This window comes from Abramis brama (assembly GCF_963993115.1).
Source record: "Abramis brama genome assembly, chromosome: 1".
NCBI classification, from domain to species: domain Eukaryota; kingdom Metazoa; phylum Chordata; class Actinopteri; order Cypriniformes; family Leuciscidae; genus Abramis; species Abramis brama.
Genome location: NC_139963.1, coordinates 77,528,603 through 77,600,691, shown reverse-complemented (window position 1 = coordinate 77,600,691; position 72,089 = coordinate 77,528,603). Strand labels below are relative to the sequence as shown.

Genomic DNA, 72,089 nt, shown 5'->3' with positions numbered 1-72,089 from the left:
CAACCGCCTAGCAACACCATAGCAACCACCCAGAACACCATAGCAACCACCCAGAACAACATGAATAAGCCATATCTCAGCACCAGAACATCGTACAGACATGGTTGTTGGCTCGTATGCAATCATGTATAACACCCTAGCAACCGAGTGGCGAGTTTTGCCACTGCAAGCACCACTTCACATTTTCTTCAGGAAATGTACATTCTAGTTCTTTTTATTATTCTTCCACACAAAGTTTGGCGCGAAACTCGCCCCGCACCGTTTGTCACAGACCCCTGAGTGAGGCGTCAAATCGAGCGGCTCATTAAGGAGAGGTGTGCTATGACTTTTCTAAGCGATCAGGTGTATGATGTTCGCACAGCGGGCGAAAAAGCGGCCAAAAAAGTCCCATTGACTTTACATTGGGAGTTCTAAAAACATTTGAATCCCAACCGACGTTTTCACACACACAGACTGCAAAGGGCCTGACACCCCTGCGTCTCTCCCTCTCTCTCTCCCTCAGAGGATTTATATTATCAAGCAGCCAATAAGTAATGGCCTAAAATCTTCATAGCCACACCCTAGCAACCAGTTTCAGCACCCTAGCAACCAGTTTCAGCACCCTAGCAACCACTAAGAGCTCCCTAGCAACCACCCTAAACCAAAAAAAAACATTTTTTTATTTTTATTTTTTTTTTTAAAGCAATTTTACTCTCGTGGCCTTGCGATATCGCTCCATGCTTGTGCCTATTCGGCCATAGTGAAGGCACTTGTTATTAAAGATTTTAAAAACTCTATAAAAAATCCATAGTAACCATCTTTGAAAACTACCAACCACCTAGTAACACCATAGCAACTACCAAAAATACCTTAGCAACCACCCTGAACAATGTTAGAAATGTTCAAGTAATCACCAAAAAACTCTAGCAACCACCCAGAACACCCTAGCAACTGCCTAGCAACCACCCAGAACACCTAGCAACTGCCTAGTAACCACCCAGAACACCTTAGCAACCACCTAGCAACGCCCTAGCAACCACCAAGAATACCCTAGCAACTGCCTAGCAACACCATAGCAACCACCCAGAACACCCTAGCAACCACCTAGCAACCACCCAGAACACCATAGCAACTGCCTAGCAACGCCCTAGCAACCACCAATACCCTAGCAACCGCCTAGCAACCACCCATAACACCTTAGCAACTGCCTAGCAACACCATAGCAACCACCCAGAACACCCTAGCAACCACCAAAAATACCCTAGCAACCGCCTAGCAATGACCTAGCAACCACCAAGAATACCATAGCAACCACCCAGAACACCCTAGCAACCGCCTAGCAACCACCCAGAACACCCTAGCAACTGCCTAGCAACGCCCTAGCAACCGTGCCGAATTTTGCCACTGCAAGCACCACTTCACATTTTCTTCAGGAAATGTACATTCTAGTTATTATTATTATTCTGGACAAAGTTTGGCGCGAAACTCGCCCCGCACCGTTTGTCACAGACCCCTGAGTGAAGTGTCAAATCGACCGGCTCATTGAGGAGAGGTGTGCTATGACTTTTCTAAGCGATCGGGTGTACGATGTTCGCACAGCGGACGAAAAAGCGGCCAAAAAAGTCCCCATTGACTTTACATTGGGAGTTCTAAAAATATTTGAATCCCAACCGACGTTTTCACACACACACCACTCCAATGGGCCTGACACCCCTGCATCTCTCCCTCTCTCTCTCCCTCAGAGGATTTATATTATCAAGCAGCCAATAAGTTATGGCCTAAAATCTTCATAGCCACACCCTAGCAACCAGTTTCAGCACCCTAGCAACCACTAAGAGCTCCCTAGCAACCACCCTAAACCAAAAAAAATTTTTTTTTTTTTTTTTTAATATTTTTTAAAGCAATTTTACTCTCGTGGCCTTGCGATATCGCTCCATGCTTGTGCCTATTCGGCCATAGGCACGAGGCCGCAGGCCGAGTGCCGTACAGAAGGCACTCGTTATTAAAGATTTTAAGAACTCTATAAAAACTCCATAGTAACCATATTTGACAACTACCAACCACCTAGTAACACCATAGCAACTAACAAAAACACCTTAGCAACCACCCTGAACACCCTAGCAACGTCTAGAAATGCTCTAGTAACCACAAAAAACTCTAGCAAGCACCCAGAACACCCTAGCAACTGCCTAGCAACCACCTAGAACACCTAGCAACTGCCTAGCAACCACCCAGAACACCCTAGCAACTGCCTAGCAATGCCCTAGCATCCACCCAGAATACCATAGCAACTGCCTAGCAACACCATAGCAACCACCCAGAACACCCTAGCAACCACCTAGCAACGCCCTAGCAACCACCAAGAATACCCTAGCAACTGCCTAGCAACCACCAAGAATACCCTAGCAACTGCCTAGCAACCACCCAGAACACCTTAGCAACTGCCTAGCAACACCATAGCAACCACCCAGAACACCCTAGCAACCACCTGGCAACAGCATCTTGCTAAAAACATGCTGGCAACATGCTAATCAAGCTAGCATCATGCTAGCAACATGCTAATCAAGTTAGCATCATGCTAGCAACATGCTAATCGAGCTAGCATCATGCTAGCAACATGCTAATCATGCTAGCATTATGCTAACAACATGCTAATCAAGCTAGCATCATGCTAGCATCATGCTAATCAAGCTAGCATCATGCTAGCAACATGTTAATCATGCTAGCATTATGCTAGCAACATGCTAATCAAGCTAGCATCATGCTAGCAACATGCTAATCAAGCTAGCATAATGCTAAAAACATGCTAATCATGTTAGCATCTAGCTAAAAACATGCTAGCAACATGCTAATCATGCTAGCATCTTGTTAAAAGCATGCTAGCAACATGCTAATCATGCTAGCATCATCCAACCAACATGCTAATCATGCTAACAACATGCTAATCCTGCTAGCATCATTCTAACAGCATGTTAATCATAGTAAATCATGCTGGAATGTAGTAAATCGTAATAAATCATCTTAGAAACATGGTAAATCGTGGTAAATAATGCTAAAATGTGGTATATCATGGTATCACAACATGTTAATTGTGTTAGCATCTGCCCAGTGGTGAATTTTGCCACTGCAAGCACCACTTCACATTTTCTTCAGGAAATGTACATTCTAGTTATTATTATTCTTATTTTTATTCTGGACAAAGTTTGGCGCGTAACTTGTCCCGCACCGTTTGTCTCAGACCCCTGAGTGAGGTGTCAAATCGACCGGCTCATTGAGGAGAGGTGTGCTATGACTTTTATAAGCGATCGGGGGTGCGATGTTCGCCCCAGGGGCGAAAAAGCGGCCAAAAAAGTCCCATAGACTTAACATTGCGACAAACTTTGACGACTCCTAGCTCAGAGCGAGGATTTCACATAAACTTGTGATTTGCCACATTTGAAGAGGCTGACAGGCTCTGTAAGAACATACCTCACAATGGGGTAAAAGTTGTAGCCCTGGGGGGCAGAAGCTGCCCAAAGTTGCCCCATTGACTTACTATGGGGAAGGAACGTCCTGTGAAACTCACATGCTTTTCCTACTATGGTAAATTGCATAGGGATTTTGTATTGAACATAGCTCCTGATCACAGTGTCATAGAGACAAGGGGGCGGGCTCATTTTACTCAGACGACCAATCAGTCTCTCAGGATCATTGTGAAGCTATCAAGCCACGCCCTAGCAACCATTTAGAGCCCCTTAGCAACAAGTTCCATAGACTTCCATTGAAAGAGTTCAAAGAGATATCTCCGGACTGAATTGTCATAGAAACATGGGGGTGGTCTCATTTGACTCGGGGCAGCAAACAGCCAATCATGAATCACCTCAACACTTCCTAGCCCCTTCCTAGCAACCATTGTCGAACACCTTAGCAACCAAAATCCAAAGAGGGATATCTTCCATTATGAATATCACAGAGGCATGGGAGTTGGTTTATATCATTCATAGTGACAAGAAGCTTTTGCAGTTTCATAATTGGCATCTGCCAAGCCACTCTATAGCAACCAAACAGAGTACCTTAGCAACCAAAATCCAAAGAGGGATATCTGCCATTCTGAATGTCACAGAGAAATGGGAGATGGTTTATATCATTCATAGTGACAAGAAGCCTTTGCAGATTCATCATTGGCAACTGCCAAGCCACTCCCTAGCAACCAAACAGAGTACCCTAGCAACCGTTTAGCAAAACGAATATCTCTGTATCAGAACATTGTATAGAGATTGGAGTTAGTTTATATCATTCATACTGACAAGCAGCCTTTGAAGTTTCATGATTGGCAGCTGCCAAGCCACTCCCTAGCAACCAACAGAGTACCCTAGCAACCAAAATACAAAGAGGGATATCTTCCATTCTGAATGTCACAGAGGCATGGGAGTTGGTTTATATAATTCATAATGACAAGAAGCCTTTGCAGTTTCATCAGTGGCAGCTGCCAAGCCACTCCCTAGCAACCAAACAGAGTATCCTAGCAACCAAAATCCAAAGAGGGATATCTTCCATTCTGAATGTCACAGAGGCATGGGAGTTGGTTTATATCATTCATAGTGACAAGAAGCCTTTGGAATTGCATCATTGGCAGCTGCCAAGTAACTCCATAGCAACCAAACAGAGTACCCTAGCAACCAAAATCCAAAGAGGCATATCTTCCATTCTGAATGTCGCAGAGGCATGGGAGTTGGTTTATATCATTCATACTGACAAGCAGCCTTTGGAGTTTCATGATTGGCAGCTGACAAGCCACTCCCTAGCAACCAAACAGAGTACCCTAGCAACCAATATCCAAAGAGGGATATCTTCCATTCTGTATGTCGCAGAGGCATGAGAGTTGGATTATATCATTCATACTGACAAGCAGCCTTTGGAGTTTCATGATTGGCAGCTGCCACGCTACTCCCTAGCAACCAAACAGAGTACCCTAGCAACCGTTTAGCAAAACGTATATCTCTGCATCAGAACATCGTATAGAGATGGGAGTTGGTTTATATCATTCATACTGACAAGAAGCCTTTGCAGTTTCATCATCAGCAGCTGCCAAGCAACTCCATAGCAACCAAACAGAGTACCCTAGCAACCATTTTACAAGACCTACATCTCTGCATCAGAATATTGTATAGAGATGGGGGTTGGTTCATTAGTTTCAGTTGTAAAACAGTCTGTAAATATCACCATGGTAACTGTGTATTCACACCCTAGCAACCATTTAGAGCCACCTAGCAACCATATTGCAACATATAGAAGCCATATTTCAGCTCCACAACATCGTACAGACATGGTTGTTGGCTCGTATGCAATCATGTACAACACCCTAGCAACCGAGTGGAGAGTTTTGCCACTGCAAGCACCATTTCACATTTTCTTCAGGAAATGTACATTCTAGTTCTTCTTATTATTATTCCACACAAAGTTTGGCGCGTAACTCGTCCCGCACCGTTTGTCACAGATCCATGAATGAGGTGTCAAATCGACCGGCTCATTGAGGAGAGGTGTGCTATGACTTTTATAAGCGATCGGGGGTGCGGTGTTCGCCCCAGGGGCGAAAAAGCGGCCAAAAAAGTCCCATTGACTTAACATTGCAACAAACTTTGAGCACTCGTAGCTCGGAGCGAGGATTTCGCAGAAACGTGTCATTTGCCACATTTGAAGAGGCTAACAGGCTCTGTAAGAACATACCTCACAATGGGGTAAAAGTTGCACCCCTGGGGGGCAGGAGCTGCCCAAAGTTGCCCCATTGACTTACTATGGGGAAGGAACGTCCCGTGAAACACACATGCTTTTCCCACTATGGTAAATTGCATAGGGATTTTCTATTGAACGTAGCTCTGGATCACAGTGTCATAGAGACAAGGGGGCGGGCTCATTTTACTCAGACGACCAATCAGTCTCTCAGGCTCATTGTGAAGCTATCAAGCCACGCCCTAGCAACCATTTAGAGAACCTTAGCAACAAGTCCCATAGACTTCCATTGAAATAGATCAAAGGGATATCTCCAGACTGAATTGTCATACAAACACGAGGGTGGTCTCATTTGACTCGGGCCAGCAAACGGCCAATCATGAATCACCTCAACACTTCCTAGCCCCTCCATAGCAACCATTGTCGAGCACCTTAGCAACCAAAATCCAAAGACGGATATCTTCCATTCTGAATGTCACAGAGGCATGGGAGTTGGTTTATATCATTCAAAGTGTCAAGAAGCCTTTGCAGTTTCATCATTGGCAGCTGTCAAGCAACTCCATAACAACCAAAAAGAGTACCCTAGCAACCGTTTAACAAAACGTATATCTCTGCATCAAAACATAGTATAGAGATGGGACTTGGCTCTTTTGACTAAATCATGGTAAACTATGGTAAATCATCCTAGAATCATAGTAAATCATACTAAAACATGGTAAAGCATGGTATACTATAGTAAATCATAGTAAACTATGGTAAATCATGGTAAACTATGGCAAATCATGCTAGAATCATAGTAAATCATACTTGAACATGGTAAATCATGGTATACTATAGTAAATCATGGTAAACTATAGTAAATCGTGGTAAATCATGGTAAACTGGTAAATCATGGTAAACTGATAAATCATGCTAGAATCAGTAAACCATACTTGAACATGGTATATCATGGTATACTATAGTAAATCATGGTAAACTATGGTAAATCGTTGTAAATCATGGTAAACTATGGTAAATCATGCTAGAATCAGTAAATCATACTTGAACATGGTAAATCATGGTATACTATAGTAAATCATGGTATACTATAGTAAATCATGGTAAATCGTGGTAAACTATGGTAAATCATGGTAAACTATGGTAAATCATGCTAGAATCAGTAAATCATACTTGAACATGGTATATCATGGTATACTATAGTAAATCATGGTAAACTATGGTAAATCGTGGTAAATCATGGTAAACTATGGTAAATCATGGTAAACTATGGTAAATCATGCTAGAATCAGTAAATCATACTTCAACATGGTAAATCATGGTATACTATAGTAAATCGTGGTAAATCGTGGTAAATCGTGGTAAACTATGGTAAATCATGGTAAACTATGGTAAATCATGCTAGAATCAGTAAATCATACTTGAACATGGTAAATCATGGTATACTATAGTAAATCATGGTAAACTATAGTAAATTGTGGTAAATCATGGTAAACTATGGTAAATCATGGTAAACTATGGTAAATCATGCTAGAATCAGTAAATCATACTTGAACATGGTAAATCATGGTATACTATAGTAAATCATGGTAAACTATAGTAAATCGTGGTAAATCATGGTAAACTATGGCAAATCATGCTAGAATCATAGTAAATCATACTTGAACATGGTAAATCATGGTATACTATAGTAAATCTGGTAAACTATGGTAAATTGTGGTAAATCATGGTAAACTATGGTAAATCATGGTAAACCATGCTAGCAACGTGGTAAAACAAGCTAGCATCATGCTAGCTACATGCTAATCATGCTAACATGATGCTAGCATGATGCTAATAATGCTAGCATGATGCTAGCAACATGCTAATAATGTTAGCATGATACTAGCTACATGCTAATCATGCTAGCTTCTTGCTGCAAACATGCTAGCAAACATGCTATTCATGTTAGCATCTTGTTAAAAAATGCTAGCATCATGCTAACAACATGCTAATCATGCTAGCTACATTCACGTTAGCTTTTGCTAAAAACATGCTAGCATGATGCTAACAACATGCTAATCATATAAGCATCATGCTAGCAACATGCTAGCATTATGTTAGTCACATGCTTATAATGGTAAACTATGGTATAATGGTAAACTATGGTAAATCAGTAAATCATACTTGAACTATGGTAGCATGATGATCATTTTGTTATAATCTTGCTAAAAACTAGCTAAACGCACTTAAGCAACCGAGTGGCGAGTTTTGCCACTGCAAGCACCACTTCACATTTTCTTCAGGAAATGTACATTCTAGTTAGTGGTGCTTGCTGAAAGCAAGGCATCACTATTGTTATTGCTCATACTTATTAGTGGTGCTTTTTTAAAAGCATCACTATTGTTATTGCTCATACTTATTATTATTATTCTTATTTTTATTCTGGACAAAGTTTGGCGCGTAACTCGCCCCGCACCGTTTGTCTCAGACCCCTGAGTGAGGTGTCAAATCGAGCGGCTCATTGAGGAGAGGTGTGCTATGACTTTTCTAAGCGATCGGGTGTACGATGTTCACACAGCGGACGAAAAAGCGGCCAAAAAAGTCCCATTGACTTTACATTGGGAGTTCTAAAAATATTTGAATCCCAACCGACGTTTTCACACACACACCACTCCAAAGGGCCTGACACCCCTGCGTCTCTCCCTCTCTCTCTCCCTCAGAGGATTTATATTATCAAGCAGCCAATAAGTTATGGCCCAAAATCTTCATAGCCACACCCTAGCAACCAGTTTCAGCACCCTAGCAACCACTAAGAGCTCCCTAGCAACCACCCTAAACCAAAAAAAAACATTTTTTTATTTTTTAAATATTTTTTAAAGCAATTTTACTCTCGTGGCCTTGCGATATTGCTCCATGCTTGTGCCTATTCGGCCATAGGCACGAGGCCGCAGGCCGAGTGCCGTACAAAAGGCACTCGTTATTAAAGATTTTAAGAACTCTATAAAAACTCCATAGTAACCATATTTGACAACTACCAACCACCTAGTAACACCATAGCAACTAACAAAAACACCTTAGCAACCACCCTGAACACCCTAGCAACGTCTAGAAATGCTCTAGTAACCACAAAAAACTCTAGCAAGCACCCAGAACACCCTAGCAACTGCCTAGCAACCACCTAGAACACCTAGCAACTGCCTAGCAACCACCCAGAACACCTAGCAACCAACCAGAACACCCTAGCAACTGCCTAGCAATGCCCTAGTATCCACCCAAAATGCCATAGCAACTGCCTAGCAACACCATAGCAACCACCCAGAACACCCTAGCAACTGCCTAGCAACCACCAAGAATACCCTAGCAACTGCCTAGCAACCACCCAGAACACCTTAGCAACTGCCTAGCAACACCATAGCAACCACCCAGAACACCCTAGCAACCACCTGGCAACAGCATCTTGCTAAAAACATGCTGGCAACATGCTAATCAAGCTAGCATCATGCTAGCAACATGCTAATCAAGCTAGCATCATGCTAGCATCATGCTAATCATGCTAGCATTATGCTACCAACATGCTAATAAAGCTAGCATCATGCTAGCATCATGTTAATCATGCTAGCATTATGCTACCAACATGCTAATAAAGCTAACATCATGCTAACAACATGCTAATCAAGCTAACATAATGGTAGCATCATGCTAATCAAGCTAGCATAATGCTAGCAACATGCTAATCATGCTAGCATTATGCTAGCAACATGCTAAATCAAGCTAGCGTCATGCTAGCAACATGCTAATCATGCTAGCAACATGCTAATCAAGCTAGCATCATGCTAGCAACATGCTAATCATGCTAGCATTAGGCTACCAACATGCTAATAAAGCTAGCATCATGCTAACAACATGCTAATCAAGCTAGCATAATGCTAGCATCATGCTAATCAAGCTAGCATCATGCTAGCAACATGCTAATCATGCTAGCATTAAGCTACCAACATGCTAATAAAGCTAGCATCATGCTAACAACATGCTAATCAAGCTAGCATAATGCTAATCAAGCTAGCATCATGCTAACAACATGCTAATAATGCTAACATTATGCTAGCAACATGCTAATCAAGCTAGCATAATGCTAGCACCAAGCTAATCATGCTAGCAACATGCTAATCATGTTAGCATCTAGCTAAAAACATGCTAGCAACATGCTAATCCAGCTAGCATCATGCTAGCAACATGCTAATCATGCTAGCATCATCCAACCAACATGCTAATCATGCTAACAACATGCTAATCCTGCTAACATCATTCTAACAACATGTTAATCATAGTAAATAATGCTGGAATATGTTAAATCGTAATAAATCATCTTAGAAACATGGTAAATCGTGGTAAATAATGCTAAAATGTGGTATATCATGGTATCACAACATGTCAATTGTGTTAGCATCTGCCCAGTGGCGAATTTTGCCACTGCAAGCACCACTTCACATTTTCTTCAGGAAATGTACATTCTAGTTAATGGTGCTTGCCAAAGGCAAGGCATCATTAGTGTTCTCTTGCATACTTATTATTATTATTCTTATTTTTATTCTGGACAAAGTTTGGCACGTAACTCGCCCCGCACCGTTTGTCTCAGACCCATGAATGAGGTGTCAAATCGACTGGCTCATTAAGGAGAGGTGTGCTATGACTTTTATAAGCGATCGGGGGTGCGGTGTTCACCCCAGGGGCGAAAAAGCGGCCAAAAAAGTCCCATTGACTTAACATTGCGACGAACTTTGACCACACGTAGCTCTGAGCGAGGATTTCGCAGAAACGTGTGATTTGCCACATTTGAAGAGGCTGACAGGCTCTGTAAGAACATACCTCACAATGGGCTAAAAGTTGCACCCCTGGGGGGCAGGAGATGCCCAAAGTTGCCCCATTGACTTACTATGGGGAAGGAACGTCCCGTGAAACAGACATGCTTTTCCTACTATGGTAAATTGCATAGGGACTTTGTATTGAACGTAGCTCTGGATCACAGTGTCATAGAGACAAGGGGGAGGGCTCATTTTACTCAGACGACCAATCAGTCTCTCAAGATCATTGTGAAGCTATAAAGCCACGCCCTGGCAACCATTTAGAGCCCCTTAGCAACAAGTTCCATAGACTTCCATTGAAAGAGTTCAAAGAGATATCTCCAGACTGAATTGTCATAGAAACATGGGGGTGGTCTCATTTGACTCGGCGCAGCAAACAGCCAATCATGAATCACCTCAACACTTCCAAGCCCCTCCCTAGCAACCATTGTCGAGCACCTTAGCAACCAAAATCCAAAGAGGGATATCTTCCATTCTGAATGTCACAGAGGCATGGGAGTTGGTCTATATCATTCATAGTGACAAGAAACCTTTGGAGTTTCATCATTGGCAGCTGACAAGCCACTCCCTAGCAACCAAACAGAGTACCCTAGCAACCAAAATCCAAAGAGGGATATCTTCCATTCTGAATGTCGCAGAGGCATGGGAGTTGGTTTATATCATTCATAGTGACAATAAGCCTTTGCAGTTTCATCATTGGCAGCTGCCAAGCAACTCCATAGCAACCAAACAGAGTACCCTAGCAACCATTTTACAAGACATATCTCTGCATCAGAACATCATAAAGAGATGGGGTTAAGACAAGTTTGACTCAGGGCAGCAAACAGCCATTCATGAGACACCACAACACTTGCTAGCCCCGCCCTAGCAACCATTGTCAAGCACCTTAGCAACCAAAATCCATAGAGAGATATCTTTCATTCTGAATGTCACAGAGGAATGGGAGTTGGTTTATATCATTCATACTGACAAGGAGCCTTTCGAGTTTCATTATTTGCAGCTGCCAAGCCACTCCCTAGCAACCAAACAAAGTACCCTAGCAACCATTTTGCAAGACCTATTTCTCTGCATCAGAACATCGTATAGAGATGGGGGTTGGCTCTTTTGACTCATGCTAGCAAAGAGGAATTCCAACATGCTACACATGCTAGCTGTGAATAGCTACATGCTAATAGCGATTAGGTAAGTGCTAATCATGCCAAGAAAATGCTAAGAACTCCAATAGTAGTCATCTGTGACAACTACCAACCACATAGTAACACCATAGTAACCACCCAGAACACCATAGCAACTGCCTAGCAACACCCTAGCAACCACCCAGAACACCCTAGCAACCGCCTAGCAACGCCATAGCAACCACCCAGAATACCCTAGCAACTGCCTAGCAACGCCCTAGCAACCACCCAGAATACCCTAGCAACCGCCTAGCAACACCATAGCGACCACCCAGAACACCCTAGCAACTGCCTAGCAACACCCTAGCGACCATCCAGAATACCCTAGCAACCGCCTAGCAACGCCATAGCAACCACCCAGAATACCCTAGCAACTGCCTAGCAACGCCCTAGCAACCACCCAGAATACCCTAGCAACCGCCTAGCAACACCATAGCAACCACCCAGAACACCCTAGCAACTGCCTAGCAACGCCCTAGCAACCACCAATAATACCCTAGCAACCGCCCAGCAACCACCCAGAATACCCTAGCAACCGCCTAGCAACACCATAGCAACGACCCAGAATACCCTAGCAACCGCCTAGCAACACCATAACAACCACCCAGAACACCCTAGCAACCGCCTAGCAACGCCCTAGCAACCATCCAGAATACCCTAGCAACCGCCTAGCAACATCATAGCAACCACCCAGAACACCCTAGCAACTGCCTAGCAACGCCCTAGCAACCACCCAGAATACCCTAGCAACCGCCTAGCAACACCATAGCAACCACCCAGAACACCCTAGCAACTGCCTAGCAACACCCTAGCAACCGCCTAGCAACATCATAGCAACCACCCAGAATACCCTAGCAACTGCCTAGCAACGCCCTAGCAACCACCCAGAACACCCTAGCAACCGCCTAGCAACACCATAACAACCACCCAGAACACCCTAGCAACTGCCTAGCAAAGCCCTAGCAACCATCCAGAATACCCTAGCAACCGCCTAGCAACATCATAGCAACCACCCAGAATACCCTAGCAACTGCCTAGCAACGCCCTAGCAACCACCCAGAACACCCTAGCAACCGCCTAGCAACACCATAGCAACCACCCAGAACACCCTAGCAACTGCCTAGCAACGCCCTAGCAACCATCCAGAATACCCTAGCAACCGCCTAGCAACATCATAGCAACCACCCAGAATACCCTAGCAACTGCCTAGCAACGTCCTAGCAACCACCTAGCAACACCATAGCAACCACCCAGAACACCCTAGCAACCGCCTAGCAACCACCCAGAATACCCTAGCAACCGCCTAGCAACACCATAGCAACCACCCAGAACACCATAGCAACCACCCAGAACAACATGAATAAGCCATATCTCAGCACCAGAACATCGTACAGACATGGTTGTTGGCTCGTATGCAATCATGTATAACACCCTAGCAACCGAGTGGCGAGTTTTGCCACTGCAAGCACCACTTCACATTTTCTTCAGGAAATGTACATTCTAGTTATTCTTATTCTTTTTATTATTATTCCGGACAAAAGTTTGGCGCGTAATGCGCCCCGCACCGTTTGTCACAGACCCCTAAGTGAAGTGTCAAATCGACCGGCTCATTGAGGAGAGGTGTGCTATGACTTTTCTAAGCGATCGGGTGTACGATGTTCGCACAGCGGACGAAAAAGCGGCCAAAAAAGTCCCATTGACTTTACATTGGGAGTTCTAAAAATATTTGAATCCCAACCGACGTTTTCACACACACACCACTCCAAAGGGCCTGACACCCCTGCGTCTCTCCCTCTCTCTCTCCCTCAGAGGATTTATATTATCAAGCAGCCAATAAGTAATTTCCTAAAATCTTCATAGCCACACCCTAGCAACCAGTTTCAGCACCCTAGCAACCACTAAGAGCTCCCTAGCAACCACCCTAAACCAAAAAATTTTTTTTTTTTAATTTTTTTGTATTTTTTAACGCAATATTACACTCGTGGCCTTGCGATATTGCTCCATGCTTGTGCCTATTCGGCCATAGGCACGAGGCCGCAGGCCGAGTGCCGTACTGAACTACCCAGAACACCCTATTCGGCCATAGGCACGAGGCCGCAGGCCGAGTGCCGTACTGAAGGCACTCGCAACCACCCAGAACACCCTAGCAACTGCTTTTTAAAAAAAAATTAAAGCAATATTACACTCGTGGCCTTGCGAAATTGCTCCATGCTTGTGCCTATTCGGCCATAGGCACGAGGCCGCAGGCCGAGTGCCGTACGTAAGGCACTCGCAACCACCCAGAACACCCTAGCAACTGTCTAGCAACCACCCAGAACACCTAGCAACTGCCTAGCAACCACCCAGAACACTCTAGCAACGCCCTAGCATCCACCCAGAATACCATAGCAACTGCCTAGCAACACCATAGCAACCACCCAGAACACCCTAGCAACCACCTAGCAAACGCCCTAGCAACCACCAAGAATACCCTAGCAACTGCCTAGCAACCACCCAGAACACCTTAGCAACTGCCTAGCAACACCATAGCAACCACCCAGAACACCCTAGCAACCACCTGGCAACAGCATCTTGTTAAAAACATGCTGGCAACATGCTAATCAAGCTAGCATCATGCTAGCAACATGCTAATCAAGCTAGCATCATGCTAGCAACATGCTAATCATGCTAGCAACATGCTAATAAAGCTAGCATCATGCTAACAACATGCTAATCAAGCTAGCATAATGCTAGCATCATGCTAATCAAGCTAGCATCATGCTAGCAACATGCTAATCATGCTAGCATTATGCTAACAACATGCTAATCAAGCTAGCATCATGCTAACAACATGCTAATCAAGCTAGCATCATGTTAACAACATGTTATTCAAGCTAGCATAATGCTAGCAACATGCTAATCCTGTTAGCATCTAGCTAAAAACATGCTAGCAAAATGCTAATCATGCTAACATCTTGTTAAAAGCATGCTAGCAATATGCTTATCATGCTAGCATCATGCTAATCATGTTAACAACATGCTAATCATGCTAGCATCATTCAAACAACATGTTAATCATAGTAAATCATGCTGGAATGTGGTAAATCGTAATAAATCATCTTAGAAACATGGTAAATCGTGGTAAATAATGCTAAAATGTGGTATATCATGGTATCACAACATGTTAATTGTGTTAGCATCTGCCCAGTGGTGAATTTTGCCACTGCAAGCACCACTTCACATTTTCTTCAGGAAATGTACATTCTAGTTCTTCTTATTATTATTCCACACAAAGTTTGGCGCGTAACTCGCCCCGCACCGTTTGTCACAGACCCATGAATGAGGTGTCAAATCGACCGGCTCATTGAGGAGAGGTGTGCTATGACTTTTATAAGCGATCGGGGGTGCGGTGTTCGCCCCAGGGGCGAAAAAGCGGCCAAAAAAGTCCCATTGACTTAACATTGCGACGAACTTTGACCACACGTAGCTCTGAGCGAGGATTTCGCAGAAACGTGTGATTTGCCACATTTGAAGAGGCTGACAGGCTCTGTAAGAACATACCTCACAATGGGGTAAAAGTTGCACCCCTGGGGGGCAGGAGATGCCCAAAGTTGCCCCATTGACTTACTATGGGGAAGGAACGTCCCATGAAACACACATGCTTTTCCTACTATGGTAAATTGAATAGGGACTTTGTATTGAACGTAGCTCTGGATCACAGTGTCATAGAGACAAGGGGGAGGGCTCATTTTACTCAGACGACCAATCAGTCTCTCAGGATCATTGTGAAGCTATCAAGCCACGCCCTGGCAACCATTTAGAGCCCCTTAGCAACAAGTTCCATAGACTTCCATTGAAAGAGTTCAAAGAGATATCTCCAGACTGAATTGTCATAGAAACATGGGGGTGGTCTCATTTGACTCGGGGCAGCAAACAGCCAATCATGAATCACCTCAACACTTCCAAGCCCCTTCCTAGCAACCATTGTCGAGCACCTTAGCAACCAAAATCTAAAGAGGGATATCTTCCATTCTGAATGTCACAGAGGCATGGGAGTTGGTTTATATCATTCATAGTGACAAGAAGCCTTTGGAGTTTCATGATTGGCAGCTGACAAGCAACTCCCTAGCAACCAAACAGAGTACCGTAGCAACCAAAATCCAAAGAGGGATATCTTCCATTCTGAATGTCACAGAGGCATGGGAGTTGATTTATATCATTCATACTGACAAGAAGCCTTTGGAGTTTCATGATTGGCAGCTGACAAGCCACTCCCTAGCAACCAAACAGAGTACCGTAGCAACCAAAATCCAAAGAGGGATATCTTCCATTCTGAATGTCACAGAGGCAAGGGAGTTGGTTTATATCATTCATAGTGACAAGAAGCATTTGCAGTTTCATCATTGGCAGCTGCCAAGCCACTCCATAGCAACCAAACAGAGTACCCTAGCAACCAAAATCCAAAGAGGCATATCTTCCATTCTGAATGTCGTAGAGGCATGGGAGTTGGTTTATATCATTCATACTGACAAGCAGCCTTTGGAGTTTCATGATTGGCAGCTGATAAGCCACTCCCTAGCAACCAAACAGAGTACCCTAGCAACCAAAATCCAAAGAGGGATATCTTCCATTCTGAATGTCACAGAGGCATGGGAGTTGGTTTATATCATTCATACTGACAAGAAGCCTTTGGAAATTCATCATTGGCAGCTGCCAAACCACTCCATAGCAACCAATCAGAGTACCCTAGTAACCGTTTAGCAAAATGTATATCTCTGCATCAGAACATCGTATAGAGATGGGAGTTGGTTTATATCATTCATACTGACAAGATGCCTTTGCAGTTTCATCATTAGTAGCTGCCAAGCAACTCCATAGCAACCAAACAGAGTACCCTAGCAACCATTTTACAAGACCTACATCTCTGCGTCAAAATATTGTATAGAGATGGGGGTTGGCTCATTAGTTTCAGTTGTAAAACAGTCTGTAAATATCACCATGGTAACTGTGTATTCACACCCTAGCAACCATTTAGAGACACCTAGCAACCATATTGCAACATATAGAAGCCATATTTCAGCTCCACAACATCGTACAGACATGGTTGTTGGCTCGAATGCAATCATGTACAACACCCTAGCAACCGAGTGGAGAGTTTTGCCACTGCAAGCACCACTTCACATTTTCTTCAGGAAATGTACATTCTAGTTATTATTATTCTTCTTTTTATTATTATTCCACACAAAGTTTGGCGCGTAACTCGTCCCGCACCGTTTGTCACAGATCCATGAATGAGGTGTCAAATCGACCAGCTCAATGAGGAGAGGTGTGCTATGACTTTTATAAGCGATCGGGGGTGCGGTGTTCACCCCAGGGGCGAAAAAGCGGCCCAAAAAGTTCCATTGACTTAACATTGCAACGAACTTTGAGCACTCATAGCTCTGAGCGAGGATTTCGCAGAAACGTGTGATTTGCCACATTTGAAGAGGCTGACAGGCTCTGTAAGAACATACCTCACAATGGGGTAAAAGTTGCACCCCTGGGGGGCAGGAAGGTCCCAAAGTTGCCCCATTGACTTACTATGGGGAAGGAATGTCCCGTGAAACACACATGCTTTTCCTACTATGGTAAATTGCATAGGGATTTTCTATTGAACGTAGCTCTGGATCACAGTGTCATAGAGACAAGGGGGCGGGCTCATTTTACTCAGACGACCAATCAGTCTCTCAGGCTCATTGTGAAGCTATCAAGCCACGCCCTAGCAACCATTTAGAGAACCTTAGCAACAAGTCCCATAGACTTCCATTGAAATAGATCAAAGGGATATCTCCAGACTGAATTGTCATACAAACACGAGGGTGGTCTCATTTGACTCGGGGCAGCAAACGGCCAATCATGAATCACCTCAACACTTCCTAGCCCCTCCATAGCAACCATTGTCGAGCACCTTAGCAACCAAAATCCAAAGAGGGATATCTTCCATTCTGAATGTCACAGAGGCATGGGAGTTGGTTTATATCATTCAAAGTGTCAAGAAGCCTTTGCAGTTTCATCATTGGCAGCTGTCAAGCAACTCCATAACAACCAAAAAGAGTACCCTAGCAACCGTTTAACAAAACGTATATCTCTGCATCAAAACATAGTATAGAGATGGGACTTGGCTCTTTTGACTAAATCATGGTAAACTATGGTAAATCATCCTAGAATCATAGTAAATCATACTAAAACATGATAAATCATGGTATACTATAGTAAATCATAGTAAACTATGGTAAATCGTGGTAAATCATGGTAAACTATGGTAAATCATGCTAGAATCATGGTAAATCATACTTGAACATGGTAAATCATGGTATACTATAGTAAATCATGGTAAACTATAGTAAATCGTGGTAAATCATGGTAAACTGGTAAATCATGGTAAACTATGCTAAATCATGCTAGAATCAGTAAATCATACTTGAACATGGTAAATCATGGTATACTATAGTAAATCATGGTAAACTATAGTAAATCGTGGTAAATCGTGGTAAACTATGTTAAATCATGGTAAACTATGGTAAATCATGCTAGAATCAGTAAATCATACTTGAACATGGTAAATCATGGTAAACTATAGTAAATCATGGTAAACTATGGTAAATCGTGGTAAATCATGGTAAACTATGGTAAATCATGGTAAACTATGGAAAAGCATGGTAAACTATGGTAAATCATGCTAGAATCAGTAAATCATACTTGAACATGGTAAATCATGGTATACTATAGTAAATCATGGTAAACTATGGTAAATCGTGGTAAATCATGGTAAACTATGGCAAATCATGCTAGAATCATAGTAAATCATACTTGAACATGGTAAATCATGGTATACTATAGTAAATCTGGTAAACTATGGTAAATTGTGGTAAATCATGGTAAACTATGGTAAATCATGGTAAACCATGCTAGCAATGTGGTAAAACAAGCTAGCATCATGCTAGCTACATGCTAATCATGCTAACATGATGCTAGCATGATGCTAATAATGCTAGCATGATGCTAGCAACATGCTAATAATGCTAGCATGATACTAGCTACATGCTAATCATGCTAGCTTCTTGCTACAAACATGCTAGCAAACATGCTATTCATGTTAGCATCTTGTTAAAAAATGCTAGCATCATGCTAACAACATGCTAATCATGCTAGCTACATTCACGTTAGCTTTTCCTAAAAACATGCTAGCATGATGCTAACAACATGCTAATCATATTAGCATCATGCTAGCAACATGTTAGCATTATGTTAGTCACATGCTTATAATGCTAGCATGATGATCATTTTGTTATAATCTTGCTAAAAACTAGCTAAACGCACTTAAGCAACCGAGTGGCGAGTTTTGCCACTGCAAGCACCACTTCACATTTTCTTCAGGAAATGTACATTCTAGTTATTATTCTTTTTCTGACCCAAAAAATTCTGACTCTAACTCCTCCTAGAGCTTTAACTCTACAAACTCCAAACTCGGGTCAGACCTTCATACTGTTCTGACTTAGTGTGCTATATCTTTTCAGACTGATTTGAGTTATGGTTTTCTTAAAAATTAATATTAAAAATCATAAAACTCCCATAGACTTTCATTGACCAAAGGTCCATGACTGTTTGAACTGTTTAATGTAAACTGCTAGAAGCCATTGATACTCAATTAAGCTTTAAGCTATCTATGTTCTTTCTAATAACTTTATCTATCTATCTATCTATCTATCTATCTATCTATCTATCTATCTATCTATCTATCTATCTATCTATCTATCTATCTATCTATCTATCTTCAAACCTTTTCTATCTATCTATCTATCTATCTATCTATCTATCTATCTATCTATCTATCTATCTATCTATCTATCTATCTATCTATCTACAAACCTTATCTATCTATCTATCTATCTATCTATCTATCTATCTATCTATCTATCTATCTATCTATCTATCTATCTATCTATCTATCTATCTATCAACCTTATCTATCTATCTATCTATCTATCTATCTATCTATCTATCTTCAAACTTTATCTATCTATCTATCTATCTATCTATCTATCTATCTATCTATCTATCTATCTATCTATCTATCTATCTATCTATCTATCTATCTATTTTCAAACCTTATCTATATATCTATCTATCTATCTATCTATCTATCTATCTATCTATCTATCTATCTATCTATCTATCTATCTATCTATCTATCTATCTATCTATCTATCTATCTATCTATCTCAAACTAATCTTTCTTTCTTTTTACAGTAACTGATCAATCTTTCTTTCTTTTTTTAACTAATCTATCTTTCTTTCTTTCTTTCTTTCTTTCTTTCTTTCTTTTTAACTAATCTATCTATCTATCTATCTATCTATCTATCTATCTATCTATCTATCTATCTATCTATCTATCTATCTATCTATCTATCTATCTTCAAACCCTATCTATCTATCTATCTATCTATCTATCTATCTATCTATCTATCTATCTATCTATCTATCTATCTATCTATCTATCTATCTATCTATCTATCTATCTATCTATCTATCTATCTATCTATCTATCTTTCTTTCTTTCTTTCTTTCTTTCTTTCTTCCTTCCAACTTTGTTTCTTTCTTTGTAATCCACAAGTCCTTCCTTTCTTTCTTTCTTTCTTTCTTTCTTTCTTTCTTTCTTTCTTTCTTTCTTTCTTTCTTTCTTTCCTTCCAACTATCAGTCTTTCTTTCTTTCTTTCTTTCTTTCTTTCTTTCTTTCTTTCTTCCGACTTTCTTTCTTTCTAATCCACAATTCATTCATTCTTTCATTCTTTCTTTCTTTCTAACTAATCTTTCTTTCTTTCTAACTAATCTTTCTTTCTTTCTAACTAATCTTTCTTTCTTTCTTTCTTTCTTTCTTTCTTTTTCTTTCTTTCTAATCCACAATTCATTCATTCTTTCATTCTTTCTTTCTTTCTAACTAATCTTTCTTTCTTTCTAATCCACAATTATTTCTTTCTTTCTTTCTTACTAATCTTTCTTTCATTCTTTCTTTCTTTCTAACTAATCTTTCTTTTAATCTATCTTTCTAACTAATCTTTCTTTTAATCTATCTTTCTAACTAATCTTTCTTTCTAACTAATCTATCTTTTTCTTTCTAACTAATATTTTTTCTTTCTTTATAACTAATTTATCAATCAAAATTTAAACTACTTTAAACTTCAAACTACTTCAAACTCCTAACTACTTTTATTTCTTTCAAACTATCTGGTCCGGCTTTCTCAAGCCAACTTAAAGTTTGTCTCAAACTTTTTTTCTAGTTATTATTAGACTATGTTAGTTAAATATTCAAAATATTTATCAGGACCGATCAGTTTGATGCTTAGCCTGTGTTTCTCCAAAAATCTATATGTTCAAGTATAGTGTCTTTTCTAATTTCAGAATATGGCGACACATTGGGTGAATGGTGTTAAAAAACGGTTGAAGAAGCCACATGACTCCAGGGTCCACCAAGATGTTGTTATTATTAGGGGGGATGCCAAAGAGTTCATGGAGGGTTACATCAAAGAAGTGCAGGAGAAGGAGCATTGCTACTTCAGACCCCCAGTCTGCCGCCGGCAGGACTATTATTACTATGGCTGTGACCGTGGGAATCACGCTGCAGGCAAAAGTAATGGAGAAGCCACACAAACTCGGGCCAATTCTTGCAAGGCATACATCTCTTTCAAAGTCATCACAGATGCCGGAATATCAGGTGCCATAATCCAAAAGATGCTACAGCACACTGGCCATGACGAGGCTAATTCTAAAGAGAAAAACCGCATCCACCCAGACCTGCATTCCCTCATTGAAATATGGCTTCAACAGGGTTGTTCTACTTCTGAGATCTTAATAAAAAGCTATGATTGGGCTCAACAAAATGGGCATGTGGACAAAAAAGACCGCCGGTTTTACTTGACCCTTAATGACATTCGGCTTTTAAAGAAAAACCTCAGAGGTGTGGGTGACAGTGATTCTGTCAGTGTGGACCATTTGGTTTCCATGGAACTCAGAGACAACATCTGTTTTTATCAGCCACTTCACAATGAACAACCATTCATTTTAGTTGTACAAACACCATTTCAAAAACAACTTTTGGAAGAGAACCCTCATCCAATGGTTTTCATGGATGCTTCATACAAAGGCATAACAGCCTACGGGTATGCATTTTATGCACTGTTATTGATAAACAAAACTGGAAGAGGCATGCCATTTGCCTATTTTATCCTGAGCAAGGAAACTACTGCAACAGTAAGCCTCTGCCTACAGAAGCTTCAATTGAGTAACCCAAGCTTCTATCCAAGGTCAGTCAAATGTTAGCATAATTTGTTATACTGTATTTATTCTTTTCTTTGTAATTGGAACAACAGGAAATATGCATGTTTGACTTTGAATCTGAAAATACTACTGCACTGAGCTACAGCTTTTGAATTTTGGATCTCACTAGGTTCTTAACTCTCTATTCTAAATTTTCTTGATATTATGTTTACACTGTATACAATACACTCTGTCTAATGTATGCTTTTGGGTGTGGTGCAACTTTTTCCTCTCTTTTCTTTTCTTTCTTTTTCAATGTTACAGGTCAGTGATGATGGACCGTGACTTGAGAGTGCTTAATGCTATTAAAAGCGTTTTCCCAAATGCAAAACTTCTCCTTTGTTGGTTCCATGTGCTTCAGGTAAGTCGATGAATATACAGTATCCCTGTTTGTGACATTTAAATCTACAATGTTGTGCAGTTGACATTGACAAACTAACAGGAAAGGTCAACTGAGCAGGTACAAAGTACTATTCTAGAGATCTTTGGCAAAGTGTTCTGTTTTCAACAGTGTTCTTTAAAAATGTGGTGGGTGTGTAAACAAGTGTAATCTTTAACTGTACTGTATATTTAAGGGCAATCAACTAGTGGTCTGCAATGTAATTGCAGGTGGTTGTGACATAAATACTTACAGTTTGCAGTATATGCCTATTTAAAATCCTGAATTCTACTTGCATGAAACATGAAAATTTGGGATATATACAGTTACATTGCAGTACAATAACATAAACTCCCTTTTGGCCAAGCAATGGAAACTAACTGCCACGTGACAGGGTGAAATAACATACCCTAATGTGCATCTGAAGCAATTTATGCTGTTATAGGCTGTTAACCGGTGGCTTGTGAAAACAGATGGAGGTCACCTGACACCTGAACAAAGAAATGTGGTCATTCATGCCATGGCATCAATGAAAGCATGCCTGACGGTACTATATTTTCTTACATTCATAACCCCAGTGCAACTAAGTGGTCCTGACCAAATTATGCATTCTGTAGTGTACATAATAGTGAGTTTACAATTATTTATGCTTTTTTCTTTTTAATGTTTGTATATAAGCATCTCAGATTAAAAATGTTTTCCACTAAGGAGGAAGAGTTTCTCAATGTATCTGCCAAGAAATGCAGTGAGATCGACACCTTTTTGGATAGTCCCCATGTAACAACTTATCTGAAGACAAATTGGTTTACTTATGCGGAGCTGTGGGTAAACTTTGGCAGAATGTTCTATCACTGTAGCAGTGAGACAAACAACAAGGCTGAAAGGTATTTTACTTACATTTGCCAATAATATTTCAAATAATTTATTTTCATATTGGGATCGGAGTATTTGCTTAAAACATCAAGGTGTTGCTAACATCATGTTCCTAAAATTATGCATGCAAATATAGTGCCAGTCTCTACTAGCTTTTCTCAAAATGGCATGGGCCTACCTAATACCACATATTGAACACTGACTTACTATGCACTGAACGTTTTACCTCACCTCGTGGCCAGACTATTGGGAGGCAAAGTTTACCATGAGCTGAAAAACCCATATTCCCCAAATCAGCAGTTAATGCAGCTCTTTAGGTTGAATGAGCGAGGTTTCACTAAAGTCAGAAAAAATATGTAGGAATCAGTGTTTTACACTGATAGTTTATTTTGTATTGCTATTCAATTATTTTCTCCCAATTTGATAGGAAGCCAATGGTATGGTGGGTGTCAGATTTGTAATTGTCAAGCTTTTCACGTTTTTCATGCCTTTCTGTCTTAAAGATTCTTCCTTACGTTGAAATACCAGTTTCTGCGAGGCCAGGCAAACCGAAGAGTCGACCAACTTCTGCTTTTGCTATGTGGAGATGTAGAAAAGTATTACAGGTTAGTAATCTCTCTAACAGGGAATGTGGATTTTGCCTAATGGCTATTTCAGCCTGTTATAGAATAAAATAAAATGAGACGCAGCTACTTTCATGAAGCTTGCCACCCTCTCACAGTCTTAACAGTGAATTAAATTTTTTATGGAGCTGTTGCAATAAAAAACAAGCACCATGGCAATGACTACACAATGAAACTTGCATTTAGCTAAAATCTATCCAACAATAAGGGCCAATATACAGTATGGTTATGAGTTTATGGTATTGCATAACAAGTTATTGGCCATACAATCAGAATATGCAAAATGTGTGCCATAAAAAGTTTGTGATGGTGCCCTTACCTCTGTTGCAGCTAGCTAGGGCACACTCTCACACACTGGTGTCCTGTCGCTCCCCACTGTCCTATCTGAGGCAAAGGCTACTATTTTACTGTAATTCCAAATTTGTGTCTTGTTTTTCATTACTGCAGCTACATGGATGGCCTCAGCGAAGCAGGACGACTGACATTATCCAGCTCTGCTGCTCACCAGGCTGCTGCGCTGCTATTTAAAAATGGTGTGGGCAAAGATTTGGACATAGAAGCAGTCTACCGTCACAGTCAACCAACACAGCCTACAAAGTTAACTTGTTACACTTCACGTGTGAATGCACCAATTTCCGGATGGGAAACATATGCAAACATCTTCTTTTGGTGAAGATGGAGGTAGGCAGGAGAGGTATTGACATTGAAAAAATGCGGAATAACAAAGCGCTAGAAATCATCAGCCTCCGTCTCTATCAGCAGACTGAAGATGAAATAACCATCTTCAATAGTGATGGGACTATGAGTATTGTGAATAGGAAAACTCCGACTTTGTGCACATGCATTGCTAATAGTTTTGGAGAAAGATGTGTTTGCATACATGTCACACATGTCCTCAAGCCTCAAGACATTCTCACAGACAACAAAGAAAATGCACAAGTGTCTGAAGCCACCCATGGGAATCCTCCCATACAGTCCATGTTATCAGACCTTCTAGAGTGGAGCAAGTCCGAAGTAGGGCTGACTTCTAATAGTCGAGGATTCGACGATTCGATTCGGAGAGGTCTGATTCGACTATGAACCTCATAGTCGAATACATGGGCGTCAGTTTGGTTTGAAATGTGCTGGGGACAGAGACGCATTCGCATTTTCAGAAGGGCTGGGTACAAAAAAATATTTTCCGCTTTCGCGCAGGTCATGTTTTGAAAGACGATGTCCTGTAGCTTACTAATGTAAATAAATTAAAATGTATTCAAAAATCTGCTTCACATTTTCAGCAGGGCTGCGGAGCGGCTGTGGGTTGACTCCACACGGTTCTCATGGGCTTTATATATAGGCTAAGTCCTAACGTGAAAAAAGCTTTACGTGGTTTAATGTACCTAAACAATGATTACCAAATTTCCCTCTCATATTGCTCCTCATAACCACTGAAAATGGTAAAAAAAATCGAACCCAGAGTCCAATTATTATGGACGTTATCTGATATTAAGCGTTTCTGCTTCACATTTTCAGCAGGGCAGCGGAGCGGCTGTGAGTTGACTCCTAAACAACGATCACCAAATTTCTCTCTCATATTGCTCCTCATGTTTATGAAATGTTATGATATATGTGTGATATGTTTTGTTCATCTGGCTTTAAATGAATAAAAGGTATTTGTTACACACCATGTTTTTCTTTTAGTTTTTTTTTTAGCTCTTTTGTTTGAAATGGAAAAAATCTAGCTGCTATCTAAAAAAAAAAAAAAGAAAAAAAAAAGGTTCGACTATCAGTCGACTACGGCAAAATCTAACGAATCAGATTCGACTATGAAAATCCTTAGTCGAAAACAGCCCTAGTCCGAAGTATTTGAACATACCCCTGAACTGTACAATACCATCCAAAGAGCACACAAGCTGGCTTTTGGAAAATTCACTGCTGTGTCCAGAAAAAGTACCCCTTTACATGGTTACCGTAAAAAAATTAAAAAAGCTAGACTGCAGAGAGCAGTAGTTGAGAACTTTAAAAACAAAAGAAGAGCAAGAAGAACTTAATTCTGTTATTCTGGAGGTGCCATTGTTTGCATGTGAAAGCGCCCGTCTTGATTGGTTGATGAATTTTCTTGGTAGTTGATAAGGTAAATAAAATACTATAATTAAATCAAAGTTTTATGAAGTTTTGGGAAATATATAGACTTCTTACATTAATGGCAGAAGCAATAGTAGTGTTTTACCAATATGAAATGTAAATTATACCAGCAGAGTGGTGAAGTACACAGGTCCCGTAATTCAGTAAAAGTATTGATCCCCAAGAAAAATGTACTCACAATTACAAATAAAGAAAATTGCTTTATAACTTTGATGCTTTGATACATTCTCAGTCCAAAACCAAGACTTTCCATTCATTCTTATGGTTTAACTTAACATGTATTTGGCAAATTATGTTTTCACCCTTGTGTTGTCTTCTCGTCAACCTTGAGAAAAAACAAAAAACAAAACACTTTATTCAACGTTTGACGCCATTTTTTCACAGTTTGTTTTTGCTTTTTCCAACGTTTTAAATTAATTATTTCTTTTACACATTTTCAGTGCTTATTTCTACGTCCCATATTTTCTGATATAAAACAAAAATTGAAAACGGGTCAATTTCACCCGAAGTCAACACAAGGGTTAAATCACATCTATATTGTGCAAAGTGGTTTACTCAGTAAACCATAAAGACTATTCCTTTGTCAAGGCTACCCATAAATGCTGATACCACTTTAAAATTAACATGCTTTATTTACTTCTGGAGGCAGTGGAGGTTCTCTGCCTCGACCAGGCACGCATCAATTAAAGAAAACGCACCCTTCAACATTTCTGGCCCAAGGCCATGCGTAGCGAGGTTGTAATAGGACCAGTTGGCCTCCATCGCGGTCTTTATCCTTGTTAGTGTCTGCCTGCAAAAGTGTTAAAAACAGATGTTATTGACATAAAGAACAGTGGTAGAGGTGATGTAATACAATAATGCATATGTAGATCTAAGCCTTTTTAATCTTGCATACTGGCATTGGTAACAACAGATCAATGAACCTGCAGTGTTGGGCCTTGACGATGGCCTCAAGATGTTGGTCCTCCTCCAGGCAAGCCTGGCCAATTTTTTGAATTGGTAGGTATTTAAAACCCATGTAATTTACATCCTCTGCAAGGGCCAGACATTCTTCTACAAATACACAGTGCAAGAGAGTACAAAACTGTCAAACTAAGAATGGAGTATAGACTGTTAAGGACAGAAACGAGATTCAGTCATTCCAAAAAAGTTCTGATCAACATGTGAAAGTGCCTTGATGATGCCATTTGATGAGTCCGCCTAGTTGATAAGATCTATGAACATTTCATAATTACAGCCTAATGTTACTTGGGGAAGAGGTAAGTCCTGTTAATTCAAGACCTCTCAGTAATACAAAGGCAAGGTGGATTCTTTCTGAGCCTACTTATCCCAGAATCTTCATCTTCTATTAAGTGGGCTAACATCTTACAGAGACATAAGACACGATAACGAGATAGCTTCTATAAACAAAAGATGTTTACCCAACCTCCTATCTCACTGTTTTCTGCAACCAAAAACATATAGATCAGAGTTAATAATCTATGTGCATCCGTGTTGGTGGCAACTTCTAAGTGAATAGGTCAATGATGCAATAATCATAATAAATAATAAAACTTGTAAAACAAGATTTGAAAATTAAAAAATATTTTTGCTATTTGTCTTATTCATTCTTATGATTTGACATCACAGTGAGGTTGCAATTTCACCCCAATTGCATGCCATACTGCTGTAAAGTGTAAGATGGTGGTATTGGAAAAGCCTAATATTTCCTGAGGTGGTACTCAAGTTAAAAAAAAATTAAAATCACTGCCCAATGTCATGCAGAATAGTTATTTCTGGCAATGTGTTTGTATTGTTCGTAACGAGAACAAATTTCAATGCCTTCACATCCTGCCAAAATAGTGCAAAATTACCAAAATCTTAATGGTAACAAAGATTTCCACCTAGCCAGACTATTAAGAAAAGATTCTTATACCAGCTGTGTGAAGTGATGGGTGGTTCACTGCCCTTAAACTCTTGCACATCATGTTCTTAACCTCTAGACCTCAGTTACCTTCACACAACTTGCTGACACTTGTTGACAGCCTGATTCGTGGTCCTGGCTCCACCTGTGAGTCGTGCAACTTGGCCATGAGCGCCTCTTTTTGGCTCTTGCCTTTCCTTAAGTAGGCCACCAGAGCATTGGGCGAATAGCCCTCTGGTGGCCCACACCTTCTAACCAGTTCCTCCCTAGTCACTTTATATCTGCAATATCAGTGGAGATTTTAAGCAGGCATATAGAGTTAAAACAATCTTCTACCTTGTAGAAATGTTGGTAGGTAACACTTTAGGTACAGGAGAACACATATATGACACCTTAAAAAGGGTTTTAAATAACTTATTCCTAACAGCTTCTTAAGACATGACTCAGTATTACTGACTTTGGCCCAGTATATCTAGGTGGAAGCTGGGGACTTTTAAAGATTTATTCCACAGCAAAGGTGCTGCAAGTAGGAATTTTGTGCCATGTTGAGCCATGTAAGCATGATGAGCCATGTAAGAGGCTGTTATGAGCTTTTGTAAAGGCTTAGGAATATGATATGCACCTGTCCTTACAGCAAGAGTTTACCTAAATTTGGGAAATTAGTAATTGTCTGTAGAGAAACAGATTTCTGTTTAAAAATTCCTTCTGTGTACCTACTTCATTTCATACAGTGAGTGTGACCTCGCGCAATCACAGTTCCGGACTTTGAAAACATACCGAGCCAAACGCGTTCCTCCCTTGTACACAGAAACATTTTTCGATTGTCTACGTTCGTTGGTACCTCCCAAGAAGGTAATTTCTCAGGGCCAGATATAACTGCAGAGCAAATTTAAATTTAAATATAATAGCGTGCAACACCGAGGGTTATACCCAGTCTAATATAATCGTGCAATGTGTAGACCTGTGCACAGTTATTGTTTGGAACTATTAATTGCTTAGGAAGAATTATGTAAATGTATGAAATATTGATGGTAATGACATACAAAGTTACCTTTTGGCCTTGGTCCCGTCAGGTAACCGGAGAACACTCTCCACTTCGAATAATACTGTAGAAGTGAAAAAATATTGTTTTTATTTTATTGTCAACTCATTTCATGGCCAAAACTATGCTGACCATAAATACAGTATCTTCCTACCTTGTTCACCCTCTGTGGACTCAGATTCCTGTGCAAGGCCACTGTAAGAACTGATTTTCCTGTTAAAACAAAATACTGCAATAAAGCAGTAAAATGCACCCTGGACAGAAGATAGCAAAGACAGAGCACAGGACATCGCCTGTCCAAACTGTCCTTCTTCCTTATCTCTGCATCCCCCTCTCCCTCCTCTTCTCCCTCCCCCTCTCCCTCCTCAAGGCACTGAAAGTACATTAAGAATGTCTATATATCACATATGATGTATCTTGTGAATATGTTGGTTTTCCTTTTCATGTTTGGTGTCATTTTAAAGGGCACAGTGCGATTGGTAAAATGGTCTTAATTTCATTGCAGTCATTGGTTTAATGAAAAAGATTGGGAACTTGGAGAATCCTGTATCTCCTTTCTGGCTGATATCTCTTTACATCTCCTGAAACCAGGTGCTACCCCCCTGGGGTACATGGATTGGCCCAAACAACTCTAAACAACATTTGTTTAACCCCCTTCTGTTCTGATCTGGTATTTAAGGTGAGGGAATAGAGAAACCTTTGGGAATCTTTTACCAGGAGAATCTCCCACACAGTAATGCATGTCAGTATTTTCCTGTTGGAAAGCCCTGACACATTACTGTGTGTCTCTGTCAGGAAAACATTACTTACTTTTAGAGTCATCTTTGAGTAAATGATGTCATATATTTTTTGAATTGGCTTTTAATAATTTACTTCTGTAATTGGCATGATATATTTTTACCTGACAAATAAATGATAACCTTGATTTATTCTGAATTCTTCTGAAATCATTATTTCCAGTAGATTAATGTGTAGTCTGGTGTTTCCGCAAAACTTTGTCCAGAATAGATCAAACTGGAGGCACTTTGAATGGACCATGGGGCACATCTTAGGAAAACCTCCTGATTTCTGACTGTTCCCTGACTTAGCATGTTGTACGCTGCAAATATTATAAAAAATTACGCCTATGGGTCTGTAGTGCGCGACTGCATAGGGTAAAATACTTGCACTGCACCCTCTGACTATTTCAAGACTGGCTAGTTTGTGATCGTGAGCGCGCAGTCGCGACGTGACGTCTCAAAGCGACACTAGGTCCGTAATGAACGAATAATTGAAAGTATGGGATAATCAGAATTATCAAAGATCTAAATTAATTCATAATCAATGTTTATGATTATTTTCTAATCAGAAATACAATCTAAATTTGATTATCATTTGAAATTGGAGTCAGATTACGCATAGAGCTAAAGTAATACTAAAACTAAGTTCCAATAAATTAAGTGAACTTCACTGGAGCGCTGAAAAGGCATACACGCTTTAAACCTTCGCCAGGCCGTTGGATTCCGTCGTTGGGCCAATGGATGGTCCTTACAAAGTGGTGACCCCGACGTGATTCTCCAGGTTGCGAGTGTCTTTTCAGTGCAATATTGGGACTTGCAACAAATAAGAGAAGTAAGATGTCCTTCTCTTTCTTCAGCCGTTTGGTAAGTCAATTCTCTTTTGCCTTTTAGAAGTGTTGAGGGTACATTCAGACGCACCTCATATAGACACATTTGTAGAATGGGTCGGCATACCCAGTTAGACCGGAGAACGCAAAATCCGGTGGGGCTTGAGAATTAGATAAAACCACATATCAGGGACATGATAGCGGCAGTGTAGATGAGAAAAGATATCCCTTGCTTTAACTTTAAATACCTCCTTGTTTGTCTATGCAACAAGTGATGAAACCTAAATTGGAATAACATCATGCAAATTTTATTCTGGTACTCAACAGAGGGTTGAAAACTAAAAACTTAAACTCTGAGGTAAATAATGTCGTTACATTTAATTATTTGCTTTGCTGCAACAACATTGCAATAATGGAAATAAGAAAATGGTCACGCTAACTTGTGAACAAATCTTGTGAATTGATGAGCTAAAAGATAGAAGATAGCTACAAGTAAAACTGTCTCACTTGAATCCTTTGTGTGTGAAGTGTAAAGTTGGACAAAACAGTGCAATGCAATTAGAATATTTCAAAAGAAATGATCTGAGAAATTGATCTCAGTCCTAGAGAACAGCTGCTATGCAGAAGTCCTAGAGGCTGAAATTTGGAAAAATACGCTAAATTTTAAAACTGATGCATATAATGACAATTATTGTGTTACTAAGAGGCTTGTAACCAGGCCTGATAGTTTCAGAGGACATGCACAGCTTGTCCTTATCTGATGAGATAATTTAGTCAAAGACCAATATGAATTACATCAAAGTAATCATTGTTCTTTGAAAATCTTTTAATAGTGTCAAAAAGTTCATGACTGATGTCCCATATATGGGTTAAACAACACCATTTAAGGCTCAGTCTTATAAAACATAGCTTATAATCAGAATTTGCAATCACTGCATTCTTGTATGTTTTCGAGGTCTCAAAAGAGACTGACAAAAGCAACAAACCATAAAACAATCTCGGCGCCCTCCATGAGACCTGTTTGTCCAACCTTTCATTCATATTCAAAGAAGATTCTTAAAAGAATGCAACTGATAACATCTCAGTCTAAAACAAGGTAATTGTGACCAATTCTAAATTGTAGTCACAAAAATCTTTAAATTGAGCAATGATTTGACCCATGTTTCTCAATGCCTGCAGTCCATTGAATGTTCACAGCATCAAAGCAGCTGTAACTGGTTTCCAGTTTGGTTGTTGCTGTGTACACAATGCTCATGCCAGCACAGCTGGAGCTGCAGGGCCAAACACCTTCTAAAAGATCAGTGAGAAGATAACAAGTCAGTTTGGACAAATTACTCAGTAAAAAACCCTGAGACCAGTAAATGAAATTGGTTTGATTTATACAATTTTATAAAATATAATTTATATTATGACCAGGTTGTAATATATATTATATTGTAATGGCCAAGAATGGCTTTAATCTCGTGATGATTCAGCATTGGGTTAGAAGAGGAAAGGATGTTTAATGAGAATGAAAAGAATCAGAATGTAGAAAGATGGTACGTGTTTGTAGGGAACAAGAGGAACACTACTAGTGTTGGGAGGAAGGAGATAATAGATGGTTAGAGAAAGTATTGGATAAGAAAGGAAACTGAAAGGAAGAATGAATCAGAAAGAATTTCTTTACCTTCTATTTGTGCAAGAATCTTTAATGAGAGAAATTACAATGCTCAGTATATACCAACTAAAATGATCAACCTGATTGCCATGTCTTAAATATCCATCCAAATCCACAGGATGATTTAATTTTGATCTAATAGATCTTTAACCCAGTAACAAGGGGAGGTACAAATTTTAATTTTCTCTTGCAACAAAACCACAAACAAAGTGGTGCAAGTGTTAAAAAACTCCTCTCTGGGAGCTTCAGCTTACATGGAATCTGATCAGGGAAGGTATTTTACTGGACATGTACAGTTGTGTGAAATGTAAACATCAGGCAGAAAATCTAAAGTCTTTATAGACCACAGAGATCCAAATGGTCAAGAGTTGAATAACACCATAAATTCCAAAGGCTAAAACAAACAAGCACAGCACCACACCTGGTGATCTAATTGCTCTAAACACAGATCTGGCTAGTGTAAATAAACAGCATCATGCAAAGAGATTTCCCTGGCAGACCTGAGGGTCCTAATGCTCATAACACAGCAGACTGTATGAGTTTAACTGCAATAGCAGTCAGATCTGACCATCATCACTGTTTAATCGACCTTTTCTTTGCAAACACATGATCATGATAATGATACATGTCTTTGTAAACAAAAACAAATTTTCTTCTAATGGCGTAAAATCTTAACAGATCAAAGCCATCAGTAACAACTGTCTGGCTAAGGCAATCAAATAAATATTGAGATCGACCATCTATCTTAATGCAATTTGTATAAAGGGTCAAGATTAAACTGTGTTTTCCTCTCTAGGTCTATTTCCTTACAGGCTGACAAATGACTTTCTTCAGAACCAGATTCCACAAGGGTCTGGTTCTGCCTGCCTTAAGCAGGACACACAGCTTTACATGTAGGAGATGGGGGTGGAAAAACTTCAAGGGGCCGCTCACACCTCATAACACTACAGAAGCAGCTCCTGTATGTGGCCTCCCGGTGTAGCACCGGAACTAAATTATGCAACACAAATTATGGTAGGATAAAACACCACCCATCTCCTATACACAAACATACACAATACACACCATCACTATACGACAATCTTAGAACGTCTCTACCTGGCATAGATCATAAGACTATCCAGGCCAAAATTATTCACATCATGCAATACATCATTCACCTTCATACATATAGGACAAGGGAAATTATCTTAATAATTTCATTTCAGCATTACAGTCTTGTCAACTTCCTGTATGTAAATACTGTGCTGTGCATAGGACATGCATGGCTGTGGTCACACATCAATTGATTTAAACCCACATAAAACATCTAATTGAGACCCATTAATACAACTGGTCTTTGGACAAAATATTTATTATGTCCAGTCGTTGGCAATTGTTGAAAACCAGGAGGGCCCCCTAGTCTCCAACAAATGACTAATGACAATATCAAAACAGCTAAATCTAAAATGCAGGCATTTCTATCTGTCAACTAAACGATTCCCAGTCAGACCAGCATTATTGAGTGTGACCTAGCCTGTACATCAAATGCAGAGGATAATTACAAAGATAAACCAGAGAATTTAAATCTCTGTTTCTATACATTTCATTTTCTAATTGAATCTATTAAAACCTTAGGTTTCATTAATGATTTGCACTTATAACAACTAATGTAGACAATTTTATAATTATGAAATTGTGTATTTCCATGTTTAATTATGTGATATACTCTAATGATGCATACTGCTAAATATACTAGTTATGGTGACTTTCTGTTACCCTTCCTTGATTATCCAGACCAAGTCTAAATTCCACTACCAGATCACTGCGGTAGTGAAGAATTTGGTGATCAAATTACACCTGTTCATTAAATATATGATTCTGAAAAAGAGACCATATTTACCACTCGCACCTTTGTCTTTTGGGTTTCACATTTTTGAGTACATCATGTTTTGTTATCTGTGTTCTTGTGTTTATCCAATAACTTTTTCATCATCTTACAATAACCACAAATACATCAGTGTTCAATTATTGCATGGTCATTCAGAAGTTGTTCAGGTGTCTCACACACAATGGAGCGTCATCAGTAAATGATTCCTTCAACAATGGAGTTCTGATCTACCCGGCAAATGAAACCTTCTGCTTGAAGGTGACCGAGGATTTCTCAAAGGGTCAGTTAAAACATCCTAGGGAGGACAAAGATGTTTCCGCAAAGCGTTATAATGACACTTTCCAATGAAAGTGTCATTATAACAAGTCTCACTTTCTGATTATGCTGACCAACGCAAACAGACTTGATACAATGAGATCATTCTACAGACTGAATACCAACGCAGCCAAGTGCAGGTGGAAGCAAACCCGGCCAAGAGGGTCATGTGACACCCAGTCCAGCTGCTGCAGCATCGACGCATTCTGCCATGCTTTCATTTTAATGTTCAACCTGTCTTAATGCTGTTATTTCAGGTGACGACTGGATTCCTGCACCAATCGACTAACACTGCAAACCACAGTGGTCAGCCCTATGAACACTGAAAATGTGGAAACAGGAAAATGTCCAAAAAATGTCCCCTTTGGCCTGATCTAAATCTGTCCCAAGGGGCCAGGGGCCGTCTGTAAGAACTGATTTTCCTGTTAAAACAAAATACTGCAATAAAGCAGTAAAATGCACCCTGGACAGAAGATAGCAAAGACAGAGCACAGGACATCGCCTGTCCAAACTGTCCTTCTTCCTTATCTCTGCATCCCCCTCTCCCTCCTCTTCTCCCTCCCCCTCTCCCTCCTCAAGGCACTGAAAGTACATTAAGAATGTCTATATATCACATATGATGTATCTTGTGAATATGTTGGTTTTCCTTTTCATGTTTGGTGTCATTTTAAAGGGCACAGTGCGATTGGTAAAATGGTCTTAATTTCATTGCAGTCATTGGTTTAATGAAAAAGATTGGGAACTTGGAGAATCCTGTATCTCCTTTCTGGCTGATATCTCTTTACATCTCCTGAAACCAGGTGCTACCCCCCTGGGGTACATGGATTGGCCCAAACAACTCTAAACAACATTTGTTTAACCCCCTTCTGTTCTGATCTGGTATTTAAGGTGAGGGAATAGAGAAACCTTTGGGAATCTTTTACCAGGAGAATCTCCCACACAGTAATGCATGTCAGTATTTTCCTGTTGGAAAGCCCTGACACATTACTGTGTGTCTCTGTCAGGAAAACATTACTTACTTTTAGAGTCATCTTTGAGTAAATGATGTCATATATTTTTTGAATTGGCTTTTAATAATTTACTTCTGTAATTGGCATGATATATTTTTACCTGACAAATAAATGATAACCTTGATTTATTCTGAATTCTTCTGAAATCATTATTTCCAGTAGATTAATGTGTAGTCTGGTGTTTCCGCAAAACTTTGTCCAGAATAGATCAAACTGGAGGCACTTTGAATGGACCATGGGGCACATCTTAGGAAAACCTCCTGATTTCTGACTGTTCCCTGACTTAGCATGTTGTACGCTGCAAATATTATAAAAAATTACGCCTATGGGTCTGTAGTGCGCGACTGCATAGGGTAAAATACTTGCACTGCACCCTCTGACTATTTCAGGACTGGCTAGTTTGTGATCGTGAGCGCGCAGTCGCGACGTGACGTCTCAAAGCGACACTAGGTCCGTAATGAACGAATAATTGAAAGTATGGGATAATCAGAATTATCAAAGATCTAAATTAATTCATAATCAATGTTTATGATTATTTTCTAATCAGAAATACAATCTAAATTTGATTATCATTTGAAATTGGAGTCAGATTACGCATAGAGCTAAAGTAATACTAAAACTAAGTTCCAATAAATTAAGTGAACTTCACTGGAGCGCTGAAAAGGCATACACGCTTTAAACCTTCGCCAGGCCGTTGGATTCCGTCGTTGGGCCAATGGATGGTCCTTACACCACCATCTACTATATATAAAGAAGAACTCCGGTGAATTTTAAATTTTTTTTGTAAATTTGGAGTGCTGTCAATACAGAGAACAACTACAAAAACCGGTGTTGCCTACACCATGTTATCCTCTTTTTAAAATTTGCACCCTGTTGACTTCAATAGGGCAAGTCTTAAACCTGATTTTACCCTCTTAACCCTCTGATGGTTTACGGGGTCTTTTGGGACCCCAAATGACTTTTACTCAAATTAAAAAATTTTTTCCCTTTGTCCAAATGGTATGAAACCTTCTACGGCTCTCAACACTTTCTAGATCTACAAAAAAAAAAAAAAATTGGAATGATATCTGTTTTTATGTTAGCGTGACAAAAATTGTGACACTCGTGGTCTTCGGGGTCTCTGGAGACCCCGCAATCAAAATAGACAAAATTCATCATCAAAATCAGAAACAACGCAGAACACATCGACAGAAATGGCACAAATAAAGTGGCACACTTCCACCAATGCAAAAAACATCCACAATGCTAAATTATATTGCTCACAACACGCGTGTACACACACACACACACACACACACACACACATATAGAGGAATACATTTTTGAGACTATAAAAACTGTTCTCTTATCATTTGTAAAATAAAATCATCCAAAATGCAGTACCACCACAAAAATAAATTGGTGACACTGACACATTGAAAATGTGCACACACACACACACACACACACACACACACACACACACACACACACACACACACACACATTTGTAAGGCTATAATTTGTCAAATAAAATCATCCAAAATGCAGAACCAACACAAATATAAAGTGGTGACACTGACACCGACAATGTGTACTCACACACTCTCTCTCTCACACACACACACACACACACAGGAACATTTGTAAGGCTATAATTTGTCAAATAAAATTATCCAAAATGCAGTACCACCACAAAAATAAATTGGTGACACTGACACATTGAAAATGTAAACACATACACGCATACACACACACAGGAACATTTGTAATGCTATAATTTGTCAAATAAAATCATCCAAAATGCAGAACCACTACAAATATAAAGTGGTGTGGTGACACTGGCACATCGACAATGTGTACTCAGACACTCTCTCTCTCTCTTTATCTCTCAGACACACACACACACACACACACACACACAATTGTGTGTGTCTAGAATCTAGAATTAGATTAAAAATAAATGATTGAAATAAATGATAAAATCTTAAGACTCCAACCATTTTGTTCAGGTTTGGTTCTAATCATAATGTAACATTATTGAAAAACTGGGTTTTTTTGGTACAAAAAAATGCTAAACTTTGACAAAAATATTTTATTTTTGTTATAATTGTGATTTTATAATATTTAGATATGAATCCAACTGAATCCAACTTGTGAAAAGATATCTTTCAGGTAGTCTAATAGCAAATAGCATATACTGGAGCTCTATAGCCATCTAGTGGTTAAAATTATTATTTTTTATTTTAAAACTGCATTTTCCAAAAAATGGGCAAAAATGTTACATTAAACCATTTTAAATTATCCATGTTATCCCCATGAATGAAAGTTAGAAATCTGGGTCTTTTATAAAGTGAATTTTACATCAAATGCTGTTTTTTTGTAAAAAAGGCTATTTAAATATTTATTTATTTATTTATTTATAGAAATTTAAAAAATATCATAAATTCTCCAAAAACTGCACAAATGTTGAGTAAAAACATTAACAAACAGAATAAAATTACATTTGTAAAAAAAAAAAACTATTATCTTGTTACAAAATTAAATGTTATTGTCTGGGGGTCTCTAGAGACCCCAAAAAACTCAAGTGTAGACATAAATAAAGACCATCAGAGGGTTAACATCCTTGATGTGTCATTACAAGTGCACAGCCAATGTGAGTGATTCCTTCAGAGTGAACACGGGTTGAATCTGACTGCAGTAGATGTGAAAGATATGAATAAAAGTGAAGTTAATTCAGCCAGCGCTCATACCTGTATTTCGATTGTCGAGTTCACGCACGTGATCATAGGTAACTAAACCTATGCGCATGAACTCGACAATCGACTACTATGGCCTTCGACCGAAAACAGGATGTAAATACAGGTATGAGCGCTGGCTGAATTAACTTCACTTTTATTCATATCTTTCACATCTACTGCAGTCAGATTCACCCGTGTTCACTCTGAAGGAATCACTCACATGACCTGTGCACTTGTAATGACATCTCAAGGATGTTAAGAGGGTAAAAGCAGGTTTAAAACTTGCCCCATTGAAGTCAACAGGGTGCAAATTTTAAAAAGAGGATAACACGGTGTAGGCAACACCGATTTTTGTTGTTGTTCTCTGTATTGACAATACTCCAAATTTACAAAAAAATGAGCTCAATGTTAAAATTGACCGGAGTTCTCCTTTAAGACCAATCAGAGAACAGCATTCAGGGAACAAACTGTTTCAAAAGAAAGATCTCTGTACTTTCCTAACAGCAAAGTTAATACATCAAAGACACAATTGCTTACTGAAAAGATCCCTACATGTATGTTGTGAGTGAGTGACTCGAATGCTGACCATAAATACAGTATCTTCCTACCTTGTTCACCCTCTGTACAGCAAAGTTAATACATCAAAGACAATTGCTTACTGAAAAGATCCCTACATGTATGTTGTTAGTGACTCGAATGCTGATCACCATCTACTGTATTTAAGACTGTGTCTGTCTGTGTGTGTGTGTGTGTGTGTGTGTGTGTGTGTGTGTGTGTGTGTGTGTGTGTGTGTGTGTGTGTGTGTGTGTGTGTGTACCTAAGCTAATCAAGAGCAGAACCAGTCTTGGAACAACATTGGTACAAATTTACTTAACATTAACAATTATACTAGGTTTGGTTGTAGCTTGTCTACATACATCAGCCCTACTTACCAAACAGACTTGCCTAGAATCTCAATACACCTAAAATTAGTCCCAGTCTGTGGCTGTTCTTACCTGTATTTTTAGACTTGGCGATTTTTCCCTAGAAAAGAGAAAAAAACATTGAGTTAAGTATACAATGTGTTGAGAAACAGTATGTATATTTTGATCATTAACCCTTGCCTTTTTTCTTCTTAGAGTCTTCGTATCTAAAAGAAATGAACATGTTTCTTAATGTCATTTTAATGTTATTATAATGTTTCAAAAACCAAATAATAATCATGAAAATAATGATTCATTCTGCATGCTTATTTCAATGTGCGTAGAACCAAGACAGTGTATTCACCTCATCCTTCTAAGAAAGATCGTAAATAAATAGCATCTGATTTTGAACATAAACTTAATGTCGTATTTTATGCTTGAAATGATGTAGTAACAATGTACTCCGAAGTATGACATCCTCCGAATTTACAAGTTAAAGCTACCACTCCAAATCATCAGTAAGTTAAACTTAATGCGGGCAGCTACAGGTAGCCAGCAGAGCTCAATAAGGAGATCCCATACCGTACATATGTCTACTACTTACCAAGGGAGTTGAACAACAAAGTCCCAAGTCTCTCACGCTCTTGAGCGATAGGGAGGCATTGGAGGTGCCCTTGTTGTCCCTGGAGGATCATTTCTGCAAACTAAAAGAGCAACAGAAAGTCTATTTTAATGAAATAATGTAACTTATAATAAATGTGAACAACAAATTGTGGTAAAAAAAAAAATTGGACTATATTACAAGAGAAGATTATGGTGCTCATTTAATAATTATATGATCATGACTCCTGTATCGTGTGCTGAAGGTAGCACTGTGTGCATGTCAAAAATCTATTAATATTTGATCTGAAACTTTCATTCAAAATTGCTCTAAAGTGAAAACTAAAAATATTTATATTTTCAAAAGAAAACAGAAACATTATGCAGAAAACGACCAAACTGTACCATTAGTGAGAACACCCCACATGACAAAGAGTCGTTTTGTAAGTCATGGTCCCTCTTCATCATCTTCCAGGGCCCTTGGCAGCCTCTGCTAGCAGCAAATAAGCTGAAAGATTAGAGAAAATAATTGTGAAGGAGATCTCTGCAGAATTTTCATTATCTCATTTTATAGAGCAATACAAAAACCTTGTACCTCCAATTTTCAATTATTTGGAAGCAATGCTGTGGTTGCTCCCCCAAGGAGTCGATGTAGGTAATAGTTCCCTCTTTCAAGTTGCAATGCTATACAAAAGATGGGAAAACATATGAGAAAGGTTTGAAGGAGAATTTCAACCAATCTGTGTTGAAAATGATTGAAATTCTTTTAAAATGTGAAGCACTAACAACACAAATGAGAATGACACAACAGCAACAATAATGACTAGTGTGATGCTATTTAGCGAATAATAGTCTCTGCATAACCTAACAGCAACCTACAAAGAGGGTCCAGTGGCACTCTCCCAGCAAGTAGGGCCCGAAGATGGCACTGGCTCCTTTAAGAATGTTTTTCTGACAGGAAAAGAAGAAAACATTCATGAACAAACATAAATAAACTTGACACCTAATGTGTTCAGCAGCACTGAACAATAACTTTAAACATTTACATAACTCTTACTTTTAAGAAATAAGTACTCCTGGCCCTGGAGCTGCCCTCCAAAATGAGGCGCATAGCCTGACTATTAATTGCCTCTGTCCCAGGCTGGCTCTAAGCGAGGGAGAGAAATGGTTTAAGTCATTAAATCATGTTAAATCTATATTTGAATAGTATGCATGTATGTGAGTGAGTGAGTGAGTGAGTGAGTGAGTGAGTTTTGTAAAATAAGGCATCCATTACCTGGGGAAGTAATACATAAAAAAATATTTTTATATATATATATATATATATATATATATATATATATATATATATATATAAACTGCAATAAATCACAATAGAGTCAAGGTGAAGGGGAAGAGGATAATTTTCTTAAAGAAATAGAAAATTACCTCATCTGGAAGTTCAAATGGGCCTAAAAGGGCCTCCAAACTACCCAGAAAGATGTTGAAAGGCCCAATTGTCCCAAGGACATCTTCACTATGAAGTCCTTGGGACTTCAGTGTTTCTAAGTCTGCATGGGTGAAGAAAATAAAAGTCCCAAAATAAGTCACCTTACTTAGGCTAACAGGCACAAATGTAATCCAATCAACTATTACATGTAGCATACAAAACTACTTTAAAGTAGTGTTGGCAATTAGGCGAATTAGTTTTTTTCCCCCGATTTTTTATAATCTTTGGCGACTAAAATTCACATTTATCGACTAGCGACTTTTTTGCCGACTTCTGAATGTGTTGGTTTCACACGTTGTTCCCTTTCAAGGGAACTCCCGTTGCGTCGAGAATGACGCTATGGGGGAACGCTTTGCGTGATGACGTCTTGAAGCACATGTAAAATCAGTCCAATGGTGTGGCGGAACGTCAGAGGCGGGTGACGTCACGTACCAGGAAGCTATAAAAGCCGGCCCGAAACAGAAAACGAAAGCTTTCTGAGTCTTCAGTCGCGCTCTGTGTTGAAATCTGTCCTTGTTATTTGGTGTTGTCTGTCTATATATATATATATATTTATTCAGATATGGCGAGCAAGCAGCAGTATCGAGTGTGTGTCCATCCCTGCCCGCGTTATTTAACGGGAGGTGACACACACACTCTTTGTGTTGTTTGTTTGGGAGAGGAGCATGCCCAGTCAGCACTCGAGGGTGGTGACTGTGTGCATTGCTGTGCGCTTCCATTGCGGACGCTCCGATCCCGGTTGGCTCGGTTCAATCCCGACCACGTTCCCCAGGGCTCGGGTCCCGCCGCGGCTGAGGCTCGGCGGCGATCTCAGACCTGGGGTTCGCAAATGGATCTGTCAGTGGATGTTGAGACGGGCTCTGCCTTATCTCAGCCTCTTACTGACAGATCCAGTGCCTCTCATCAGGGTGTGGAAGCACGCGCTGCGGTTTCTTCCCCCCCGATAGAGGCACCAGTACTACAACTATCCAGCTCTGAGGAGTTGGATGTTGTCAGTATTGAAGCTGAGTCTGAGGATTCGCCACCTCAGTCTCATGCATTTGAAGAGCTGCTTGATGTAGTTACTAGAGCAGTTGACAGACTTTCTATTGAGTGGCCAGAGGATAGGCAGGACGTTCGTTCGAAAAGCAAACTCGACGAACGCTTCCTGCCATCTCGTGCACAGCCTCAGCGCAGGAGTCTTCCGTTTTTCCCCGATCTCCACACCGAGGTGTCGAGATCGTGGGGAAAACCAATGTCATACAGAGTATACACACCACAAACATCCCATTACTCTTCCATCTATAAATATAAAGAGCATGGTTATGGGGAGATGCCGAAGGTGGAGGAGACGTTGGCGAACTATCTCTCTCCAGCAACGGCATCTTCCTTGAAGACTCCTACACTCCCCACTAAACCAGTAAAGTTTACATCTTCCCTGATTCATAAATCGTATGCAGCCGCTGGTCAAGCTGCAGCGTGTCTGCATACGATGTCCCTTATGCAGGCTTATCAGGCAGAATTACTGGGTGATTTAGAGGAGGGCGGGGGTATTGGTCCTGACACAGTAGCCGAACTGCGTAGAGCCACAGATTTGTCTCTCAGGGCCACCAAGGAGACCGCTAAATCAGTCGGGCGGTCTATGGCAGCCCTGGTGGCCACTGAGAGGCATCTGTGGCTCAATCTGAGTGACATCAAAGATAGAGAAAAACATGTTCTTTTAGATGCGCCGGTTTCTACTGTTGGGCTATTTGGAGATGCAGTGAACAGTGCGGTAGCTAAATCGCAAGAAGCTTCAAAACAGGCTGCTGCACTCCAGAAACTTCTCCCCCGCCGTTCTTTCATTGAGGCTGCTGAGCGGGAGCAGCCTCACTCCTCTAAAAAGAGCGCTGATCATCGTGCCACTCAAAAGCAGAGTGTGTCCTCCCGTGCTCCCCCACAAAAATCTCGGGGACACGGAGGGCGCGCTCAAACCCAGCAGTCTTCGAGGGGTAGAGCGGATCTGCGGACCGTTATTACTGCCAAGAAGGCTGCTGGGAAGAAATCCTGACGTCCGAGGGCTCAGGACTAATGAGGGTAGTCCCCCCCGAAGCAGAGCGGTTAACACCTCTTTTTACGGTGCCCGTCTCTCTTCGGTACCCTCAGGGGACCGTTCTGCCAACCCTGCCGCCTCAGGTGTTACAGGGCGCAGCGGTCTCCGGCGAGCACATATCTCAAGGACCACCCGGAAACGTAGTGGCCTCGGGATGCCCGCCCCCTCCGAGGAGGGTGTTAGAGCAGTCTGTTCGGTCGTTCCCTGCCGGTGCGCCGTTACAGGGCGACGAATTGACTACTCGACAACAACAAAATCCAGAAACCAGTCTCGAGAGGCTGGTACCTCTAGTAGAATCTTTGACAGCGTGGAAGCTACTGTCAAATGTTTCTCGTTGGGTCCTGCAGACCGTAGAAAAAGGGTATCAGATACAATTCAAGAAACGCCCACCTCGGTTTATGGGGGTCCTGCCCACAGTGGTGGGCCCCGAGCAGGTTCTGGTTATGGAACAGGAAGTAAACACTCTGTTAGAGAAAGGGGCCATAGAATATGTACCTCCCTCCGACAGGGAAGCCGGGTTTTACAGCCGGTACTTCATAGTTCCAAAGAAGGACGGGGGATTGCGTCCCATTTTAGATCTTCGAGTTCTGAACGAGTCAGTCATGCAGCTCAAGTTCAAAATGTTAACATTGAGACAGATCGTGCCACAGATCAGGTCCGAGGACTGGTTTGTCACGATAGACCTCAAGGACGCATATTTCCATATTTCCATCCGTCCGTGTCATTGGAAGTTCCTGAGGTTTGCTTTCGGGGGCAAAGCATACCAATATCGGGTTCTTCCATTCGGCCTAGCTTTATCACCCCGCACTTTCACCAAATGCATGGATGCAGCTCTGGCGCCGCTGCGCCTCCAGGGTATTCGCATCATGAACTACATCGACGATTGGTTGATTTTAGCTCAGTCGCATCAGTTGGCGGTTCAACATCGAGATGTTGTTCTCGCCCACATGAAAGAGTTGGGGTTACGGCTGAACGCCAAGAAGAGTGTGCTTTCTCCACTCCAGAGGACCACTTTTTTAGGCGTGGTTTGGGACTCAGTGTCGATGCAGGCGCGCCTGTCACCGCCACGTATAGAGTCCATCCTTGCAGCTGTGAAAGGTGTAAAGCTAGGCCAGCTACTCACTGTCAAACAGTTCCAGAGACTGTTGGGTCTCATGGCAGCAGCTTCCAACGTGATACCTTTTGGACTACTGCACATGAGGCCCCTGCAGTGGTGGCTCAGGACCAGGGGGTTTTCCCCGAGGGGCAACCCATTTCGCACAATCAGGGTCACGCGGCGATGCTTACGTGCCCTGGTTATGTGGAAGAAACCTTGGTTCCTGTCCCAGGGCCCAGTGTTGGGAGCTCCTTGTCGTCGCAAACTGCTAACGACGGATGCTTCCCTCACGGGTTGGGGAGCGATCCTGGAGGGTCGCTCATCTCAAGGTCTGTGGGAAGACCATCATCGTTCCTGGCATATCAATCGCCTAGAGATGTTAGCTGTCTTCCGGGCTCTGAGGAGCTTTATCACAGATCTCAGGGGACACCATGTGTTAGTACACACGGACAACACGTCGGTAGTCGCCTATATCAACCACCAAGGGGGTTTGCGCTCGCGCCCGTTATCCAACTTGGCACGCCATATCCTCTTGTGGTCCCAGGGGAAGTTACTGTCACTCAGGGCAGCTTACATCCCCGGGGTCCAGAATATAGGAGCAGACACTCTGTCGAGGCAGGGGCCGAGGCCCGGGGAATGGAGGCTCCACCCCGAGGTGGTGGAGCTGATATGGAGGGAGTTCGGCCAAGCACAAGTGGATCTGTTTGCGTCTCGAGAGACGTCTCACTGTCCACTTTGGTTCTCCCTCACGCATCCAGCTCCTCTGGGACTGGATGCTATGGTTCAGACGTGGCCGAGGCTACGTCTGTACGCCTTTCCCCCAGTTGCTCTGCTCCCGGGAGTTCTGGAGAGAGTTCGCAGGGACCGGGTTTGCCTGCTTCTTATAGCCCCGCGCTGGCCGGGCAGAGTATGGTTTCCCGATCTGGTCTCCCTCCTCGACGGGCATCCTCTGGAGTTACCCGTCAGGAGAGACCTTCTGTCCCAGGCAGGGGGCTCAATATTTCACCCCCGCCCAGAACTGTGGAACCTGTGGGCTTGGCCTCTGAGGGGGCCCAGCTCATAGAGTCAGGTCTCTCAACTGAGGTTGTTGAGACCATTCTACAGTCCAGAGCTCCCTCCACGAGGAAACTTTATGCCCTGAAGTGGAGAGTATTCACTTCTTGGTGTAGTGACCGTCGGTTGGACCCAGTCCACTGCCCAATTGGTACAGTGCTGGAGTTCCTGCAGGACCGGTTCACTGCAGGTCTGACCCCGTCCACTTTAAAGGTCTATGTGGCGGCCATAGGTGCTTACCACATTCCTTTGGGTGGAATGTCTGTGGGGAAGGACCCTCTGGTATCTCGTTTCCTTCGTGGCACTTGGAGGCTGAGGCCTGCAGTCCGCTCTAGGGTGCCGCCATGGGACTTGTCCATTGCATTACAAGGCTTGTCCCTGGCCCCCTTTGAGCCTATTGAGGAGGTTCCTGAGAAGTTTTTAACGCTGAAAGCTCTTTTCCTTCTTGCTATTTCCTCTCTCAAGAGAATTGGGGATCTCCAAGCGTTGTCGGTTGCTCCGTCATGCTTGGAGTTTGCTCCGGGTATGATCAAAGCATTTCTTCATCCGAGACCGGGCTATATCCCCAAGGTCCCCACTAATGTGGTCAGACCTATTGTTCTGCAGGCCTTCTGTCCTCCTCCCTTTCAAAATGCGGACCAGGAGGCTAATAATTTGCTTTGCCCTGTGCGGGCGTTAGACGCATATGTCCACAGAGCTGCCCTGTGGCGAAAAAGTGATCAATTATTTGTGTGCTTTGGGTCCCCTAACAAAGGAGGTCCAGTGTCTAAGCAAAGGATGAGCAAGTGGGTGGTCGAGGCTATCTCACTTGCTTATGAGGCGGCTGGGCAGCCTTCTCCTTTGGCTGTCCGGTCGCACTCTACAAGGAGTATGGCGGCCTCTAAGGCCCTTATTTCAGGAGTTTCACTACAGGATGTCTGTGATGCGGCAGGCTGGTCCTCACCGCACACTTTCGTCAGGTTTTACTCTTTGGATCTAGACTCTGCTCCAGGGTCTCATGTTTTGTCATCCTAGTGCTGCTCTATTAGATTACACACAGGACAGACACTTGTAGCTATGGAGGCGTTGGTATAGACGTTCCCCATAGCGTCATTCTCGACGCAACGGGAGTTCCCTTGAAAGGGAACGCCTCGGTTACGACTGTAACCTCGGTTCCCTGAAGAGGGAACGAGCGTTGCGTCGCCTTGCCATATCTCCTTCATGCCTGTCAGCTCGACTTCAGACTTTTACGAAGCTTTCGTTTTCTGTTTCGGGCCGGCTTTTATAGCTTCCTGGTACGTGACGTCACCCGCCTCTGACGTTCCGCCACACCATTGGACTGATTTTACATGTGCTTCAAGACGTCATCACGCAAAGCGTTCCCCCATAGCGTCATTCTCGACGCAACGCTCGTTCCCTCTTCAGGGAACCGAGGTTACAGTCGTAACCGAGGCGTTTTGGTGATAACCATCAAAATACACAGTCTAACAGCGCTCTGTTTCAAGTGCTTATCTGTGAGTTTGTGATGTCACACTAGGCTGAAACGGGCAACTAGAGCATATGGGCAAAAGTTTTAGACACATGTACTATGTTGAGGCAAGTCGGGGCCACATATTATACAATTTATAAATAGCCTAGTTGTGTTGAATGCCATGCCAATGATGTTTTATGTTACAGCAGCGCCAGCACTTCTCATTATTTCACAAATTTTTGGTAGGCTACAGCCTCATCATGGGCCTATTACATAAAAACAATCTTGCAAGTGCCCAGACCTTGTGTTGCCCATGTGTCTAATCGTTCTAAAATAGAGCTAAAAACACCAGCTAAAAAAAGTACCGGAATGTGCTCTGTCTGGTCGCAGATGGGAGTTTTACTTACTCAAACATGTTCTGAGGGCAGAAAGGAAAATGATTGGTTTACAGCTTCAACCAATGAAACTGAAGCAAGGGCGGGGTTTAGACGTTTGAATTTGAGATGCGCTGAGGAGGGATTTCTTGAGGAATAGTCGGAATAAAAGACATGTTCGTGGGAGAACGCATTTATTGCAAGGTAAGTGAATTTACAACTATATTGTGTTACAATTCAACATCCTCTAACGTTTACTAAGATAATAAGCGAACATTTAAAAATGCACAGAACTAATCGTCTAAATATCGTATTGTATGCATTTTGATTTGACTGTTTCATCAGTCGACCAAAACAAAGCTGCTTATGGGGTAACTGGTGTAAAACATGCTTTTCCAATGCTACCTCGCTGTCTGTTAAATTGATATGCGAGAACAGAACTCGTTCAAATTTTCCGCGATATTTCAACGGTCAAAATGATACATCTCCCGCGATCGCGATGCTCTCAGGGCAGGAGTACTCGATAGATTCAAATTGCTGTTATTTTTAGTGTATTACGAGCTCTCAGGGCAGGAGTATAGATTCAAATTGCTGTTATTTTAGTGTATTACGCGCTGCTCTCAGGGCAGGAGTATAGATTCAAATTGCTGTTATTTTTAGTGCATTACACGCTGCTCTCAGGGCAGGAGTATAGATTCAAATCACTTTTATTTTAGTGTATTACGCGCTGCTCTCAGGGCAGGAGTATTCAAATCACTTTTATTTTAGTGTATTACGCGCTGTTCTCAGGGCAGGAATACTCAATAGATTCAAATCGCTGTTATTTTAGTGTATTACGCGCTGCTCTCAGGGCAGGAGTACTCAATAGTTTCAAATTGCTGTTATTTTAGTGTATTACGCGCTGCTCTCAGGGCAGGAGTACTCAATAGATTCAAATCGCTGTTATTTTTACTGTATTATGCGCTGCTCTCAGGGCAGGAGTACTCAATAGATTCAAATCGCTGTTATTTTTACTGTATTACGCGCTGCTCTCAGGGCAGGAGTACTCAATAGATTCAAATCGCTGTTATTTTTAGCGTATTACGCGCTGCTCTCAGGGCAGGAGTACTCAATAGATTCAAATCGCTGTTATTTTTAGTGTATTACGCGCTGCTCTCAGGGCAGGAGTACTCAATAGATTCAAATCGCTGTTATTTTTACTGTATTATGCGCTGCTCTCAGGGCAGGAGTACTCAATAGATTCAAATCGCTGTTATTTTTACTGTATTACGCGCTGCTCTCAGGGCAGGAGTACTCAATAGATTCAAATCGCTGTTATTTTTAGCGTATTACGCGCTGCTCTCAGGGCAGGAGTACTCAATAGATTCAAATCGCTGTTATTTTTAGCGTATTACGCGCTGCTCTCAGGGCAGGAGTACTCAATAGATTCAAATCACTTTTATTTTAGTGTATTACGCGCTGCTCTCAGGGCAGGAATACTCAATAGATTCAAATCGCTGTTATTTTTAGTGTATTACGCGCTGCTCTCAGGGCAGGAGTAGGCTACTTAATAGATTCAAATCACTTTTATTTTAGTGTATTACGCGCTGCTCTCAGGGCAGGAGTACTCAATAGATTCAAATCGCTGTTATTTTTAGTGTATTACGCGCTGCTCTCAGGGCAGGAGTACTCAATAGATTCAAATTGCTGTTATTTTTAGTGTATTACGCGCTGCTCTCAGGGCAGGAGTACTCAATAGATTCAAATCGCTGTTATTTTAGTGTATTACGCGCTGCTCTCAGGGCAGGAGTACTCAATAGATTCAAATCGCTGTTATTTTAGTGTATTACGCGCTGCTCTCAGGGCAGGAGTACTCAATAGATTCAAATCGCTGTTATTTTTAGTGTATTACGCGCTGCTCTCAGGGCAGGAGTACTCAATAGATTCAAATAGCTGTTATTTTTAGTGTATTACGCGCTGCTCTCAGGGCAGGAGTACTCAATAGATTCAAATCGCTGTTATTTTAGTGTATTACGCGCTGCTCTCAGGGCAGGAGTACTCAATAGATTCAAATCGCTGTTATTTTAGTGTATTACGCGCTGCTCTCAGGGCAGGAGTACTCAATAGATTCAAATCGCTGTTATTTTTAGTGTATTACGCGCTGCTCTCAGGGCAGGAGTACTCAATAGATTCAAATCGCTGTTATTTTAGTGTATTACGCGCTGCTCTCAGGGCAGGAGTACTCAATAGATTCAAATCGCTGTTATTTTTAGTGTATTACGCGCTGCTCTCAGGGCAGGAGTACTCAATAGATTCAAATCGCTGTTATTTTAGTGTATTACGCGCTGCTCTCAGGGCAGGAGTACTCAATAGATTCAAATAGCTGTTATTTTTAGTGTATTACGCGCTGCTCTCAGGGCAGGAGTACTCAATAGATTCATATCGCTGTTATTTTTAGTGTATTACGCGCTGCTCTCAGGGCAGGAGTACTCAATAGATTCAAATCGCTGTTATTTTTAGTGTATTACGCGCTGCTCTCAGGGCAGGAGTACTCAATAGATTCAAATCGCTGTTATTTTTAGTGTATTACGCGCTGCTCTCAGGGCAGGAGTACTCAATAGATTCAAATCGCTGTTATTTTAGTGTATTACGTGCTGCTCTCAGGGCAGGAGTACTCAATAGATTCAAATCGCTGTTATTTTTACTGTATTACGCGCTGCTCTCATGGCAGGAGGAGTACTCAATAGATTCAAATCGCTGTTATTTTTACTGTATTACGCGCTGCTCTCAGGGCAGGAGTTCTCAATAGATTCAAATCGCTGTTATTTTTAGTGTATTACGCGCTGCTCTCAGGGCAGGAGTACTCAATAGATTCAAATCGCTGTTATTTTTACTGTATTACGCGCTGCTCTCATGGCAGGAGTACTCAATAGATTCAAATCACTGTTATTTTTACTGTATTACGCGCTGCTCTCAAGGCAGGAGTACTCAATAGATTCAAATAGCTGTTATTTTTAGTGTATTACGCGCTTCTCTCAGGGCAGGAGTACTCAATAGATTCAAATCGCTGTTATTTTTAGTGTATTACGCGCTGCTCTCAGGGCAGGAGTACTCAATAGATTCAAATCGCTGTTATTTTAGTGTATTACGCGCTGCTCTCAGGGCAGGAGTACTCAATAGATTCAAATCGCTGTTATTTTAGTGTATTACGCGCTGCTCTCAGGGCAGGAGTACTCAATAGATTCAAATCGCTGTTATTTTTTGTGTATTACGCGCTGCTCTCAGGGCAGGAGTACTCAATAGATTCAAATCGCTGTTATTTTTTGTGTATTACGCGCTGCTCTCAGGGCAGGAGTACTCAATAGATTCAAATCGCTGTTATTTTTAGTGTATTACGCGCTGCTCTCAGGGCAGGAGTACTCAATAGATTCAAATCGCTGTTAATTTAGTGTATTACGCGCTGCTCTCAGGGCAGGAGTACTCAATAGATTCAAATCGCTGTTATTTTTACTGTATTACGCGCTGCTCTCAGGGCAGGAGTACTCAATAGATTCAAATAGCTGTTATTTTTAGTGTATTACGCGCTGCTCTCAGGGCAGGAGTACTCAATAGATTCAAATCGCTGTTATTTTTAGTGTATTACGCGCTGCTCTCAGGGCAGGAGTACTCAATAGATTCAAATCGCTGTTATTTTAGTGTATTACGCGCTGCTCTCAGGGCAGGAGTACTCAATAGATTCAAATCGCTGTTATTTTAGTGTATTACGCGCTGCTCTCAGGGCAGGAGTACTCAATAGATTCAAATTGCTGTTATATTACGCGCTGCTCTCAGGGCAAGAGTACTCAATAGATTCAAATTGCTGTTATATTACGCGCTGCTCTCAGGGCAGGAGTACTCAATAGATTCAAATCGCTGTTATTTTTAGTGTATTACGCGCTGCTCTCAGGGCAGGAGTACTCAATAGATTCAAATCGCTGTTATTTTAGTGTATTACGCGCTGCTCTCAGGGCAGGAGTACTCAATAGATTCAAATCGCTGTTATTTTAGTGTATTACGCGCTGCTCTCAGGGCAGGAGTACTCAATAGATTCAAATTGCTGTTATATTACGCGCTGCTCTCAGGGCAAGAGTACTCAATAGATTCAAATTGCTGTTATATTACGCGCTGCTCTCAGGGCAGGAGTACTCAATAGATTCAAATCGCTGTTATTTTAGTGTATTACGCGCTGCTCTCAGGGCAGGAGTACTCAATAGATTCAAATCGCTGTTATTTTAGTGTATTACGCGCTGCTCTCAGGGCAGGAGTACTCAATAGATTCAAATCGCTGTTATTTTTAGTGTATTACGTGCTGCTCTCAGGGCAGGAATACTCAATAGATTCAAATAGCTGTTATTTTTAGTGTATTACGCGCTGCTCTCAGGGCAGGAGTACTCAATAGATTCAAATCGCTGTTATTTTTACTGTATTACGCGCTGCTCTCAGGGCAGGAGTACTCAATAGATTCAAATAGCTGTTATTTTTAGTGTATTACGCGCTGCTCTCAGGGCAGGAGTACTCAATAGATTCAAATCGCTGTTATTTTTAGTGTATTACGCGCTGCTCTCAGGGCAGGAGTACTCAATAGATTCAAATCGCTGTTATTTTAGTGTATTACGCGCTGCTCTCAGGGCAGGACTACTCAATAGATTCAAATCGCTGTTATTTTAGTGTATTACGCGCTGCTCTCAGGGCAGGAATACTCAATAGATTCAAATCGCTGTTATATTACGCGCTGCTCTCAGGGCAAGAGTACTCAATAGATTCAAATCGCTGTTCTTTTAGCGCAATACTCCTAGCTGTCAGGGAAGGAGTACTTAAGAGATTCTAATTGCTTTGCATTTTCCTAGAAATGAAGTCCTGTAATATTCCTGTATTGCAGGAATATACAGTAGTATTGATACTATGTGCTCTAATAATTTGATACACTAAGCTCAGTTCTAGAATAATTATATTTTTATCTATAACTAATCATTGTTAATTCTTAAAAAAAACAAAAAAACATCACTCATAAAAATATTCAGTAAAAATGGCTGTCAGCTCCCAGGGCATTCTTCAGGGCATCACTTTTGTAAAACTAAAGTAAAGTTGTCCCACAATACCAAAATGTAGGCTAAAGTACAAAATACTCTTTTTTTTTTCTATTTATATTTTTGCTGGTTTTATAGTCTAGTAAATCTATAGCCCTACACATTTTTAAGGGTATATTTGATTATTTTGAATCATTTTGTTGTTACATAAGTAGACCATTTCTTTTTGGTCTATTATCAACATGGGTAACACTTTACTTGAAGGGGTGTGCATAAGACTGACATGACACCTTCATAATCATGACATGGCAGAGGTCATAAATGAAGGAGGTCTTATGCATGTTTATGACAACTGTCATTAAGTGTCATTCGCTCAATTATGACATTTTTAATGCAAATATGACATTGTTTGAGATGTCTTTGTTATGACAACTTGACATAAACCAATACAGTCAAGACTGTCAGTGTCTTTGTCATGACAACTTGACATTACCAAGACAACATAAATTGTCATAAACATGACATAGCAGATGAATTATCAAACTTAAGAAACCACTTAGCTTTATGGGTTAACATATCATTAAACTGTCAGGTGGTTGGTTTTGACATTGGCTGTCATGAGGCCATTATAACTGTGTCATGAATGTTTTTCTTGACCTCAACTACAGTGGTACAAATTTAATTTGTCATTAAAATGTTATAATGGCTTCATGACAGCCAATGTCAAAACCAACCACATGAAATGTTTACCCATAAAGCGAAGTGGTTTCTTAAGTTTGATAATTAATCTGCTATGTCATGTTTATGACATATTTATGACAGGTTTTGTTGTCTTAGTAAAGTCAAGTTGCCATAACAAAGACATCTCACACAATGTCATATTTGCATTAAAAATGTCATAATTGAGCGAATGACACTTAATGACATTTGTCATAAACATGCATAAAACCTCCTTCATATTCATGACGTGTCATGTCATGATTATGACGGTGTCATGTCAGTCTTATGCACACCCCTTCAAGTAAAGTGTTACCTTAACTTGTTCTTGTATCTCATTCTTCAGTTACCTGAAAGAGCTGGCAGAAACTGGATGAATAAAAGGAGCCAACACTGAAGATGCCTGATGCTACCCAGTCTATGATTAAGGCCTGGATGCAAAGATGGAGAGCGTTTGGTTCCACCTGATACAAGCACACAATCTCAGTGTTGACTTTGTGATGCATAAATGTGATTGCAAAATGTGGATCTATGTTCAAATACTTAATTTTCCACTGAGTATTGCAGAGAAACAAAGACACTTAATTTCAGGGTTCCTAGGCAATTTGGAAAAGTTTGGCATTTGATTTGAGTAATTTCCAAGTATGGAAAAATATTTTTGTTTCCATACTTTTCCCACCATTCTGTTTTCCAAAATATAAAATTAAGATTTTCTAAAAATACATTTATCAAAAGCCGATTGAATTCATGGCAAAAGTTTAGTGATCATTTAGAGATTGTTTGTCTTTATCATAAGCGAGTCTCTTTTGAATGTCACTAAATTAATGTGCATTTACCCCTCTACCAGCAACAGATAAAGGATCAGACTACCATTTAACTCATGCAACATCAAACCACACAGGTTATAAAGCATTTTAGATTTCTTCTCATCCTGTTAGTGCTTATCACTTCCAGAAAACTTTTGTACTGATTGTACTGTATACCAAAAATGTAATGTTTTATGAATCATTAATGTTTAATATGGTTAGAAAAATCTAGAGAGAGGATTGCAATTTTAAGTCTGTGTGGAAAAGTGTAAGATTGAAAATAATTAAAGATATTTGAAAATGAACAAAAACATTTTCTTTTACTGTTTCAATTCCCCTTTCTTACCCCAGGGTACCATTTGGAATTCCTAAAGGCAGAGGTGCTGATAGTGCTCAAGGCCTGTAGGTCAAAATGTGTGTACTTCGGGGGTCTACGAATTGTCACACCTTTTACAATGGGGGAAATTGTAATTATCTGATTAGTCGATTTGAACGTCTCACATTTGGGTTACAGACACATGGTCAAGGAAGGCATCAAAGATTATAACAGTTTCTCTGTCCCTTTTATTCTCTGGCTCTATTTGTCTCTTTCTACACTCTCTCCCTCTCTTTATATCTCTCAGGAAACACTTTACATATATGGGGGGTACAATTAATGGTATTTTGGGATGGGATAAGTTTTTATCATCACATCTATTTTGTAACTTTAAGTGTAACCATATATAGTGTCATTAGACCCTTTCATTTACATATAATGTGCTAACTAGTTTTGATTAGTTATTGACTTTGAAGTGCTACCTATTGCAAAACAATATCGTCACTCTAGCAGCAATCTGCCACATATTTAGCTGTTGTTACTACTTGTAACTACTTGTAAATACTACTTGTAACAACTTATTTCCGTTGTTGATACAAGTAGCAGTGGGTGGTAATGGACAAGAAATCTACAGTTTTCCACCATCTTACTGATAACGTTTCTTTAGTCATTCGGCAGTCTAGCAGCCTGAACCCCTGTAGGAAATCCATCCTTACAAAAGTATGGAATTTTGATTTCATTTAATGACTGAACAAAAATTGATTGTAAATAACTAGTTTACTAATTATATTTTTATTGAACTGTCTTTTGGTCCAATTGTGCAAAATAACCAATTCAAGCATAATTATGACTTTCCTTTTTTATAGTATTACAAAACATTTCCAGTGAATTAAATGTATAAAACAGAAACATATCACAAAAAAATGCAGAGCAAAGATGTAGCCTATCATTAAACTGTTGTACTTTTAACTAGCTCATATCATTATTCTTAGAGGTTTTTAATTGCTTTATTATTTTTTCTTTTAGACGGGTGTCATTGAACTTGAATGGGCTTCCTGTTAAACCAGGCCCAACGCTACGGGTCGCCTGGTCAAATGTCTGTCAGTTCCTCCTTAAATTCTCCAGATCTGTAGGTCTTCCTGCAAATGAATTACATAAAGATGTTGGTTTCAATGTAAGCTGATAGTCATAAAAAAACAAAACGTAAAATGTATTTCACCTGAAAGCTTCAGTTTCATCCTCATTTTAAAATATTTTCTGGACTATTTCTTTTGTGGAGTAAACTTGGTGCAAGGGACATTAATGAAACCTTATTGTAACGTGGTACCAATGTAAACAAATAAAATTACTTTCTTTTACTGATCTTTAAGCTAAAATACATTTATAATGCCCTCAAAACAGCACTAAAGACACAGTTATATTGTGCTTATCACAGTTAGTGCATGTTGAAGTCAATTTGAATCAGAGTAATCCTGCCCTAAGAGCAGTGCGTAATACACTAAAATAAAAGTGATTTGAATCTATTGAGTACTCCTGCCCTGAGAGCAGCGCGTAATACGCTAAAATAAAAGTGATTTGAATCTATTGAGTACTCCTGCCCTGAGAGCAGCGCGTAATACACTAAAATAAAAGTGATTTGAATCTATTGAGTACTCCTGCCCTGAGAGCAGCGCGTAATACACTAAAATAAAAGTGATTTTAATCTATTGAGAAGTCCTGCCCTGAGAGCAGTGCGTAATACACTAAAATAACAGCGATTTTAATCTATTGAGTACTCCTGCCCTGAGAGCAGCGCGTAATACACTAAAATAAAAGTGATTTGAATCTATTGAGTAGTCCTGCCCTGAGAGCAGCGCGTAATACACTAAAATAACAGCGATTTTAATCTATTGAGAAGTCCTGCCCTGAGAGCAGCGCGTAATACACTAAAATAACAGCGATTTTAATCTATTGAGTACTCCTGCCCTGAGAGCAGCGCGTAATACACTAAAATAAAAGTGATTTGAATCTATTGAGTACTCCTGCCCTGAGAGCAGCGCGTAATACACTAAAATAAAAGTGATTTGAATCTATTGAGCACTCCTGTCCTTAGAGCAGCGCGTAATACACTAAAATAAAAGCGATTTGAATCTATTGAGTACTCCTGCCCTGAGAGCAGCGCGTAATACACTAAAATAAAAGTGATTTGAATCTATACTCCTGCCCTGAGAGCAGCGCGTAATACACTAAAATAAAAGGGATTTGAATCTATTGAGTACTCCTGCCCTGAGAGCAGCGCGTAATACACTAAAAATAACAGCGATTTGAATCTATTGAGTACTCCTGCCCTGAGAGCAGCGCGTAGCCTAATACACTAAAATAAAAGTGATTTGAATCTATTGAGTACTCCTGCCCTGAGAGCAGCACGTAATACACTAAAAATAACAGCGATTTGAATCTATTGAGTACTCCTGCCCTGAGAGCAGCGCGTAATACACTAAAATAAAAGGGATTTGAATCTATTGAGTACTCCTGCCCTGAGAGCAGCACGTAATACACTAAAAATAACAGCGATTTGAATCTATTGAGTTCTCCTGCCCTGAGAGCAGCGCGTAATACACTAAAATAACAGCGATTTGAATCTATTGAGTACTCCTGCCCTGAGAGCAGCGCGTAATACACTAAAATAAAAGTGATTTGAATCTATTGAGTACTCCTGCCCTGAGAGCAGCGCGTAATACACTAAAATAACAGCAGTTTGAATCTATTGAGTACTCCTGCCCTGAGAGCAGCGCGTAATACACTAAAATAAAAGTGATTTGAATCTATTGAGTACTCCTGCCCTGAGAGCAGCGCGAAATACACTAAAATAAAAGTGATTTGAATCTATTGAGTAGTCCTGCCCTGAGAGCAGCGCGTAATACACTAAAATAAAAGTGATTTGAATCTATTGAGTACTCCTGCCCTGAGAGCAGCGCGTAATAACAGCAGTTTGAATCTATTGAGTACTCCTGCCCTGAGAGCAGCGCGTAATAACAGCAGTTTGAATCTATTGAGTACTCCTGCCCTGAGAGCAGCGCGTAATACACTAAAATAAAAGTGATTTGAATCTATTGAGTACTCCTGCCCTGAGAGCAGCGCGTAATAACAGCAGTTTGAATCTATTGAGTACTCCTGCCCTGAGAGCAGCGCGTAATAACAGCAGTTTGAATCTATTGAGTACTCCTGCCCTGAGAGCAGCGCGTAATACACTAAAATAAAAGTGATTTGAATCTATTGAGTACTCCTGCCCTGAGAGCAGCGCGTAATACACTAAAATAAAAGTGATTTGAATCTATTGAGTAGTCCTGCCCTGAGAGCAGCGCGTAATACACTAAAATAAAAGTGATTTGAATCTATTGAGTAGTCCTGCCCTGAGAGCAGTGGGTAATACACTAAAATAACAGCGATTTGAATCTATTGAGTACTCCTGCCCTGAGAGCAGCACGTAATACACTAAAATAACAGCGATTTGAATCTATTGAGTATTCCTGCCCTGAGAGCAGCGCGTAATACACTAAAAATAACAGCAATTTGAATCTATTGAGTACTCCTGCCCTGAAAGCAGCGCGTAATACACTAAAATAAAAGTGATTTGAATCTATTGAGTACTCCTGCCCTGAGAGCAGCGCGTAATAACAGCAGTTTGAATCTATTGAGTACTCCTGCCCTGAGAGCAGCGCGTAATACACTAAAATAAAAGTGATTTGAATCTATTGAGTACTCCTGCCCTGAGAGCAGCGCGTAATACACTAAAATAAAAGTGATTGGAATCTATTGAGTAGTCCTGCCCTGAGAGCAGCGCGTAATACACTAAAATAAAAGTGATTTGAATCTATTGAGTAGTCCTGCCCTGAGAGCAGTGGGTAATACACTAAAATAACAGCGATTTGAATCTATTGAGTACTCCTGCCCTGAGAGCAGCACGTAATACACTAAAATAACAGCGATTTGAATCTATTGAGTATTCCTGCCCTGAGAGCAGCGCGTAATACACTAAAAATAACAGCAATTTGAATCTATTGAGTACTCCTGCCCTGAAAGCAGCGCGTAATACACTAAAATAAAAGTGATTTGAATCTATTGAGTACTCCTGCCCTGAGAGCAGCGCGTAATACACTAAAATAAAAGTGATTTGAATCTATTGAGTACTCCTGCCCTGAGAGCAGCGCGTAATACACTAAAATAAAAGTGATTTGAATCTATTGAGTAGTCCTGCCCTGAGAGCAGCGCGTAATACACTAAAATAAAAGTGATTTGAATCTATTGAGTACTCCTGCCCTGAGAGCAGCGCGTAATACACTAAAATAAAAGTGATTTGAATCTATTGAGTAGTCCTGCCCTGAGAGCAGCGCGTAATACACTAAAATAAAAGTGATTTGAATCTATTGAGTACTCCTGCCCTGAGAGCAGCGTGTAATAACAGCAGTTTGAATCTATTGAGTACTCCTGCCCTGAGAGCAGCGCGTAATACACTAAAATAAAAGTGATTTGAATCTATTGAGTCCTGCCCTGAGAGCAGTGGGTAATACACTAAAATAACAGCAATTGAATCTATTGAGTATTCCTGCCCTGAGAGCAGCGCATAATACACTAAAATAACAGCAATTTGAATCTATACTCCTGCCCTTAGAGCTCGTAATACACTAAAAATAACAGCAATTTGAATCTATACTCCTGCCCTGAGAGCAGCGCGTAATACACTAAAATAAAAGCAATTTGAATCTATACTCCTGCCCTGAGAGCTCGTAATACACTAAAAATAACAGCAATTTGAATCTATCGAGTACTCCTGCCCTGAGAGCATCGCGATCGCGGGAGATATCATTTTGACCGTTGAAATATCGCGGAAAATTTGAACAAGTTCTGTTCTCGCATATCAATTTAACAGACAGCGAGGTAGCATTGGAAAAGCATGTTTTACACCAGTTACCCCATAAGCAGCTTTGTTTTGGTCGACTGATGAAACAGTCAAATCAAAATGCATACAATACGATATTTAGATGATGATTAGTTCTGTGCATTTTTAAATGTTCGCTTATTATCTTAGTAAACGTTAGAGGATGTTGAATTGTAACACAATATAGTTGTAAATTCACTTACCTTGCAATAAATGCGTTCTCCCACGAACATGTCTTTTATTCCGACTATTCCTCAAGAAATCCCTCCTCAGCGCATCTCAAATTCAAACGTCTAAACCCCGCCCTTGCTTCAGTTTCATTGGTTGAAGCTGTAAACCAATCATTTTCCTTTCTGCCCTCAGAACATGTTTGAGTAAGTAAAACTCCCATCTGCTGTCTGGTCGGATGTATGCAAATTATATAATTATGTATGCAGATGACGCCAATGAGTAACATAGATTAGGAAAAAAATAGTTTTGAATAACTTACTGTTCATTTGGCTTGGTTAAGTTTCCCTTTACAGGCAAAGACAAAAGACAAAAATTAAAAACATGTATTTCTGCTGAAGCATTAAATTAACCAACCTATAACTATGATACTTACATACCTGAGGCAAAACTTAAATGGAGGAAAAGACACTGGCCTCAAACTAATTCTAAGCCAGGGCAGGGTAGCCTGGGATCAGTGCAGACCTGAGACCAGGAGGGATTCACCTGCCCTGGGACAAAACTGTAGGAAACAATAGTCTCTGCCCTGGGACCAGATGATACTATGAAGAAAAGCCAAAATCTAGAAATATCTGTCTGCCCTGAGACCAGGAGAGATTCACCTGCCCTCAGACAACTTCTGCCCTGAGACCAGAGAAGACAGCTGACTCCCTTTTGTCCAACTATATTGCCCTGATAACAGAAAAATACGACTTCTGCCCTGAGACCAGGAGAGATTCACCGTCCTGCCCTCAGACAACTTCTGCCCTGAGACCAGAGAAGACAGCTGACTCCCTTTCGTCCAACTATATTGCCCTGAGAACAGAAAAATACGACTTCTGCCCTGAGACCAGGAGAGATTCACCGTCCTGCCCTCAGACAACTTCTGCCCTGAGACCAGAGAAGACAGCTGACTCCCTTTTGTCCAACTATATTGCCCTGAGAACAGAAAAATATGACTTCTGCCCTGAGACCAGGAGAGATTCACCTGCCCTCAGGCAACTTCTGCCCTGAGACCAGAGAAGACAGCTGACTCCCTTTTGTCCAACTATATTGCCCTGAGAACAGAAAAATATGACTTCTGCCCTGAGACCAGGAGAGATTCACCTGCCCTCAGACAACTTCTGCCCTGAAACCAGAGAAGACAGCTGACTCCCTTTTGTCCAACTATATTGCCCTGAGAAGAGAAAAATATGACTTCTGCCCTGAGACCAGGAGAGATTCCCCTGCTCTGGGACAAAATTGTGGGAAACAATAGTCTCTGCCCTGGGACCAGATGATACTAACAGTCATGAAGAAAAGCCAAAATCTAGAAATATCTGTCTGCCCTGGGACCAGATGAGACTAAACAGTCATGAAGAAAAGCCAAATTTATAAATTAGACTGACTTCTGCCCTGAGACCAGGAGGGATTCCCCTGCCCTGAGACAAAATTGTGGAAAATAATGGTCTCTGCCCTGGGACCAGATGAGACTAAACAGTCATGAAGAAAAGCCAAATTTATAAATTTAACTAAATTTATAAATACAAATTTAAATTTAATATCGAGCATATAAAACAAAAAAAGCTCATTGGAAAAAATTAAATGTAGGTTTATTTTTTAGTTCAGATTAACATTTGAGGGCAGCAATTGTATTCACAATGTCAAAATAAAACCGGCGTAATGTTACTTGAAAGCATTATTGATCCGTTAATAACGGAGAAATGAGAATGTTTCTCACTAGATCTAGCAGCGATGTTATTACTTCTGTGGCGAATTCAAATGCTTTCTTTACTGAATCTCTTAGCGCTGTGTAGTGACAGTGTCGCATGATCACGATCGGCTCGCGCTGCACTGGTCCAAACTGATAAACGGTCCTTCAACCACACAATAACGAGCAGTTTCGTTCCACTTGCATTACGTTTGCCATTTGATGTTGGGCAATGTTGTGGTCGCGCCGGCATCTCTTACATTATGAGCGTGCTTGCCACGTGCAACGCGCCTACATCTGAAATAACGAAATTTTGGTCGGCAGGAAAAATGAACCGTTCGGTTTGAAAATGCGCAGCCTACCGAAAACCGAACCGAAATCCTCGTACCGAACGGTTCAATACGAATACGCGTATCGTTACACCCCTAAAGTTGAGGTTTTTCTGAATTATCTTGTTCTTCTACATTTTTGTGATAGAACCGCTGACAACAGCCACCATATCTATGACAGCCACTGCAACATTTTAATGCAAGCTACAACACTAGCTTGCTTCTGAAACAGTAGGCTAGCCTATCCTTAAGCTACAAGCTGCACCATTATACTATGATATACTATGATGAAAGCAGGGGGGGGGGGGGGGGGTATATCACACATAGGTGCACATACAATGCTCCATTTTCGAGAATATTACGTTTTTGTTTTTAAAAAACTTACTTTGAAATGATAACCAGCTCCTCTTGCCTGCGCACCACGGAGGGATTTTGACGGTTGAGATTGGAAATGGTGGCCCCGCCTCTGCAATTCTCTCCCCTCTTGCGATTGGTTGTCAGATTGAACCAATCACAAACGTTTCTGCCCTCAGGACAACTTTGAGTCAAGAAAATTCCCACCTGCTTCCCGCCCCCTGGGAAAGATGAGGAACAAGTGTCTGTAGTCTCAACAGAAATCCCCCCCTCTTACACTTCCTCCTACAATGACGCAAAATGACGATTTTTGCGTCATTGTAGGAGGAAGTGTAAATCAAGTATATTTGTATAGCGCTTTTCACAATACAGATTGTATCAAAGCAGCTTCACAGTATTAAAATAAAATAATACAACAAAGTTTGTTTCTAGTGGAATTTATTGATTGATAGAATAAAATTAAATATCCCCAAAATATCCCCAACTGAGCAAGCCAAAGGCAACAGTGGCAAGGAACCGAAAAAAACTCCATCAAGTGACCTAATGGTGTCCTAAAACTCCATCAGGTGACCTAATGGAGAAAAAAAAAAACCTTGGGAGAATCCAGGCTCAGTCGGGGGCCAGTTCTCCTCTGGCATTTATGAACTAGAGGCCGGATTGTAGTTTGAAACTGTGAGATTAACAATATTATATGAATGCCTGGCTGAAAAGATGCGTCTTTAATCTAGTTTTAAACTGGGAGAGCGAGTCCGAGCAACGAACAGTATCAGGAAGGCTATTCCAGAGTTTTGGAGCCAAATGTGAAAATGCTCTCCCTCCTTTGGTTGATCTGGATATCCTAGGTATGACCAAAAGCCTTGAATTTATTGATCTTAAAGAGCGCGATGGATTATAGGGTGATAGAAGATCCGTTAAATAGACTGGAGCTAAGCCGTTTAGGGCTTTATAAGTCAGTAGCAATACCTTATAATTAATACGGAACTTTATAGGTAGCCAATGTAGTGATGATAAAATCGGTGTTATATGATCATATTTTCTTGATCTAGTAAGAACTCTAGCAGCTGCATTTTGGACTAACTGTAGCTTGTTTATTGAGGATGCAGGACAACCGGCTAATAAAGCATTACAGTAATCTAGTCTCGAGGTCATGAATGCATGAACTAACTTTTCTGCATCAGAAACTGATAGCATATTACGTAGCTTAGCAATATTTCTAAGGTGGAAAAAGGCTGTTTTTGTAACATACGAAATATGATTTTCAAAAGACAGGTTACAATCGAGTATAACACCCAGGTCTTTTACTGTAGAGGATAAAGTAACAGGACATCCTACTATGTCAAAGTTGTATTGTGAGAGGTTCTGTGGGCGGTTTTTTGAACCGATAAGTATTACCTCTGTCTTGTCTGGATTTAATAAAAGAAAATTACGCGTCATCCAATCTTTTATATCTTTAACACACTCTGTCAATTTGGATAATTTAGCGTTTTCATCCGGCCGTGATGAAATATATATTTGAGTGTCATCAGCATAACAATGGAAACTAATTCCATGTTTCCTTATAATATTTCCAAGTGGCATCATATATATTGAGAATAACAGAGGGCCCAACACAGATCCCTGCGGCACTCCATAGTTTACTGGAGTTATGATCGATTTTTCTCCATTTAAATAGACAAAATGGTAGCGGTCAGATAAGTATGATCTAAACCAGCTTAATGCTTGTCCTTGAACACCAGTATAATTTTGTAGTCGATCTAAGAGTATTGTGTGATCTATAGTATCGAACGCAGCACTTAGATCAAGTAAAACTAGTATTGAGATACAGCCTTGGTCAGAAGCTAAGAGTAAATCATTTGTGATTTTAACAAGCACAGTTTCAGTGCTATGATGCGGCCTGAATCCTGACTGAAACTTTTCATAGATATCATTTTCTTGCAAGAAAGAGCCCAGTTGAGTGGACACAACGTTTTCTAGTATTTTAGACATAAAAGGTAGATTTGAAATGGGTCTATAATTTGCTAGATTATTATGATCTAATTGTGGTTTCTTAATGAGAGGTTTTATAACTGCCAGTTTAAATGTTCTTGGAACATGACCTAAAGATAAAGATGAGTTAATAATATTGAGGAGAGGCTCTTCCACTACAGGTAACACTTCCTTCAGTAGTTTAGTTGGTATAGGATCTTATAAACATGTTGTTGTTTTAGATGAAGTGATAAGTTTATTTAACTCTTTTTGTTCTATAGTTGTAAAGCACTGTGATTGTTCTTGCGGGGGGATAATTGAGGCTGAATTATAAGATGCGATTGAGGATTGAACGTTTACAATTGTGGTTCTGATGTTTTCTATTTTCTCAGTGAAGAAGTTCATGAAATCATTACTACTGAACTGTAACGGGATATTTTGTTCGGGTGACGTCTGTTTATTTGTTAGTCTAGCCACGGTGTTAAATAAAAATCTAGGATTGTTTTGGTTGTTTTCTATTAGTTTGCGGAGGTGCTCAGCCCTGGCCGCTTTTAGGGCCTTTTTATAACGTGACATACTGTCTTTCCACGCGATTCTAAAGACCTCTAAATTAGTTTGTTTCCATTTACGCTCTAAATTACGGGTTTCTCTCTTTAGAACATGCGTAGTATTGTTGTACCATGGTGCTTTAATTTTCTCTCTGACCTTTTTTAATCTAATGGGTGCAACAACATCCAATGTTCTAGAGAGAATGGTGCTCATAGTGCTAGTTAGTTATTCTAGTTCATCTGTTTGTTTGGGTTCAGGCAGCAGCTGAGACAGATTAGATAAGCAATTTGAGAAATTATCTATGGTGGATGGAAGGATTGTTCTGCCTGGTCGAAAACGCGGCACAGCATGACATATTACAGCAGTACGTAATATGCAAGTTACCAAGTAATGGTCAGTGACATCATCACTTTGTGGAATGATATCTATATCGGTTGGATCGGTTCCATATGATATAATTAAATCGAGTGTGTGATTAAGACGATGAGTTGGTCCGGTGACGTTTTGCTTGACCCCAAAGGAATTTAATAAATCTATAAACGCAGCCCCTAACACATCATTTGAATTATCTACGTGTATGTTAAAATCTCCAACAATTAATGCTTTGTCTACATTGACCAATAGATCTGAGAGAAAATCTGCAAACTCTTTTAGGAAATCAGCGTAAGGCCCAGGCGGTCTATATACGGTAGCCAAGGCTAGAGATAATATGGATTTTTTTTCTAACATCTAAGAGCGTAACATTTAGTACAAGTATTTCAAACGAAATAAACTTATAACCCGTTTTCTGAGTAACATTGAGAATATCTCTATAGACCGCTGCAACACCGCCGCCACGACCAATCAGACGGGGTTCGTGCTTATAGGAGTATCCAGATGGAGTAGACTCATTTAGACCGAAATAATCATTAGGTTTAAGCCAAGTTTCAGTAAGGCAAAGTACATCGAAGCTATTATCTGTGACTATTTCATTTACAATAACTGCCTTAGGTGTGAGTGATCTAATGTTTAGAAGACCTAGCTTTAGAAATTGTTTTTGATTACTAATAGCAACATTTTCTGGTTTAATAACAATTAGATTTTTTCTAGATCCTGCAGTAGATTTATTATTTGATCTCACTAAACGAGGAATAGACACAGTTTCTATGCAATGTTCTACACTATTTATATCAGTTAATTTGGTGCAGCAGAGACTATGATTTGGACTTTTGGTTACTAGTCAAAAGGTATTTAACATTTTGGAGATGTTATCTGACAGAAGATCCGATCCGAATCTGCTTGGGTGTAAGCCATCAGCACGGTAAAGCCTAGGACGCTCCCAAAACAGATTTCAATTATTTACAAAGAGCAGTTTCTGCTCATTGCACCATGATATTAACCATTCATTTAGCGCGAATAATCTACTAAACTTTTCATGACCTAGTCGGTACGTGGGAAGCGGTCCTGACACAATGATCGTTATATCAGGCGATGTGCTGCGTACCGTATCGATCAGATTCCTGAAGTCTTTCTTCAGAACCTCTGTCTGGCGCAGCCTGATGTCGGCCCCTCCCGCGTGCAGGACCACAGTTCCGACGCGCTCGTTCAGAATCTTGGGAACGTGAGCAGCGATTTCAGAAACACGAGCACCAGGAAAGTAGTGACTATGCACTGCTTAAGTGTAAGAGGTAAATAACGGATTTCTCCCGTCTCAGGGGAAAATGAGAGAGTGTTGCACGACCATTCAATAGTATGACTGGGTTTCTAACAATATCCCTTTAAGTCATTCAGTGTTTACAGCTCGTTTAGTTTGCTAGATAAATTGACTTTTTAGCTAAAAATATGCACTATATTAGCTTATATATTCCTAATATATTTACTTAACCTGTTAATTATGCTTGATTATTAATGTTTAATGTTTAAATCAGTCTGTCATGAAACAATTATGACCGCCACTGTGTAAATGATTATATTTCAACAACGAATTGGAGTAGAAAAATAATTTTATAATTAATTTAGAAAAAAAGAAGCAATTTTATGCTAAGTTTTCACCCTGCTGTACTGAACTGTAACTTCTACTGAGCTTTGTACTGAACCGCCAGTGTTGTGTAATGTTACACCCCTATTCAATAAGCATTATACATATAATTTAACACATTCTTTTATTTCTTCACAGAAATGTCAAATATCAGTCAAGTCACGTCGAGTCAAGTGGAAGAGTTGAGAAAGGAAAATAGAGGTGAAACAGTGTGTTTGAATGAAGTTAAATTCAGTGTGTATGCATTCTTAGCGTAATACATCACAATATTGCTTATGTTTTTCAATAACAGACAGAGAGATAGCATTTTCAGCTGGACTGATGCAATCTGGCAGTGGAGATGTTGGTCCTTCTACCACTGATATCATACTAGTCTACAGGAACGTTTTCACAAACATAGGGAATGCCTACAACCCAATTACAGGTAATTATTAATACAGTGGAGTCATAAAACTCAGTTATAGTACTGAAAACCCTCCTGCTCCATTCAGACCTCTCTACAGGTGTGTAATGTGTATAAGAGACATAAATGATCTGCCATCTTTCAAAACCATCACACTGTGCTTGGTAATGAAGCAGTCATTCAGGAATCAGCTGGTTCTTTTCTGTATTTCTTGTTTGCTTTAGGTATTTTCACCACCCCGCTGAAAGGAGTGTACGTGTTCAAATTCTCCGTCTATGCTCATGGTAATCTAACAAATCCAGCAAGTGCCCACATTATGAAGAATGGAAAGAATATGGTTATGGCACATGCTCACTATAGTCAGGGTGCGTTAAACTCCTCTAAAGGAGTCGTGTTGATCCTGGAGCCTGGAGATGTGGTCTATGTGCTACTTTGGCCTAGCTGCAGGATTCAGGATAACGATAATAACCACAACACTTTCAGTGGATACATGCTGTTTCCCTTAAGATAACAGGAGTTTCAGGACTGAGACAGACGGGACCCATGAATATCACGTGACTCAAAAGTGATATATTAAAGTAAAAAATCTGGAATGTTAAATAATAGCTTAATAGTAATAGTAGTAGTAATAATAATAATAATAATAATAATAATAATAGTAACTTTTAAGTGTAGCTTGTTACTAATCCTTGTTCTGTATCTCTTCATCCTACATGAAGAAAATAAAGAGACATTATTGTGACATTTTCTTCTCATGTTCTTGAATATTTCTCAAACAAACCAGTAATACAATATGTTAGATCAAAGAGTATTTATTTTTAAGTCATAATATCATGTTTATGTTATAATACTGGCCTTGTTGTGTAATTTTAGGATTGAAAACAAAGAAGTTTTATTTTTCTGTCACAAGCCCCTCATTCTTACCAATAGCTCATTGTACATTGATCTCAAGTCTCACACCAGGCTTCAGACAAGGACTCGAACAAGCCTGATTCCATGAGGGAACGGTGGGACGAAGGGTCCTTCAGCCACAATAAACCCAGCTTCACTACTGAATCACTTTGGGCTGTCGCTTTTGTGAACTTATCCTGCTGTGATTGCAGTCTGCCTTGTAGTTCATGGACAATTTGTTGTTTTTCTTGGAGGCTACATTTTGTATACTAGCTCTGTATCTGGAGTCAAAATGCAGACGTACTCTTCACCACCGAAACCACCTCACAACACAAAAGACATATCAGTGTTTCTCCTTGAAGCACAAAAATGTATTTGCTTTCCCATCTTTCATTAAATTGCCTTCCTTTTCCAAAAATGTTTCTATTCTTGAAAATTTACGGATTATTTGTAGATATTTGTCAACGCATCGCTACAGCACAAGACCTGAAACCAGACATTGACACACTGACCGTGGGAAAACGGTCAGACATTCGGCCAGAAAATCAATATATAAGTATATAAAAAAAAAAAACTAAATTAATAATATTTAAAAATGTATTTTAACCAAGAATAAGAATATATATATAAGATATTTCTGCAAACATAGACCTCTATTTGCACTGCAAACAAATACTTTTGGGATTTTCTAGACAATTTTAAGTCATAAAGTGAGCAGGATATATCGTTTACATAAAACTTATCACATAAAAACTTGATTTCAATATATGAGACATTAATTTTGTATTGAATGCTATTTATTCCATATATATAAATCTAGATTATATGAAAAATTATTATTATAATGTAAGGACAACCAATATACTTTAGTGTTGAAAAAAGATCACAGGATAGTGATTTTATGTTTGTTTTGAGAATAGACATGACTTTTTTTCCTCACTAGAATTCCTACATAACTTGCAATATTATAAACAACATTACGGACGCAATAAATACATTAAGGCAATTCTAAAATGCCATTTTATGCATTTGACGCGTTTGCACTAAAGTCTGTCAATTATCACGAGAGCGCCACCCTCAGGCTGAATAAAGCAAGGACATTATAATTTTGACAAAAGTGTGTCTGATGAGTTCAGCAATCAGAATTTATAGTTTACAAAATGTTCATCATAAACTAGCGCTGAGACCCAGAATCTGCCCTATGGCCAGGAGCCGCTACTGAACAAAACTTAGGACTTATTGTGATTACTGGTGTTTAATGCTGGTTAAAAGCAAACAACACTATGTTCGTCATTGCACATGAGTATTGAACCGAAAGACACATACTGAACATTCACGGGATGATTATGTGTACTGTTACACTCCTAATAGAAAACACAATTTACACAGTAAACACTCAGTTTTACACTATGCAGTGTCCTGCATTGCTGCTTTACTCTGAGGATCACTGGTAAAAGAGTGAATGTTACCGTCATGTTTCTTGTTCAGCTCTTCCAGGATGAAGGTCTGTTGTTCATCAGCTTTCTCAGCATCTCTCAGTCGCGTCTCTAGAGCTCTGATGTTCACTCTCTGCTCTGTAACGGTGGCGGTCAGTTCTCTGATGTTCACTCTCTGCTCTGTAACGGTGGCGGTCAGTTCTCTCAGAGCTGCATGGATGTCAGTGAAGAACAGATGACAGTACTGTGTGCTTCAGTTCTGGAAGTGTCTGCTTGAGGTGGATTCTGTCTTCCGTCCTCAGATCTGAGCTGTTGACTGATCTAATTCTCACCGAGTCCTCCATCGACCTGCTGTTGACTGATCTCATTCACACTGACTCCTCCATCGACCTGCTGATGTACGACAAACACAAAGGTTTCCAACAGCAGCAGTAAAAACACTAAACCCTTCATTCTTCAGTGATGTGTGTGTCCAGCTCCTGCTCTGTCATCCCCACAGCCCTGGAGGGTCTTTTATAGTGTGCTGATTTACTGACTTTTGGACATGATTTTTTATTGTTTCAGATAAAAAGGTAGTTAAAGTTAATCATAATTAAAGAGATGTTCCGGGTTCAGAAGATGTTTAGCTTTATTTGGAGACATTTAACATTCAACAATATTATTGATCTGCCCTTCTTAAGGTGGACGACGCACTTTTCTTCTAGAAACAAACTTTGTTGTATTATTTTCATGTTATCACTGTGAATCTGCTTTGAAACAATCTGTATTGTAAAAAGTGCTGTATAAATAAAGGTGACTTGACTTGACTTTATTCACAATGTTGAGCACAACAGAAAATATAAATGTTTTATAAATTAAAATAGATTGTCACGCCACTTTCTGGTATACATTTGCATCTTGCAAAATTACTAGGTTTACCAACTTTATGATGGAAAGAAAGAAAGAAAGAAAGAAAGAAAGAAAGAAAGAAAGAAAGAAAGAAAGAAAGAAAGAAAGAAAGAAAGAAAGAAATCCAAACAAACAAATAAACACTGGATGTAAATTTACACGGACAAAATCAGAAAGTGATGTTTACATACTGTATATAATGTTAACGCTTTGTGGCAATACTACTGAAATATTCAATACTACTAAATGTTTTAATATTTTAAACTGCTTTAACTAAAGAATGAGTTTGCATTTATTTCTGTGGTGATTGATCATTCCACAAATATTGTTGAATTCACAAAATTCCTTCAAATGTTATTCCCCCCACACCCCCCACACAAAAACCCCCTATATCCACAGAAGGGGAACTGAATACATGCATGGATTAATAAAAAAGGACAAAATCTATTTAATTCTTTCCTTGCCGTTAATGTATAATTAAATTATATACAGAATATACTGAAAGTAACAATGTATATGTGCAAAACTCAAAACTTGTCAAGTTAAATTTAATGACATAAAAACATCAGATGTAATAATTAACCTGATTTGCAACTTTTCACGTGCAATATTGCCTTAGATTTAAGATAACGTTTACAATGACTTGATTTACTGTATCATCTGTGTTTTTACCCATGTTAATTATTACTTTCTCAAGGTTCTGTCTGTCACGTACGGCACCTCAAAGGAGATGGACAACAAAAACAGTCTCTCTGTCAGGACAGCTCTCAGAGAGATAAGCATGGTAATGGCTATGGCAATGGTAATGTATTTGGTCTTGGCTGAATAGATGTTACGCTGATGCTGCAGAGTAAGTACTGAGACTCCCTACTGCCATTACATTCACAGACACGCTGCGGCGCCGGCACATATAACATACATTAATAACCAAGCAGGAGACAGAGTCCTCTTCAACCCAGACATCTTATCAGGTCATTTACAGGCTGTACAGCCAATACCAAATAAAGATGCACAGCCACGCAACTTTTCCCAGTGAACAGCAACAGCTGGAAGAGACTATTGGTATACATTTGTAAATCCACTGTTCACTCTCCACAACTGCTGTCAGGATTCATGACTTGTGTGGACTCTATGTTCTGTGTTTGGTAGTCCTTTGTAGTTTTTCATGTTGATTAGCCTCCCAGGTGTATCTTGTGTCCTCATTACCTTGTTAAATGTAGTTGAATCTCAAAATGCTTTTATGACGCGAAACACAGTCAGTTATATCTTAAGTTATTAAACAGACAGGACAAACCACATCTTATAATTTCAAAAGAGATGAAAACGTTCAGACAGCCTACTCTTAAGTACTCTTTGTTTATTGCTTGTAATATTTTTTATTCTTTGTTATTTGTTTTGAAGCTATATTTGTTAAAATTATTAACATGTAATTGTATTAATTTAGTTTTTTAATGTGTAATTATTATAAGTAGGCCTACTTATAATTATGTAATTAAATATTTTAAGTTTTATTAATAAGATCAATAAAAGAAAAAAAAGTTGATCGGCTCATGAGGTGCCTAAAGATTCCCTTCCCTATTTTACAATGATTTATTGCTTGTTTTTGTTGAATAATAGAAAAGATAAAAAGCTTTTAAAAAAATTGCATATTAAATCGCAAAACTAAATCGCATTTCGATTATTTTCCAAAATCGTTCAGCCCTAGTTTGTTCACAGTTTCCACTGCAGAATGAGCTGCTTGTGTAAGATACAGCAGAATAAACCCTGGTGTCAAGGTCAAGGTCAAGGTCAAGCTTTATTAAGCTCCTTTATGCACAAATAGAAACAACTGACATATACAGGACATCTCAAAAGTAATAATAATAATACATTGTGAATTACAAAATACAAAAGTACATAAAATATAAAAAATAACCTAAGAAATTCCTCTAATCTAAAGTTCTACTATCTAAGAATCTAAAGTTAAAAGTGAAGAATATTGACATTGATAATTAGGCAGCATTTCATAAAAACACAAAACAAACAACAAAATAACAGCTAACTAGAGTGATTTACAATGTTAGATTTGAAGCAATAACATCCTGCTTTGTGGCATCTGGAATGATTTAAAATCAGGAATATTTTAAAATATTATTATTAAATACCTGTCTGGCACCCGAATATTACTGATTGATTGATTGTTTGTAAAGATATATATGTTTCTGGAGGCTTTGTGACTGAGAATCAACATAAGACTGAGGGCGGCTGTATTTCGAAGCATCACTGTAGTCTAGCGGTTCGGACTCCGCCTTATCACATGGACGGCCGGGCTTGAATTTGTCTCAGAAAGTTTTTTGTTTGTTTAAATTGTATTGTTGGGCGGCCA

At 40.0% G+C, this 72,089-nt stretch overlaps 1 protein-coding gene across 1 annotated transcript; it reads left to right on the top strand.

Moving 5' to 3' along the window:
* Positions 1-21,059: 21,059 nt before the first annotated feature.
* LOC311097877 (uncharacterized protein) lies at positions 21,060-24,584 on the top strand (the record flags this gene model as incomplete). Its single annotated transcript, XM_084137829.1, has 6 exons — positions 21,060-22,023; positions 22,301-22,397; positions 22,861-22,962; positions 23,124-23,299; positions 23,792-23,893; positions 24,359-24,584. Exons 1-6 carry the CDS (start codon positions 21,125-21,127, stop codon positions 24,582-24,584), a joined length of 1,602 nt encoding a protein of 533 aa, XP_083993955.1. The 5' UTR covers positions 21,060-21,124.
* Between the last annotated feature and the right edge of the window lie 47,505 nt (positions 24,585-72,089).